The following is a 72,089-nucleotide window of genomic DNA, read 5'->3' as shown; positions in this document are numbered from 1 at the left end:
CCTCATTTTACCTTACATTCTTTTCTTCAGCTATTTGCAGTGCACTGCATTTCAAAATGGAAGGTCCGCTTTGTCAGGTGGAAAAGGTAACTGAGCTTATGCAAGATGCCTATTTGGCTGCAATGTGTTTCATTTCTGAGCTAACTGATGGAGAAGATGGTATGATTGTGTAGGGATGGGCTGTTCTCCAGGGAATGAAGAAAGAGAGACAGGGAGAGACGGAGGGAGAGGAAGAGGGACACTTGATAATCTAATTAGAAAAACCAAGGAGCAGAGTGAGAAGGAAAATCAAAACCTGGGTGGTAATAAATAAGGACTTACCTATGTAGAATGGTCTAATGGGATATGTAGTTCAAATACATTAGGGCAAAGACAGCATTAGAGGAGACAGTAAATTTGGCTTATTTGAATGATACAGGAACTCAGCAGCACACAGGGACAGTGACAAGTCAGGAGCTGAAGAATGATGTCTTAACACTTGGGGAAATTTACCCTTTTTTTCTTAAATCACACATAAATGCCTTCTTACCTCTGCATAAGTTTCTTTGAGAGATCAGAAATAACTTCTTAACTGAATTGATCTGAATTTGGTCAATATTACTTTCTCCTTCCAGTAAAAAAAGAAAAAGCAGTTCTGGGTGTTCTTCAAGGAATTTAAAGAAAATATTTGGTTTCTTTAAAACCTTTGGGGGTAGTTTGCAAACAAACTGAAATACTGTTAATATATTTGCAGACATCTTTTCTTTGATACTCTCACTATCCCATGAAGTAAACAGAGTAAATTCCATTGTCCACATTCATTGTAAAGAGAATTATGGAAAAACTAAAATAAATGGCTAATATAATGATTTATGTTCATGATTATTTACCAAATCAGTGACAAAAATGTCACTTTAAAACTTTTATAAAGGGGAAAAATGAATAGAAAGTTGTTTTTTTTTTTTTACCATTCCCTTCAAACTTTCAAAGCTACCTCCTAACATGCTTTAAGAAATGGGTGTATACTTTTTGCCAAAGAAGTCAGATATAATTTGATACAAATATCTATCCCTATTTAAGAAATACAGAAGCAGAGAGACTAGTTGATTTCTTCCCCTGCAAGTTTTTTCTGCTTTCTTTAAATCTTTGGTTGGTTGTTTGGTTTTGTTTGTTCATTTTTTTCTCCTTAGGGTAGTTTGATGTGTGTGTGTTTTCTGTCTTTCTTTGGTTAATAAAATGAAATCCAATGTTAGATTTGTATTATTCATAGTACTGCTATGTAAAAATTTACATTTTCATCAGGATATAGGAAGCTTAATAGACCATGACCCTTAATAAAATAATAAAATAAAAATGATGGGGCTTTAATAATTACGTGTTCACTTATAGAGTGGCAGCCAAGACTGTTTTCATGGTGAGGCATTACTAATGTCACTATTCATCCTTCTGTCCTAATTTTCTGTAAATTTGTATTTGAAAAGCCTCAATTATCTAATGAAATCATTTGGAAGTTATTTATTAAAATGTGTAGTTTTCTACAAAACACTCTGGTTTTCCCTTTCATACTGTCAATAGAAATCTGTTCTCCACCAAGGTTTAATGTACATCAATGAATAGCCCTGAAGATAATTCTTTGCCCTTTGGACAATTTTTCATAGCAGAGGGCAGTGCTGTTTGAATTTAAATGACGCTGCACTTGAGGCCAACAGTAATAAGCAAGTTCTCCTAGACTTTCATTACTTTTTTTTATCATCTGAATATAATCATAAGCATTTGATGCTAGCTCCCACAGCCTTCATGTGAATTATAAATATCACATTTAAGTTTCCCTTTAGAAGAGAAACAAGATTTCTGTTGCGGATGAAGCAGTGAATACAGTGAAATAACATGATCTGTTTACCAAAAGTGCTTGCCATTGGAAGAAAGCAAATGCCTCGAAAATGGGAATTGGCTTGACAACTCATTATTTAAAAAAAAAAAAAAAGAAAGAAAGAAAAAGAAAAAAAAATCTTGTCTACACCATGGGATGCATTTCTGAATACAGAATTAACCTATTAGCCCACTGTCAAAATAAAGCTTCCAGCTGAATGCCCAATTACCTATTCAAAAGACCCCCACAAATCATTTGGGCAAAGGCCTTTATGAACAGACCTACCTGAAGGTCAACAGTGGAAGTCTATGATGCAATACGGGGAGGCAAACACACAGAGAATTCAAAACACCCTCCTTTTTATTTCCTCAGTTCCAAACGAAAGGACCTTTTTTATCTACAATTAATGCCACATCTATCCCAGCACAGGCACACCTCAGAGATGTTGAGGGTTTGGTTCCAGACAACCACAGTAAAGCAATACCACAATTAAAAGAGTCAAATGAATTTTTTGGTTTCCCAACACATATAAAAGTTACATTTTATACTGTACTGTGATCTAGTAAGTGTGCAAGAGCATTATTTCTAAAAAACAAACATTAAAAAATGCAGATACCTTAATTAATAAATACTTTGACGCTAAAAAATGCTAACCATCGTCTAAGCTTTCAGTGAGTCGTTATCGCCACTCACAGATTACCATAACAAATATAATAATAATGAAAAAGTTTGAAATACTGCAAGAATTTCCAAAAGATGACAGAGACACGAAGTGAGCAAATTCTGTTGGAAAAAAAATGATACTGACAGACTGGGTCAACACAGAGTTGCCACAAACCTTCAATTTGTACAAAATGCAGTATCTGCAAAGCACAGTGAAATGAAGCACAATAAAACAAGGTATGCCTGTGGACTTTTTTAGTGCATTATTTTATTTTATTTTTAAAGTTTATTTTATTTTACTTTATTTTATTTTATTTTATTTTATTTTATTTTATTTTGAGAAAGAGAGAGAGCAGGGAAGGAGCAGAGAGAGAATCTCAAGCAGGCTCCTCACTGTCAGCACAGTCTGACACAGGGCTCAAAACCCACAACCTGTGAGATCATGATATGAGCCAAAATCAGGAGTCAGATGCTTAACTGACTGAGCCACCCAGGTGCCCCAGTATGCCTATTAGATTTTAATTACAACAGTGGAATTGCATAAAGACTATGTCTACTACCAGCAGAATTTATTCTCTCTAAGCCCTAAGAAATCCTGCCAGACAAGTAAAATAAGTCAAGGATAAATAAATAATCCACTCTAAAGTACACTGCCCTTGATTTAGGTGATTGTCCAAGCCTTGATATCACTACTTGCTGTACGCACATGGCCTATCGTTCTCTGTTCTAGCTAGATTTTTGGTGATGCATTTAATTTCAGTAACGAAAGCCCTGATTATGCCCCCTGCTCATCTGATTTTATGTATGCCTATGCATAAACATGGCATTGTAAAAAAAAAATGTATCTAAGCAAAGGTTATCAGCCTTTAAAAATTGTAATGAGGCTACGAGGTGAAAAAATAAATAAAAAGGGTCATAACTTGAATTTTATGCAAAAATAATGCAAAATTTCTCTATCTGGAAGTACCACCTTAAATCACTTCTGCTCTGTGAAGACTTTAATTCAGTGTAGCAAAAATACTCTTCAGTTTCCCCCAAAGCTTCCGTTTTACCTGGATTAAACTTCAACCTGCCTGCTTTCATTTTATTTCACAGTCACTCAAACACTGAGGGAAATGTGAGAATCAATTTTAAAAGTGTACACCTCAGTGACATTAATAATGATCTACAGGAGTTCCATTTCATCTTAAATTGACCAAGACAATATTCAGGCCAGAAGATCATGAGATCATGAGATCATGAGCAAACGGGTAATTCCCCACATATATCTGACTGAATGATCAATACTTGTGTAAGAAAATTGGTACTATCTTTGTAAAATGTTGATATAGCTAAAATATTGAGCCCAAGAATCAAATTGTCTCTGCTCAGATCTTGAGTTTGCCATTTGTTTGTTCAGTGACACTAGGAATCTAAATCTCAACTCCTCATCCGCAAAATGAGGATCACAACAGTGCCTATTTCAAATGGTAATTGAAGTTTGTGAAATAATTTCAGTTGACTAATTGTGATAGAAACCATAAGGGTCTCAGGTTCTTAGCATACTGCCTGGCAAAACAGTGAGCATGTGTTAAGTGTTAGTTAACTTCTTGTTGTTTTTTTCTGTTTTTTGTTTTTATGAAACTGTTATATTGGTAACTAGACAAGACCCAAATATTTTAACCAATTTCTTTGTTCCATTCTTCCAGATACCACCTCCATTGTGCTCAACCTTCTAAGCTGCTTTATTTTAACTAATTAATTGATATTAGGAATAATCAAGTTTCAGTGAAGGACACAGGTACAAGTCTTAGGGCATTTTATGTTCTGATCTAACTCAGAAGTTACCAAATGGTTTTCTATAAATGGACAGACAAAATATTTCAGGCTTTGAGAGCCACAGAGTCTCTGTTTCAATCAAGTCTGCCATTATAGGGCAAGTAGCTTTAGATGATATGTAGGTGATACACACACATATAGGTGTGGCTCTGTTCCATAAAACTTAATCAGTGCAAACTGAATTTGAATTTCATGATTTTCATGTGTCACAAAATATTACTCATCTTTTGAGTTTCTTTTCAACCTTTAGAAAAACAAAGCAAATATAGTCTTAGTCTACACACAGATTGGAGGGGAGCAGTATTTAGCCCTCAGGCTATAGTTTATCTAACTGTTAAAGCCACTATTTCTGCTAAGATTGTTTAAATGCTATATCTTGCATTCAAAAAGCAATTATATATAAATTCTTTCAAAATTCTTGACTATTCAGTAGTCAAATTAATGAAAATACCATATTAATGGTCTAGTATTATATTGTAATATTAACAGTCCTAAGAGTGAACAATGTTAGTTAGATATTATGAACACAATTTGGCACATTCCTTAATTTTATTTCCCCTGAAATGTAGAAATAAAGGGAAATTTAGACATTACTACTGACGTTGTTCACTCTGAGAGAGACAGAGAGAATGTAAACCAGCTTACTTGATCAATTTAATGAAATGTCAATTCTGGAGTTGTCCAATGACATAGCCATTGGAAGAACTGAGGGAGGCAAGATATTTGGAAAGAAAAAAAGGGTCTGTCTAGAGGAAAACTCTGATCTTGATTGAGATAGGGAAAAGGATTGGATGTGGATAATCAAATTGGACATTTCAACTTTGGTATCCAACACTGTCTGGTCAATTGTGTGGCTTTGTTTGAGAATTTGGATTGTTCCAGATGGAAAAATAAATGGGACAGATCATCCAATGAATAAAGGAACTCTATTAACTATACATCTATGCTCTATGAAAAATCTCTTGAAGATTCTAGAGTATATTAAGTACCACCCGATATTTATGTTGTCTTGGGCTTCCCCAACACAGAGAATGAGAAAAGAAGAGGAAGATACTAAGAGGGGAAGAAAATGGAAGACAGATCAATGTAAATGGGACCTATACAAGTTTCTATCTGGAACTTCTAGAGCCTGATTATCATTAAGATCATTCAAGATTTCATCTTTGTTGTGTTAACTTGGAAGAGGTTCAAGTTTAGAATACAGATGAATTGCTTAGGAGAACATTCATAGTTCCCTAAAATACACACAGGCAAACTACAATCCAGGAGTTAAATCAACTCACCTCTTGTTGTAAATGAAATTTACTGGAAGACAGCCATGACTATCCATTTATGTATTAATTATGACTATTTTTGTGCTTTGATAGCAGAGTTGACCAATTTTGACAGAGATTCTATGGTCTAAAATATTTCCTACCTGGTTCTTTACAGAGAATGTTTATATCCCACCCTAAAATCTTACTATTCCAAGTGCACTCTGTTGACCAACAGCATCTGCATCACAAGAAAAATGGCTAGAAATGCAAACTCTTAGGCCCCCCCCTTCAAATCTACTGAATCAGAATCTACATTTTAACATGATCCCCAAATGACATAATATCAATGACTGAAAAGAACTGCCCTAAAATAATTTCTTTTTGTTGACATATACATGAAACGAGATGTAGGGGGACATGATGTTTACCATTTGTGAAGAGTCCCATTTCTGGCATGCATTTGTGAAGATTAGACTTTCATTGCTCTCTCAACTGGATGAAACTTTGGTATTCATAAAAGTTACATTTCATAATCCTCAATCCAAACTTCTGATATGAAGATTACTATATCAAAAGGTCAAAACAAAGGCTGAAATATATGTAGCAATAGAATATTCTAATAACTCATAAATTACCATCTATGAGTCTTGAAAAGAAGGTCTCCTTTAAATTACCAACAGGCAATGAATGTACTACAACTAGCATGTGAGTTCACGTTCAGAAACTGTCTCATTTAAATGCTGTTCAGCTACAATAATAATATTTTTAAAACTGTTTACAGTTTTGTAGTTTAATCAATCTGAAGAGTTTTATTTTTATACTTCAGTCTCTTAATCAGATGTAAAGACAGAACTTGCATCTCATTAGCACAAGTACATGTTAAAAAGGAAAACACAGAAATGCGCTTTCTTGGCTGATGGACATGTAGCTCTATTTAATAGATACTTTATATTTAAGTATTTTATTATTAAGCTTAGTTCAGTATAAAAGCACATTTTCAATGTCATGAATACATAGCATGAATGATGTGACAAGCAATTTGCATTTATATAGCACCTTTCAAAGGTTTAGGAATGCAAAGCAAAGCATAAATGCTTGTGTAACTTTGCAATTAAGAATTCACTTCTAATTACTCCTACTTAAATGTGCAGTCTCTTTTTAATCACAACATTTTTACACCTGTGGGTAAGTGCTCTGACAGAGCCTTAGCCTTATCTCCAAAGCATGCAAACTGCATGACTGGGTTTTGTAATGAAAATTATGTTTGCCAGGGGGGAAATGATCACAGTCATGTAGTGCCAGTAACAATATAAAAGCATAGCTATATTTAAAGGCATTATTCTTTTAGGTTATGTACTCATTCATATCAACACCCCCCACCCCCCAAAACACACAAACGCATGTCCAGCTCTGGAGCAGGCACGAGTTTTAGGCCCGGGTACACTTCTGCTACCACCAGGAAGTCAAGAGATGAGATCTGAAAACCAGCTTGTAAACGTATGCTTGCCTGTAGTAAATCTTCAGCTACTGGAGCTACAATTGCTAGCATGTGTGAGATTCCTAGTTTTCTTGTATAACCAAGGGACCAGTAAATAATACGATGTTTTTAAAAAATGATATCCTGCTACTAGGGGAAAGCACAATTCAGCTGCAACATATGGTTCTGGAGGGCTACAGACTCGTAAATGGGGTTGAGGAAAGAAAAGCAATTCTGGGAAGGTGGTTGTAACTAAAGAGAAGGCCCTGGTGACAACCATCTACATAACCGACTGCAGTAAAGCATGAAGCTCCATTTTCAAAAGCTGATTAGAAAGAAGATTTATTAAGAACCTATGATGATCTGGGGACCAGTGTAACACAAATAGACAAGGCATGGATCCTGCACCTTGAAAGGCTGCCAATAAGCAGCAGAACCGGGTGAGCCAAGAAGCAAATACATTTCAAAATTCATAGTCAGTCACGAAAAATTAGAAGAAATCAGAAGTTCCTGGATTTTCAATAAAGTATTAATTGTGTGAAAAGGAACTCTAAAATTGACTGTCCACTTTAAAAATAAATATCTAGTCCTTCCAAGATACCAGATATTGTGTTCATCTCAGATGATTAAAATGAAAACAATCACAGCAATAATAACAACAACAATAATAATAAAGATGATGATCATAAAGGGGTCTTGGGGAAATCACATAACACTTCCTGCATTCAGGAGAGTCACAGGATAGAGGGCATGGGAAATAACTAAACACTATAATGTATTCTTTTATAAGCTTGTGTGGAGTACTCCGAGAGCAGAGAACAGGGAATATTTAATTCTGCTGGTCTTTGGGAAAGGCTTCAGAGAGACAAGGACATTTCAGGAGAAATGTGAAATACTAGTAGGATTCTGCCGGCCACAATGTTGGTGAGAGAGAGAGTAATATCAGGGAGTAGGAACATTCCAATATGAATATTCACACAAATTCTTTGTATGACCCTTGACTTCATACCTAAGCATTGTCGTAACAGCACGTTAATTGGGAGTACAGGTTCAAAAGTCAAATTGTCTCTATTCAAGTCTAAATGTGTGACTTTGGACAAGTTAGTTAACCTGCCTGAGTCTCAGTTTCCTCATCTGTGTAATGGGGAACAGATAGAATATACCTCTGAGGATCACTGTAAGAACTGAACAGCACTTTTTTTGACATATGACTAACATTTAGTAAATACTAGCTGTTGGTTTTGTTTTGTTTTGTTTTACTTCTGTATCTTTTTAGGTAAAGCTAGAGCCATTACCAGTATATGGTGAATGAAGCATGAAAATAAGCCCCCCTCCCCCCACCTAGTACTTTAGGAAGCCCATCTGTTGCTAGTTTCTGATGGGAAAGATGATGGTGCTGCCATTTGAAAAGTAAAACACAATACCCTTTAAGTCTGCTTCTTTTCCCACTCCCATTTCCAGTACACATATTTAGTCTTTACAATTATCATTATGAGGAAGATAGTATTATTATTATATCCACTTTACGAATGGGGACTGAGCCTAAGAAATAAAATGATTCTGCAACTTCAAGAGCCAGGAACTCGTGAAGCCATGATTAACATTTAAGTGTTCTAACTAGGGAAACCAAGTATTAACCACTTTACTGAAATGTCCTAAGATAGTTTGGTCCAAAATAATCACCCCTCAGGAACTGAAGCATCAAAGGAGCCAGATTCCATTTCCAGCAGGGGTGGGGGTGAGGGGTGGTCTAGAAATTCTGAAAGACTCCTCTAACTAAAATCCTTAAAAATACTGGATTGAAAAACTTTTGGTGAGTTTGTCACAAATGGAAGGAATCTGCAGAGAGCAAGAATTATGTGAAAACAGGGATACTAGGAGATAAATGATCCATGAAAAGTTTTCAATAAGAAAATTTCTATTGACTCTGGGAGATTTTAAGCTACAATTTTGACAGCCACATAGTGTAGGAGACAGAGGTAAAGACTAAAGTTCACCAAACATGAGTAGCCTAATAGATAATTTCCTCATATAACTAAGGTCCTCAAAGGAAATCAGGAAAGAAGTAAGAAGAGCCCATTTGCCAGGGCTATATGACTCCATAATACACAGCACAAAGAACTGGAATAGATGAGACAATGATTAAGATAGTTAGGAGCCATTTTGCTAGTTTCTTCCATGCTGACAAACCAACAGAATTGTTCATGCAGTAGTGTTCTTTTATTTGTCTTCATCCAAAATCTTACTACATAAATACCAGACTGCTATTGTATGGAAAGCTACTTGAACTTTCACTGTAGACTTATTGGCTAACCAATACAAATTTCTGACAATAACAACTACAACAACAAACATACCAGAAAGAAGAATCGTACTCCAGCCTTATAGATTTTTTTATCTATTCTCTAGAAATGCTCGCCAGACTTATTAATTTTGTTTCAGAACTAACATTCTTAATTTAAATGAATTTTAGAAGTTAAAATTAATTCTCAATGAACTTTTGGCTTTATATTTTCTCAAATAGACAGCACCTCAAATCTCACTCCAATGATATCTCTCCATGTCATTTTTTGTTAATTACAGGTATACCTCAGACATATTGTGGATCAAATTCCAGACCACTGCAATAAAGTAAGTATCACAATAAAGCCAATCAAATATTTTGGTTTCCAGTGCATATACGAGTTATGTTCACCTCACACTGTTGTCTGTTCAGTGTACAACAGCATTAATTCTAGAAAAACAATGTAGATACCTTAATTAAAAATTACTTTGTTGCTAAAAAAATGACTTTTTTTTTTTACCATTATGTGAGCTTTCAGTGAGTCATAATCTTGTGATGGTGGAGGGTCTTACCTCAATGGTGACGGTCACTGACTGATCAGGGTGGCAGTTGCCGAGGGCTGGAGTGTCTGTGGCAATTTCTGAGAAGACAATAATAAAGTTTGCTGCATTAACTGACTTTTCCTTTCAGAAACAATCTCTCCATAGCATGTGATACAGTTTGACAGCATTTTGCCCTCAGTAGAACTTCTTTCAAAATTGGAATCAATCCTCTCAAATGCTGCCACTGCTTTATCAATTAAGTTTATGAAATATTCTAAATCCTTTGTTGTCATTGCAACAATCTTCATAGCAGCTTCTAGTTTCTATCTCAAGAAACCACTTTCTTTGCTCATCTATAGGAAGCAACTCTTCAATCACTGAAGATTTATCAAGATGTTGAGGCAGTTCAGTACATCTTCAGTCTCCACTTCTAATTCTAGATCTTTTGCTCTTTCCTCCACATCTGTGTTACTTCATCCACTGAAATCTTGAACTCCTCAAAGTCATCCATGAGGGTTGGGATCAACTTCTTCCAAACTCCTGTTGATGTTGATATTTTGACCTTATTCCATAAATCATGAATGTTCTTAATTGTATATGAAATGTTGAATCCTTTCCAGAGATTTTCATTGACTTTGTCCAGATCCACCATGTGAATCACTACCTATGGCAGCTATAGCCTTATGAAATGTGTTTCTTAAATAATAAGATTTGAAAGGTGAGAGAACTCCTTGATCCATGGGCTGCAGCTTGGGTACTGGGTTAGCAGGCATGAAAACAACACTAATCTCATTGTACATCTCTATCAGAGTTCTTGTGTGACCAGGTGCATTAACAATAAGCAGTAATATTTTGAAAAGGATTTTTCTTTCTTAGCAGTAGATCTCAACAGTGGGCTGAAAGTATTCAGTAAACCGTGTTGTAAACAGACCTGCTGTTATCCCGGGTTTGTTGTTCCACTTATAGAGCATAGGCAGAGTAGAATTAGCATAATTCTGAAGAGCCCTAGGATTTCCATAATGGTAAGTGAGCACGGGCTTCAATTTAAAGTCACCAACTCCATTGGCCCCTCATAAAAAAGTCAGCCTGTCCTATAAAGCTTTAAGCCAGGCATTGACTTCTCCTCTCCAGCTACAAAAGTCCTAGCTGGCATCTTCTTCCAATAGAAGGCTGTTTCATCTCCATTGAAAATCTGTTGTTTAGTGTAGCCAACTCATGATTGGTCTTAGCTAGATATTCTGCATAACTTGCCTCAGTTTCTACATCAGCACTTGCTCCTTCGCCTTACACTTTTATGTTATGGAGATGGCCTCTTTCCTTAAGCTTCATGAACCAACTTCTGTTAGCTTCAAACTTTTCTTCTGCAGCTTCGTCAGAAAAGAGTTAGGGCCTTGCTCTGGAATAGGCTTTGGCTTAAGGGAATTCTGTAGCTGGTTTAATCTTTTTTTTTAAATTATTTATTTATTTTTTAAATTTACACCCAAGTTAGTTAGCATATAGTGCAACAGTGATTTCAAGAATAGATTCCTTAATGCCCCTTAGTAATTCAGCCCATTCCCAAAACCCCTCTAGAAACCCTTTGTTTGTTCTCTATATTTAAAAGTCTCTTATGTTTTGTCCCCCTCCCTGTTTTTATATTATTTTTGCTTCCCTTCCCTTATGTTCATCTGTTTTGTCTCTTAAATTTCTCATATGAGTAAAGCCATATGATATTTGTCTTTCTCTGACTGATTTCATTTAGCATAATACCCTCTAGTTCCATCCACATAGTTGCAAATGGCAATATTTCATTATTTTTGATTGCCGAGTAATACTCCATTATGTATATGTGTGTGTGTGTGTGTGTGTGTGTGTGTGTGTGTGTGTGTATCACATCTTATTCATCCATTCATCTATAGACGGACATTTGGGCTCTTTTCATACTTTGGCTATTGTTGATAGTGCTGCTATAAACATGGGGGTGCATATGTCCCTTCGAAACAGCATACCTGTATCCCTTGGATAAATACCTAGTAGTGTAATTGCTGGGTGGTAGGGTAGTTCTAATTTTAACTTTTTGAGGAACCTCCATACTGTTTTCGAGAGTGGCTGCACCAGCTTGCATTCCCACCAGCAGTGCAAAAGAGATCCTCTTTCTCTGCATCCTTGCCAACATCTGTTGCCTGAGTTGTTAATGTTAGCCATTCTGGCAGGTGTGAGGTGTTATCTCATTGTGGTTTTGATTTGTATTTCCCTGATGATGAGTGATGTTGAGCATTTTTCATGGGTCGGTTGGCCATCTGGATGTCTTCTTTGGAAAAGTGTCTATTCATATCTTTTGCCCATTTCTTCACTGGATTTTTTTATTATTTTGGTGTTGAGTTTGATAAATTCGTTATAGATTTTGGATACTAAACTTTTATCTTATATGTCATTTGCAGACATCTTCTCCCATTCTGTCGGTTGCCTTTTAGTTTTGCTGATTGCTTCCTTTGCTGTGCAGAAGTCTTTTATTTTGATGGGTCCCATTTTTGCTTTTGTTTCCCTTGCCTCTGGAGACGTGTTGAATAAGAAGTTGCTGCAGCTGAGGTCAAAGAGGTTTTTGTCTGCTTTCTCCTCAAGGAATTTGATGGCTTCCTGTCTTACATTTAGATCTTTCATCCATTTTGAGTTGATTTTTGTGTATGGTGTGAAAAGTGGTCCAGGTTCATTTTTCTGCATGTTGCTGTCCAGTTTTCCCAGCGCCACTGGGATCTTTGTCAAAGATTAGTTGGCCATATGTTTGTAGGTCCGTTTCTGGGTTCTCTATTCTGTTCCATTGATCTGGCTTTCTGTTTTTTTGCCAGTGCCATACTGTCTTGATGATTACAGCTTTGGAATACTGCTTGAAGTCCAGGATTGTGATGTCTCCTGCTTTGGTTTTCTTTTTCAAGATTGCTTTGGCTATTTCGGTTTTTTTCTGGTTCCATACATATTTTAGGATTGTTTGTTCTAGCTGTGTGAAGAATGCCGGTGTTATTTGATAGGGATTGCTGTAGTTGGTTTGATATTGTGTGTGGACCACTAAAACTTTTTCCATATCAGCAATAAGGCAGCTGCACTTTCTTATCATTAGTGTGTTCACTGGAGGAGCACTTTTAATTTCCTTCAAGAATTTTTCCTTTACTTTAACACTTGGCTCACTGATGCAAGAGGCCTAGCTTTTGGTCTATCTCAGCTTTTGACACGCCTTCCTCACTGAGCTTTATCATTTAGCTTTTGATTTAAAGTGAGAGGAATGCTATTCTTCCTTTCTGTTCAACACTTAGAAGGCAGTATAAGCTTATTAATTGGCCTAATTTCAATATTGTTGTGTGTCAGGGAATAGGGAGGCCGGAGAACAGGGACAGAATCGGGAATAGTCAGAACACACACATTTATTGACTAATTTTGTCATCTTATATGGGTACTGTTCATGGCCCCCTAAAACAATTATAATAGTAACATCAAATCACAGATCATAGATCATAACAAATATAATGATAATGAAAAAGTTTGAAAATTATCAACATTACCAAAATGTGACCCAGACATGCACTGGGCAAACGCTGTCGGAAAAATGCACTGGTAGACTTTCTTACCACAGGGTTATCACAAATCTTCAATTTGTACAAAATGTAGTATCTTCAAAGTGCAATAAAGCAAAGGGCAATAAAATGCAGTATGCCTGATATGCCAGTTATATCTGAATAAATCTGAAAAAAATTCTTGCAAAACATAAATTAAAAACTTATACAATATGCTAGATGGCAATGATCAGATGTGCCCCAGACATCATTTGAGGACCTGCCAAGACTGTGTCAATGGTGAAGATATGCTCTTCCTCCTTGTCTTGTACAGTGGAGATCTAGTGGAAATGTAGTGGAGATCTAATGGCAGTCAGAATCACATGACAAAATATATCTATTCAATTGATTATAAAGGAAGAGTAAGGTCTATCTGAGCCCCATGCCCAGAGATGCACAAACAAACCTATAAATAGCATATGATTCCTAGAGGCATTTAAATATCACATCTACCTCAGGCGGTCACCAGAAAGATATAATACATATACTAATGAATAAACAACTGGTAGCTTTTATTCAGAGCAAACTTCTATTGCTCTATGACTATAAAGAAAGTAATTCTGAAACAAACACTGTCTTACAGCACTTTCATAGGACAAAAGAAAACAAATTGTATGTCTGAAACTAAATCCATAGAAAATCTTCCTTTCAACTATGATTTCTTTCTTTCATACATTCATGAGACATGTCGTAACTGCCCAGAAATGAATGAGTTATAAAGGTCTTTTCTCCAAAGATATAATTGACCTTCATATAAGACTTCACTTATTCATTTAAAAAATTTTGTTTAAATTTAAAACTACTAAAATTATTGATGCTGGCTCTCTCAAAAGGAAGATTTCAGGGGAAAAAAAAACAGAAAAAAAATTAAAACCCAGAGTCTCTGAGGCTCCTAACTGATGCGTAATTGAGTTGGAAACCCTTTAGGTATGCTGTTATCATTCCAGTGAATTCAGTCTACATTTGTGAGTAGAGAAGAGCCTTTGCCAGATATGGTTTCAAAAACCTCAGACCAAATATATGTAATTATTTTTTATGCACTGAACATTTTTTTTCTTGGAAGTAATAACCAAATGCCTGACTAAAAAAAAAAAAAAAAGAAGGATAAAAGACCCAAGCAAAAAAATCCATTTCACGTTCCAATTATCTAAGTTGTAGAAGAAAGTATAACTTTTAAATTATAAGCGATACAGAAATACTTCTATTATAAAAGAGAAACATCAAGTATAAGAAGGGCTTTCATTAACCAAAATTGCAAAGATGGTTTTATTCCTTGTTACTTTGAAACCATATATATAAATTAATATATATGAATACATATTGAACATATGTTAACACATAAATGCATATATGTAAACATGCATATAAGAAAGAGTTTTGGTAGCATAAGGGGTTGGAAACAAGTGCTCCTAAAAACTCCTACATATATATGTCTATGTGGATTCAACCTTCTAGAATATATTGTAATATAATAGTAGCTACCCATTGTCAGGTCTGCATTTTGCATAGCATTCCAAGGCTTGAATTCTTTCTCCACTTACTGGGTGTAAGTTGTGAGTCACCATCTCTGTTCACAAAGTGGTGTTAAGCAAGTGTCTCATTTACAAGCACACTCTACTCATAAGCAAGCATCAGCTTTCCTCTCCGCAGTTGTAAAAAAAGTACTTATCTGAAGATGAATTTCCATTCAGCTTGAAATGCTTTGCTGTTTCTCACTTCCCTCGTTAGTGCCAAGTGATTGGCAAGTTACCCTCCAGACAGGGCACCATCTTCTATGTGTCGATTTAGGAGTAAGTGCCCAATAAAGCATAGCCAAAAGGAAATATATAAATCTGTTTTGAAATTCAATAAATTTATAAGCCATGCTACTCACCAAGGCCTGTGGGAGCATATACATCATAAAACACCGCTGTAAAGCTATAAATATTTCAAGCAGTTAGTAACGGCTGAGAGCACATCGCTGAAAGCCTGGTTAAAGATGGGCAGTGCATGATGCCCTAGTCCGAGTTGGTACAAGGTCTTTGGAGTAGTTTGTTTTTCTAGTCAAATGAAAAGGCACAGTCCCAGCTGTTATCTAGCATTCCTTTATTTTAGGTTGCAGAGGTGCTGGAATTGCCTCAAACTCAACTCTGGTTCTGTTTATTCTTTCTCATAATCTTTCCTTCTGTCACCCATTCTGTGGGGCCTGTTTCCCACCAGTTCAGATACAAAGAAGAAATGAGCTGTGCAGGAAATGTTGTAGGAAAACTAAGGTTGGCACATGGCAGGATTGGTCTCAGCACTTTCTTGGGTTGTTGTGTCTCTGCCTCAGCTTTCAATCTGGAGCGACCCCATTCTACCCACTATTTTCTTCTTGGATGCAACTGTGTTTTATTTCACTACTACTTCCTCTTTGTTTGTCTTCCTGCTGCTATATTTGGATATAGACTATATCCTAATATGGGCATTTTAGGATTTAGCTGCTTTCTATGAGCATAGGATATTTAACAGATCAATATATTATGATCAAAAAGACCAAAGCTTATGTTATGGTCAATTCTGTAAATTTTGTCCATTTACCATCACTAATTTGGAAGTTTTATACTTTCCTGTAGTGTATTATTCTAGTATCATTTAGTTTATCAATACCTTTTTGGTGGTTATTCTAAAAATTTTGGTATACATTTAACAAAATCTAAAGTAAATTACTATCTTTACATTCTTCCTGAATAAAAATAAATCTGAGAGTATTTTAACTTCATTTAATTCCGCCCTATGTGTATGCTATTTTGGTCAAATACTTCTTTGTCCCACAAATTATACATTATTGTTTTATATTATTGTTTGTTAAGATTGAACCAAATAAATATTGTGATATTTGCTCATTATTATTCATTCTTGAGTCTTACACCTTCCTTCAGAGATCTTTTTGCTAAAGTGCCGCCTTTAGAAATGTCTTTCTAGTGAAGGTGTTCTGGTGATCAACTCTAACTTTGTCAAAAATGCTATAAAAATAATATAGCCTCTCTTCTTTCAGCCCTTTAAAGATACTATTTCTCATTTTTGCTGCTAATGTTGATATTAAAAAGTTAAGTGACTGTCAAACTGAAATTTCCTCTGACTCTAAATCTTGGCTTTGCTTTTGGTCATCTGCCTTTACCACATTGTCTGGTGATGGTCTTCTCTTTATTTTTTCTCCAGAGGACACAATATCTTGAATCTGACCATTGGTTTTTTTCACCAGTTTTGAACTATTCTCAGTCATTATTTTTTCTGAGATGGCTTTTCTCTCATTAGATATGTGTTAGATCTTAATCTTTTCCTCTGTTTCTTCATCTCAACTTCTACATTTCATTTTTTCTTTTTGCCTTTCTGTGTTATTTTCATCTTTAGATATTTCTTCCAATGTTCTGGTGTCACATTCCCCTATGTTTTCATATGTCTTGAGACATATTTTTGTTAATACATTATTATTTCTGTTTGGTAAATACAAGGGGTGGAATTGTGGGGTCAGAGGGAAGGTAACCATTTAGCTGTGTGAGAAAGTGCCTAATTATTAGTGCAAGTATTTGTACTATTTTATATTCCCACAAGAGATTACTTCCACCTCTTAAGACTTAGTAGTATCAGTACTTTTTACTTTAGCCATTCTAGTGATCTAACATTGTATTTCACCATGATTTGAATTTATGGCTCTCCAATATCGCATAACATTAACATGTCTTGTGCACACTGCCATTGTCTTCATCTTATTTCGGTAAGTGCCTGTTGAAATCATTTGCTTAATGTTATTGCTTTATTTGTCTTTTCATCACCATATTACTTTGTTTTTATATATATATATATATATTTTTCACCCAATAATGGCACGTCTTTTCATTTCTTTAACATTGTCTTTTGAATAGCAGAGTATTTTTTATATTTACTTAGGCCAATTTATCATTTTTAAAAATAGTGCATTTTGTACACTTAGAAATATTTCAGTTTTATTCTTCTTTTACAATTCTATTATGGCTAGTTGAGGTCTCTGTATTTCTTAACAACGTTGTCATTTAAATTAAATTAAATTAAAGCCTGCTTTAATTTTGACTTGGATGAGCATTAAATCTATAAATCAATTTACTGATGGTTAACATATTAATATTAAATCTTCTAACCCATGAACATTGCATATTTCTTCATTTATTTAAGTATTCTCAGTAGTGTGCTGGTAAATATTTAATCATCAGCTCTCCAGAATACATAGCTCTCATGTGTAGCGTTTGTTGATTTCTATGGTATAAATACTCCTAGCATAACTCATCTCTGGTTACCACTGTGATGTAACTTGAACAGGAAGTTGGGAAAGTGGGCTCAAGTATACCACCAGGGTTTCATTAGTGTGGTGTAGTGATTTTGTGAATTGTTAAATTCATTTTTCTAAAACTTTTATGTCTTTTGAGGCTAACCCAAATGGGATATAATTTCATTTTCCAAATGTTTGTTTCTAGAATAATTGGAATACTATTCATGTTTACATTGTCCTATATTCTGTTACTTTGCCTTATTCATTTGTTAATTCTAATAGGTTTTCCTGTAAATTCCTAAGGATTATTTAGGTATAAAATGATGACATCATCTATGAGTAGAGATATTTTTAAGTTATGTCATGTTCAGCTTTATGCTTTTGATTTTTCTTGCCACAATTAATACACACAATTTGTAATTTTCATCTGTCCAAGAGTAAACCCAATAAAAGCTACCCCATTATTTAAATTAAAATTTTATCCTTTTTTTGAGTGGAAAAGAGGTAGTATAAATTCTGCCCCAAATATCTGAATTAAATTTTACTATTAGGAATTCCCAAAGAAGATATGTATTTTTTTAATGTTTTAGTGATTTTTAGTATATTCATTATGCTGTTCACTCATTATTACTATCTAATTTAAGAACATTTTCATCATTCCAAAAAGAAACTCTATCCATATTAGCAGTTAGTTTCAATTCCCCTCCTCCCACCATCCCCTGCAACCACTAATCAACTTTCTTTCTTGGTTGATTTGCCTATTCTGGATATTTCATATAAATGGAATCACACAATATATGGCTTTTTGTGTCTGGCTTCTTTAATTTAGCATACTGTTTTCAAGGTTCATCTATGTTTTATCATACAATAGTACTTCATTCTTTTTTATGAGTGAACAATAACCTATTGTATAGATATACCACATATTGCTTATCCATTCATCAGCTGAACTTTTAGGTTATTTCCACTTTTCGGGTATTATGAATAATGTTCCTACAAACATACATATGCAAGTTTTTGTGGACATATGTTTTCAATTCTCTTAGGTATACAACTAGGAGTGAAATTTCTGGGTCATATGCTAACTTCCTCAACTTTTTGAGGAACTGCCAAATTGTCTTCCACAATGGCTACACCATTTTGCATTCCCACCAGCAATATAAGAGTTCAAATTTCTCCACATTATTGCTAACATTTGTTATTTTCTGCTTTGTTTTTTTCTTAGTAGCCATCCTAGTGGGTGTAAAGTAGTATCTCATTGTGATTTTGATGGAAATATTCTAAAATTAGATAGTAATAATGAGTGAACAGCATAATGAATATACTAAAAATCACTAAAACATTAAAAAAATACATATCTTCTTTGGGAATTCCTAATAGTAAAATTTAATTCAGATATTTGGGGCAGAATTTATACTACCTCTTTTCCACTCAAAAAAAGGATAAAATTTTAATTTAAATAATGGGGTAGCTTTTATTGGGTTTACTCTTGGACAGATGAAATTTACAAATTGTGTGTATTAATTGTGGCAAGAAAAATCAAAAGCATAAAGCTGAACATGACATAACTTAAAAATATCTCTACTCATAGATGATGTCATCATTTTATACCTAAATAATCCTTAGGAATTTACAGGAAAACCTATTAGAATTAACAAATGAATAAGGCAAAGTAACAATATAGGACAATGTAAACATGAATAGTATTCCAATTATTCTAGAAACAAACATTTGGAAAATGAAATTATATCCCATTTGGGTTAGCCTCAAAAGACATAAAAGTTTTAGAAAAATAAATTTAACAATTTCTTCCAATCCATGAGCATGGGATTTCTTTGTTTCACCTTCACTTCTTTGATTAGGTTTATTCCTGGATGTCCTATTATTTTTGTAAATGACACTATTTTCTTAATTTCTCTTCCTGCTACTTCATTATTTATCTATAGAAATGCAACAGATATCTGTAGATTGATTTTGTATCCTAAGAATTTACTGAATTTGTTAATCAGTTCTACCATTTTTTTTGTAGTCTTTCAGGTTTTTTATATAGAAGATCATGTCATCTGCAAATGATTAAAGGTTTACCTCTTCCTTACTGATTTGGTATTTGGTATTTGGCTATTTCCTTTTGTTGTCTGATTGCTGTGGCTAGCACTTCCAGTACAATGTTGAATAAAAATTGTGAGAGTGAACATCCTTGTCTTGTTCTTGACCATAGGGGAAAGGCTGTCAGTTGTTTCCCCACTGAGTCTGATGTTAGTTGTGGATTTTTCATATATGACCTTTATTTTGTTGAGGTACGTTCCCTCTATCCATACTTTGTTGACAGGTTTTATCATGAATGGATGCTGTATTTTATCAAATGCTTTTTCTGAATCTATTGCAATGATTATGTTTCTTATTCTTTCTCTTATTGATTTGGTGTGTCACATTGATTTGCAGATATTAAACCACCTTAACAACACAGGAATAAACCCCACTTAATTGTGGTGAATGATTTTTTTAGTGTATTGTTGGATTTGGTCTTCTGGTGTATGTTGAGGATTTTTGCATCTTTGTTTATCAGAGATACTGGCCTAGAGTTCTCTTTTTTTGTGATGTCTTTTATCTTATTTTGGTATTAGGGTAATTATGGCCTCATTGAATGAATTTGGAAGTTTTCCTTCCTTTTCTAATTTTTGGAATAGTTTGAGAAGAACAGATATTAACTCTACTTCAAATATTTGGTACAATTTGCCTGTGAAGCCATCTGGTCCTGGGCTTTTGTTTGTTGAGAGTGTTTTGATTACTGATCCAATTTCTTTGTTGGTTATAAGTCTATTCAAATTTTCTATCTCTCCCTGTTTCAGTTTTGGTAATTTATGTTTCTAGGAATTTATCCATTTTATGTAGATAGTCCAATTTTGGCATATAGTTTTTCATAATATTCTTTTATCATTCTTTGTATTTTCTGTGGTGTTGAGTGTTATTTTGCCTCTCTCATTTGCGTCTTTGTTTACTTGAGTCTTTTCTCTTTTTTTCTTGATGAGTCTGACTAGAGGCTTATCAATTTTATTGAGTTTTTTAAAAGAACCAACTCTGGTTTCATTGATCCATTCTACTGGTTTTGTTGTTGTTGTGTTGTTTTGTTTTAATTTCTACATCATTTACTTCTGCTCCAGTCTTTATTATTTCCTTCCTTCTTCCATTCTTACCTTTTGTTTGTTGTTCTTTTTCTAGCTCCTGCAGGTGAAAGGTTAGGTTGTTTATTTGAGATATTTCTTGCTTCTTGAGTAAGCCTGTATTGCTATAAATTTCCCTCTCAGAACCATTTTTGCTGCATTACAAAGGTTTTGGATCATTGTGTTTTCATTTTTATTTGTTTCTGTGTACTTTTTTATTTCTTGTTTTATTTCCTGATTGACCCATTCATGCTTTAGTAGCATATTATTTAACCTCCATGTATTTAGAGTCTTTCCAGATTTGTTCTTTGGTTGACATCTAGTTTCATCGTGTTGTGGTCAGAAAAGATGCATGGTATGACTTTAATCTTCTTGAATTTATTGAGCCTTGTTTTGTGGCCCAATATGTAATATATTCTAGAGAATGCTCTGTGTGAACTTGAAAAGAATGTGTATTCTGCTGTTTTAGGGTGGACTATTCTGAATATATCTGTTACATCCATCTATTTCAGTGTATCATTCAAAGCCAATATTTCTTTGTTGATTTTCTGTTTAGATGATCTGTCCATGATGTAGGAAGGGTATTAAAATCCCCTATTCATAGTGTATTATTATCAATTAGTTCCTTTATGTTTGTTACTAACTATATTATATATTTGGGTGCTTCTATGTTGGGTGCATATTTAGAATTGTTATGCCTTCCTATTGGATCATCCCCTTTATTATTATATAGTGTCCTTCTTTGTCTCTTGTTAGAGTCTTTGTTTCAAAGTCTATTTTGTCCAATGTAAGTATTGATGCTCCAGCTTTATTTTGACATCCATTTGCATGATAGATGTTTCTTCATCCCCTCACTTTCAATCTTCAGGTGTCTTTCAGTCTGAAATGAAAAATCCCCTGCTAGCTTTATGAGGTTTCCCTATGCTACTGTCTTCTTTTGTCTTGCTGCTTTAAAATTTTGTTCTTTATCACTATATTTTGCCAACTTAATTACAATATGTCTTGGATCTGTGTTTTTTTTTATTTTGTTGGGGGTTCTGTGTGTCTCCTGGATATCTGTTTCTTTCCCCAGATTAGGCAAGTTTTCAACTATTATTTCTTCAAATAAATTTACTGCCCCCTTTTATCTCTCTTCTTCTGGGACTCCTATGGTACAAATGTTATTATGTTGATGCAGTCCCTGAGTTCCCTAAATCTATTCTCATTTTGCATAATTCTTTTTTTCTCTTTTGTTCAGCTTGATTACTTTCCATTACTCTGTCTTCTGGGTCATTAATTCATTCCTCTGCTTCTTCCAGCCTGCTGTTCATTCCATCAAGTGCATTTCTCATTTTGTTTATTGAGCCCTTTATCTCTGCTATATTATTCCTTATCTCTATATTAAAAGTCTTACTCATGTCTTTTACTCTTTTCTCAAGTCTAATGAGTATCTTTATGATCACTGTTTTAAATACACCATCGGGAATGTTACTTATACCTGTTTCACTTACATTTGATTCCTGTAGGTGGTTCTGTGTTATACTGAGGGGCTGAGGAGAGAAGTGGTTGCCAGCCAGTTCCTTTATTCCCAGAAAGGTCTCTCCATGTATGCTGCCTCTCTGGGATGCACTCTGACATGAGCAAATAACTTCCCCACTGTGTACCCCAAGTGCTCCCCAGAACAGTTTCCAGGCTGTACATCTGCCTTCTCCACAAAAGCACAATGCCCTCCCAGCTCTATCCCAGCCAAGCCCAGTGATCTTTAAAACTCCAGGCTTTAAGCCCTGCTGGTTGCCAGAAGTCACGAAATTTGGCCTTCTCACTTTCCAAGCCAATTGCTATGGGGATTCGTTTTCCTCGTGTGCTTCCCCGTGTGTTAGTCTGTCTCCTCCCCTTCTCTATGACCATGACTCCCTCCCCACCACAGTGGCAATCATCTGTTTCTCTCCCAAACCACATCTCCACACTTCCTACCTTCTTCGATGCAGCCTCTTCTCTACCTGTAGTTGTGGAGTTTGCTCTGTCCATCTTCTTGTCGATTTCTGGGGTATTTAGGATGATGTGATAGTTATCTAGCTGTATTTGTGGGACCAGGCAAGCATAGGGCCCTCCTAACTCCACCCTCATCTTCTAACTCTTGTACTCTCTGTTCTAATTGCTTGCTCTATATGCCAGTCCTTGTGCCAGCCCACCCTGTCTTGATTACTAAAGCTTTGTAGTAAGTTTGGAAATCAAGAATGTGAGTCTTCCAACTGTGTTCCTTTTCAAGCTTGTTTCAGCTATTTTATGTTGGAAGATACATATGCTTTTAAAAATTCTTTGTTCTTCTGGATCTAAGACTAATACTGGAAAATATCACCACTAACTTTCTGCAAGTCATGATTTGTCCTAGCTAACTCAGTTGAGAGTGCCTTCTGTGGATTATCTCTGACCCCAATTGGGCCCAAGACATCTTGCCTCTTCCCTGGAATATTGCCTTTTAAAACCCAGGCCATATATTTATGAAAAATCAATAGCATACATCATACTTAATGATGAAAGAAAAAATGGTTCCACCCTCCAGTTTCTCAAGGCTGCTGTAATATATTGCTATGAACTTGGTGGCTTAAAACAACAGAGATGTATTTTCTCATAGTTCTGAAAGTCAGAAGTCTGTAATCAACATGTCACAAGGCCATGCTCTCTCTGAAGGTTCTAGGAAGACACCTTTTTTGCCTCTTTCAGTTTCTCATAACTCTGTACATTGCTTGAGTTGTAGCAGTTTAATTCTAGTCTCTTCCTCCATCGTTACATGCCTGCTCTCTTGTGTGTATCTCCATGAGTGTTTTTCTGTTTTCTATTAGAATACAATCATTGGATTTAGGGCCCACCTTAACCCAGTATATCTCATTGAAATCCTGACTTCATTACATATGCAAAGACTTTGCTTCCAAAAAAGTTATAATCTGAGATCCCAGGTAGATACAAATTATAGAGGGACACTATTTAACTCAATAAACACCCTAAAATTAAGAACAAGGCAAGACAGATGTTCAAAAGGTAATGCAATTAGGCAAGAATAGAGGCAAATTAATTGAAAAGAAACAAAAAAATTGCATTTAGTCACATGACCTGATTGTAAATGTGAAAAATCACAAGAAATTTATAAAAAGCTTACAGTATTAATATATGAATTTAGGAAGGTCACACAATACAAGTCACTATTTTAAAAAATATACTTCTATAGTAATGCAATGAAAAATTTGGAAATTGAACTTAAAGTTAACATTCATAATACTGTAAAAAACGTGAAATAATTAGCACTAATTTTATAAAAATATGTATAAGGCCTATATACTGAAAACTATGTGTCTCATATTTAGAACAAACATTGAGTTAATGCTAATTATTCAGCATTTAGGGATTAATAAATCATGTTGATACCATTCTCAACACATTTACTAATATTTTGATTTGTTTGCTTTAATTGTTTTAGTTTTTTTCCCTCAATCTCTTAATTTTCAGCAGCTACTAATGCATTAGAGAAGTGGGTGGTATTTATTATTTTTCACCAAAATAATATCTTGCCTTATTTTAAACTGTTTTAATGTGAATGAGGTACAAGTAAATACATTAAACAAAATACTGTATTAAAAAAGAAACATTATAATTTTAACTAAAAACATGTCACATTTAAAATTTCTTCCAGCTTTATCAAATCTTCCAGCTTACAAATAAAATTGTAAGATATCTGAAGTGTAAAACATGATTTGATATACATATACATCGTAGAAGAACTCTTCCCATTGAGTTAATTAACACATCCATCATCACACATATTCACATTTGTTTTGGAGTGAGAGCATTTAAATTATACTCTCCTAGCAAATTTCAATTATATAATACAGTGCTATCCACTACAGTCACCATGTTATACATTAGATCCTCAGGCCTTATTCATCTTATAACTGAAAGTTTGTACCCTGTACCAGTCTCTCTCTATTTTCTTCACTCCCCAACCCATTGCAATGTGTCACATTTTTATACCAAGAAATTGTATTTTTTATAGTATTCTACCAAAGAAAGAATGTAACTCTCAGAAAATCATGAATATAATACGGAGTTATTGTCTCCTGTATCTGAAGCGCTGAGTTAGATACTGAGCAATCAAAGGTAAACTAAAGGAGATTATGCCTGAAATATACAGAATATGAAAATAATGAACTCAAGTTCTCTTTTTGTATACTTAAGGGGCACCTGGGTGGCTCAGTCAGTTGAGTGTCCAACTCTTGATTTAGGTTCAGGTCATGATCCCAGAGTAGTGAGATTGAGCCGTGTCAATTGAGAGATTCATTCTCTCTCTCTCTCTCTCTCTCTCTCTCTCTCTCTCTCTCTCTCTCCCCGTCACACTCACTTGTTTTCTCTCTCTCTCTCTCTAAAATAAAAAAAGTAAAAGTAAAATAAATTTTAAAAAGAATACACTTAAAACAGGAGAGTGATGGGGAAGCCACGACAGAGGTAAAATATGTAATTCTTCCTAAGCAAGCTTACAAACAAAAGTGCTCACTTTAGTCATCTGTTTTCCCACCAGTTTGTCTGGTAAGAAGTAAGTTAAAATGCAATTCTTTTTACAAATAAATAGCTAGCATCTTACCTTGAAGTGAAATGGTTCCAGGAGAAAAGAAAACAAACAGATCCAAAAAACCTATTAAAATACGAAGAGAAATGGAAAAACAAATTTCAGAATGATGCTTCCCTGTTAACTGAGAATTTTCATGTTACTGGACTTCTTCGAAGGGTGTGTATAAATTGTCCATTTCATTGTTATCCCATCTCAGCAACGTCAATCTGACCTCCAAAGCTTAGTGTGAGAACAGAAAAGACATTTCCTGAGGCTGCGCTCTAACTTCCTACAATTCCTCCAGAATTCACCTGGCTCATAAAATATTCTTAAGATGACAAGTTTTTGTTATGTCACTTTTATGAGCTTTAGAGCATCAAGTTACAGGTACATCGGTCATTTGGATGCCCCGGCCTGTCAGTCATAGATTTTAATTGCTCCTTGTGCTTAAACCATGAACTTCTCTTTGAACCAGTTAAGAAAAATCTCTTTCTTCTGCTTTTTCAGAGTCTAGTGATGAATGGCTCACTAGTGAGTCTTTGACTAAACTGGTTTTGAGTTTCATTGTAGTGTCTTGAAATATGATGCCAAGGAACACTTGTATTACCTAAAATACTGCAGAAATATTTTTCTAAATATGTTTTTAATTTAGTTGGAATCTAGATATTAGACATAATTTGATCAAATAATCAAGATGTGCAGTTATGATACCATTTTTTGTTAGTCACTTAATGCTATCCCCAAATGTTTCTAGTCTTCACTTATACCTTTTTTCATTAGCTACTTGTGTGTGAGCAGAAGCTTGTAAAATAACATAATTTGGATGGTTCTTGATCCTTGACTTCTTGTGTCAATTTTCAGTTTTGATAAATCTTTCCCACTTCCCCTTTTCAACCAGATTGTTAACAGCGTTTTAGGATTCCTATATTTCATTTTGTACATCTGTAAATTGCTCTGTACTTTGCATTAAGTCAGATGTATAAACGTGTGAAGCATATAAATCATTCTTAAAATTATTTTCAGGAGAGAATTCAAGCTGACTTATATTTCCACTGAGGTTGATGGGTTAAGGCTGAAATATACATTTTAAATTTGCATCCTTGTTAACTGAGGCATATATTTACTGCAAGTTGAAGTTAGAGCAGCCTTCCATACCAAAAGGTCAAAGAGAAGGGAAGCCTTATCAGCTGCTTGTCCTGACAAACCTGAATCTAAGGAAATGCAGCTATTCACTAGCACAACTGCAAGCAGGGAGCTGAATATATCTAAAAATGGGAAATCTGTCATAATCACCAGACTCCTTGATTTCAGCAAATGCACAATTTCTGCCCTGAAACAATTCTACGGCAAGCTCACATGGGTTAACAAGTTATGTCAGTGACTGTCATGGACCCTTATTTCTAATACTCATTTCTGCGTGCTTCATGAAACAGAATATTAGGAAGCACACAGTAGAAGTAATGGATGCATAAGAAGACATTCTTTTTAGTCAGCACTTGCTTAGCCTTTTTCTCATCTCCAAATGGTATTGGGCAGGATTAATATTTAAGTTTTGCAGAAAGGACTGCTTAGATTAACTGTCCGGGACATCACTGTTTTTTTTCTGAGGCGTATCTACACTAAGCAGTTTCTAAATAAGCTTCTCTGGAAAATCTTTACCAGCAGGAATTCTCCCCCACCCCAGTGAATTAGACAGAAATGTGAATATTGGATTGTTGGCCCAGGAAACATTAATTACAGACAGTCATTTAACTCTAGAAACGATATGTAACATTATTGAAGGGAATTGCAGACACCTTTCTGTCTCCCAACAATAATATGAAAAAACAAAAACAAAAACAAGAAGAGAAAAATAAAGCTACAGAAAAATCATTTCATCAGAATAACTTGAAGACAGAAAACACCAAAACTTAAAAAAATAACTGTGAATAGAGGAAGAAAGATCACCACATCCTGGTGCATGGTCTTTCACACTTCAGACCCCACCTTTGTTCTGTTTCCAGGCTTTTTGGAGAGCACAGAGAAACCACGAAAAACTGCAGGGAAGACAGAAAAAGAAAATGAGAGAAGGGAACTAATGTTGATCTAAAATTATTGCATGGAAGGGGTGCCTGGGTGGCTCTGTCGGTTAAGCGGCCGACTTCGGCTCAGGTCATGATCTCGCAGTCTGTGAGTTCCAGCCCCACGTCGGGCTCTGTGCTGACAGCTCAGAGCCTGGAGCCTGTTTCAGATTCTGTGTCTCCCTCTCTCTGACCCTCCCCCGTTCATGCTCTGTCTCTCTCTGTCTCAAAAAAGTAAATAAACGTTTAAAAATTTTTTTTAAATAAAAATAAAAAATAAAATTATTGTGTGGAAAACTAGCCACACTAAGTCTGAAAATATTGAAAAATCTTCTGATAGTTAAAAGCATGAACCACAGGGAAGGGATCACCAAATCTGCATGAACTAAAAATTCTTTGAAAGGTATTCCAGAGGAGAAACAGGAAGCCAAAAAGGAAGAGAGAAGCACTCTTTAGCGTAGTGAAGGGTAGTGAAGGGAAAAAATACAAAAACGGGAAAGTAGGGCCTTATGAGAGGAAGAGGACTCACCAGCCCCTTTCCCCACTACCAAGCAAAGAAGCATAAAGTGTCCTAAGGTATCTGAATGTAGCTGAAATAGGAACCTTTTAAAGACAACCCAATACCATAAAAATCAGGAAAAGTAAAACTAACCAATTCCCACAGAGCCCCCTGGTTCCCTTAGGAGGATATGATTGGCTTGTTGGAGTAATTCTGTGGCCTGGAGAGCAACTGAAACCAGCTCCTTAGGGAGGGACAAGCAGGAACTGCACCCGCTCTTTTGACAAGGTTGTCCTGCCAGGGCACCTTATCCACGAGAACAAAGTGAGGAGGGGAACTTACAGGTAGGTTATTCGAGTCTTCCAATTTTACCAGATGTCAAAGCAGCACAAAATATTGGGCTTTAATTTTAGCCAGAGCAAAGAGAGTTTGGGAAGAAATGAATTACCCTAAAAAACTTTGGAAAATGTTTTGACTCTATACTGTAAGGCAAAAGAAAAAAAACCCTGTATTTCAGTACTGTAAACTAGCTATTATTTTTTTTTTCCTTTCAAGGGTATAGGTTATCAATTCTGAAAATACTTTTTGTATAGTAGGTTCGAACAAATGAGCACGTTTACTGTAGATAATGAGACCCAGGTATCTCGTTGGTAAAGAAACATGATATAAACAAAGAAGAGAGAAGTCTTGAAAGAACTCTGATGGACTGGGATATGAGGTAGGAGTGTTAACTCAGGATAGACAGATTGATAGATACATAGCTGCATAGGTAAAGTATTAAATGTTGTTGGTCATGGACACATGGGTTAGTATATATACAGAGATTTACTAGCTTTCTGTGGGGAGTGTCCACTAGGAAACCTCTGTAGTGAGGAGTGCACGTAGTGCTGATTTGATGGCTTCTAATGTCCATTCTCCAATAATGGAGCCCAGTGCTCCTTGGAGAAATTCTAGGACTACGGCCAAAAAATTGGAGAAGCTTGGAATGTGTTGTGCAATATTCTGTGGTGCCAGAAAAAAAGGGAGTGTTGAAAAAGATAAAAGATGGGGCATGCTGAAAGAAACCCTTAATTGACAAAGCTGGAATGATTTGAACAACAACAAAAAACTAGTAATGATATTATTTATAACATAATGATAATATACAATGTAACTTTACAGTGGGGCCATGCGGGAGAAATTACCTTAACCAAGTGATGAAGGTGAACATGACCAGTAATACGACCTCCTGATAAGATGCACTGAGAAGGGCTCATCATTTGTCTGATATTTTTGCCAATATGCATTACCTCAAACTAATCATGAAAAAGCAAATAAACACAAATTAAAAAGATAAATAGCTGGCCAGTGCTCTTTAAAAGCATCAAGGTCATGAAAGTCAGGAATGACTGAGGAGTTGTCACAATGGAAAAGACTAAGGAGACAGAAGTAAATAAAATGTGGAATCCTGGATGGGATAATGGACCAGAAAAAAGAAAAAAGACATTAATGAAAATTTTGTGAAATTTGAATAAGGTCTTTATTTAATTACTAGCACTTCAACAATGTTAACTTCCTGATTTTTATCGTTGTACTATAGTCATATAAAATGTTAGCATTAGGGAAAGCTAAATTAAAGTATACAGTGACTCTCTGTACCATGCTTGAAACTTTTCTCTAAGCTAAAAGTATTTCAAAATAAAAAGTAAAAAAAAAAGTTTTATTTTCAACTCTGTAATAATTTTTGCATAATATCTCATCATGTAGTCAATATTTTCATACATAAAAATTGGGCTTGGGGCGCCTGGGTGGCTTGGTCGGTTAGGTGTCCGACTTCGGCTCAGGTCATGATCTCACGGTCCGTGAGTTCAAGCCCCGCGTCGGGCTCTGTGCTGACAGCTCGGAGCCTGGAGCCTGTTTCGGATTCTGTGTCTCCCTCTTTCTCTGCCCCTCCCCTGTTCATGCTCTGTCTCTCTCTGTCTCAAAAATAAATAAACGTTAAAAAAAAATTAAAAAAAAAATTGGGCTTAGCTACAGCTAAATAACTATTGTCATTAAGCTTGTCACAAATATGGGAAAGATTTTGCATAGGGTTCTACAGGTGTTATTTTTGTAAGTTACAACTGTGCAAGTAACAATCTTTCATCAAAACTATAATTCTCCTTCAAGCTAAGACAAAAGTCAATATGGAATGGAAAAAAAAGAACCAGCTTCAGGTCTAAAAATGGGCCCTTGAGCTGTGATAAATCCAAATACATGTTAGAATTATAGAAAGAGACTTATCACTTGCACAGAATGGTATAATAATTCTATGTCTATGGCATTGCCTCTTAGGTTATATTCTTTCCAAAATAGCATGATAGAGTTCTGTCATCTGTCTTCATGATACTCAAAAGTTGCAATTTATCAGCCTCATAAAGATACTGAATTGAGGCTAAATTTAGGAAATATACAATGTTGTCACTTTCTATATAGGGCCAGGTTACAAGGTAGTATCGGTTTTAAATTACCCATACATTCTATCTCTCTATAGAGAGAGACAGATAGATGATAGATAGATGATACATAGATAATAAAAGAGAGAAATAAAAGAGACAAGGAGACTTTGAGGGTAAGGGAGAAGGAGAGAGACATATATAGAATGTATGGGATGACAGATATATCTATATATGGAAGTAGACAGGATGCATGGAAGAGAGAGGATACATATATAGATATACACATAGATATGGATGTATACAGATATGTATCTATATAAATAGTGTTGTATGTACAGTAGAATCCTTTAACTGTTCATTAGTAAATATCTATATGAATTTCCATTAATTGTTCAATTTTTCTTCCAGGTTTTCAAGAAAGCCATTATCACCTTGCCTGCCCTCCCTAACAATGCAGTTAGCTCTTTATCATTGGTCAGGGAATCCTTAAAACTGTTGTCTCAATCTCTTAATGGGTTTCACCAGCCAGTATTGAATATTTCAGACGTATCTGTAACCACTTCTTGGGACACACTTGTGCTGATAATGAGTGAAACAGCAGGTGCAATTTCAAGAAAATTCAAATGAGTCTCCTTCTTCCTTATCCTTCTCCTTTATGTTTTTTTTTTTCATTTTTGATTTCATGATGCCCAAGCTATACAACCTTGATGGCACTAAGGAAGAATGCTAAGAATTACTCTTATCTTTATTAAAATGCAAAAACAGAAAACAAAAAACAATCATCACCTCTGCAAAGTACCAGTCATCACAAGTTTCTGGAGCACAATTCATCAGAGATTACAGCATCAGTCATCATACCAATTCAAAGTGTACATGCCATCCTCCTATGAACCTGAGGTGGTGTTAGAATGTGAAAATCTGTGAATTCTGCTAGTCCCCTCCTTCCTAGAAAATGAACTGAGCCAGAATTCAGTGACCTTGGTAGAAAAAAAAAAGTTGGAAAGTCTCATATATTCATTATATGCTAGGCATATAGTAAATGCTCAATGTCAACAATAATGATAAGCATCATTGCATTAAAGAGGATCACAACCCTTGTCTAAATGTCTGCAAAATTTTACAAGTAATCTCAAATTCTTTTAGGTATGTCAGGTGGCAAATATGGCAATGCAAAATTGCCCAGTTTACTTTCTCAATATAGATTTCATTTGATCATTTTGTCATCTTTGCTGTGATAGTCAATAATATAGGGGATCAACTTTTTCTAGATTCATGCCCATAGTTTAATTGAGATATCATTCTATTTCTTTTTGTCTACCACATTGTCTTGTTCTATGATAATGACATCTTTAGGGCCATTCTGCTATCATGATAAATACTTAAGAATCTTATGGAACTGTCTCTGTGAAAAATCTCTCCTTTTTTTGAATAATAATAAATATTGTTCCTCCATCAAGGTCATCAAAATGAAGAAGTATCCAATATTTCATAATTTAACTTCTGGTAAGTTAAAAATAATGAGAGTCTAAAAGAAAATAAATTTTGTGGAATAAAATTTTGAAAAATTCATGTTTTTAAAGCAGGTCCTTGAATTCTTTTTAAATGTTTCTTCATTAGATTGATATGATCTAGACTTCTTTGCAAACAGACTTTATCACAGGCACATGTAATTCATCATGGTTGCTGCTCTCATTAATCTTACTTCTTTTCTCTGAAATAATACCTCCTGCTTCAACTCATACATTTTGAAAACAATGAAATGAAGCCTCATCGAGTTGATCTATGTGTCTCAAATGTGTTTAAGACACTTTATAGTCTTTGTCACTTATCTATCTTTTAAACACCTTTTTTTTCTACATGGATAGGATAATATATATTCTTAGCTACTCTTTTCAAAGAATGTTGATTATATGAATCACAAAATTAAATCAGAAAAAAATGAAGGACAGAAAAAAACTGAAATTTAGCCTATTTAAATAGAAAAACAATGTTAAAGAAAGAAAGAAGAAAGTGAGGGAAGGAAAGATGGAAGAAAGGAAGAATGGAACAGGGAAGGATGAAACTTGAATTAAAATAAAGCATGGGGGACATGGGTGGCTCAGTTAGTTAAGCATCCAACTTTGGCTCAGGTCATTATCTTGCAGTTTGCAGGTTCAAGTCCGTTTTGGGCTCTGTGCTGACAGCTCAGAGCCCGGAGCCTGCTTCAGATTCTGTGTCTCCCTTGCTCTCTGCCCCTCATCTGCTCATGCTCTGTCTCTGTCTCTCTCTGTCTCTCTCTCTGTCTCAAAAATAAACATTTAAAAAATTTTTTAAATAGAACATTAAAATAGAACAATAATGGAAATGGAAAGTGACCTTTGTTGAATATCTTTCTGATTAAATAGTTATGATACCACTCACTAATTTTTTTCTTGGATATAATGTTAGTGTTTTCAAACTATTTTCAATATGTTACATGTGATGTTAAGAAGAAAAAAATCAAATGTTTGTTCAAACCTGTGTTATAAACTTGCACAAGCATGTAATGGATAACAGGGTCCTCATATTTATAGGTAGTCAGATTGTGAATGGTCAAACTTATGTCAATGCTCACTGCATATGAAGATGATCTTCAATATAATTGAGGAAAAATATCAGGACTATGAATTACAAGCAGACATATGGAAAGCTTTATTATTTGAAGCTTAAAAAATTCAGTTCTCACATATTTATAGATAATTTAGACAAATGAGAAATATGGTCAACATAACAAAAATTTCTCACAATTAAAATGGACAGAATGAGCTACTTATAAGAATGGGTGCAAATAGGTGGTTCAGAGAAAATTAATTGCAAGTGACTAAAGATTACAAGCCAGGAATTGCAGTTGCTACTTCACCCTTAAGGTAAGCAAAAACTTACCTTATAAAGAGGTAAGAAGAAGAGAAAAGAAAAATATAGAGAAAAGAGAAGAGAAAAGAAAAATATATAAGGACACAGGATATGTAAAAGGATACTTATTTGAGTGACTTTTTAATGTCAAAAAATGTGGAAAAGTCTGAATCTTAATAAATAGGGAATGGGGGCGCCTGGGTGGCTCGGTCGGTTAAGTGTCCGACTTCGGCTCAGGTCATGATCTCGCGGTCCGTGAGTTCAAGCCCCGCGTCGGGCTCTGTGCTGACAGCTCAGAGCCTGGAGCCTGTTTCAGATTCTGTGTCTCCCTCTCTCTGTGACCCTCCCCCATTCATGCTCTGTCTCTCTCTGTCTCAAAAATAAATAAACGTTAAAAAAAAATTAAAAAAAATAAATAAAAATAAATAGGGAATGGTTTGCCAAATAGTATGTTCCATAATCTCTGTTTTTCTCATTTCTCTTGGGCTTTCTAGCTCTGGCTCCATCTCTATCTCAGTCTCTAACTATGTATTAACCTGAAAAGAAAGCCATGACATTTTTTAGCATTTTTTAATATTTTATTTTAATTCCAGTATAGTTAACATACAGTGTTATATTAGTTTCAGGTGTACAATAGAGTGATTCAACAATTTCCTCTATCACCCAGTGCTCATCATGCATGCACTCTTTACTCCCCATCACTTATTTACCCATCCCCCAACCACCTCCCTTTGTTTGTATCAGTTTGTTCTCTATAATTAAGTCTATTTCTTGGTTTGTGTCTCATTTTTTTCCTTTGCTCATTTGTTTTGTTTTTTAAATTTCACATGTGAGTGAAATCGTATGGTATTTGTCTTTCTTTGACTGACTTATTTCACTTAGCGTTATACTTTCTAGCTCCAACCATGTCATTGAAAATGGCAAGATTTCATTCTTTTTTATGGCTGAATAATATTCCTCTGTGTATACATACCACATCTTTATCCATTCATCTATTGATGGACACATGAGCTGTTTTCATAATTTGATGGTTGTAAACAATGCTGCTATAAACCTATAAACCTTTGAATTAGTGTTTTTGTGTTTTTTGGGTAAATATCCAGTATTGCAATTACTAGATCATAAGGTAGTTTTATTTTTAACTTTTTGAGGAAACTCCATACTGTTCTCCACAGTGGCTGCACCAATTTGCATCTGTACCAACAGTGCATGAGAGTTCCTTTTTCTCTACATCTTCACCAACGCTTGCTGTTTCTTGGATTTTTTATTTTACCCATTGTTACTCATGTGAGGTGATATCTCATTGCAGTTTTGATTTCCATTTCCCTGATGATGAGTGATGCTGAGTATCTTTTCATGTGTCTGTTGGCCATCTTGATGTCTCCTTTGGAGAAATGTCCATCCATGTATTCCACCTATTCTTTAAACTTTGATTAAATTTCTTTTTTGGGGGTATTGAGTTTTATAAGTTCTTTATGTGTTTTGAAAATAACCCTTTATTGGGTATGTCATTTGCAAATATTTTCTGCCATTTTTAGGTTGCCTTTTATTTTGTTATTTCCTTCACTGTACAGAAACATTTTATTTTGATATAGTCCCAATAGTTTATTTTTCTTTTGTTTCTCTTGCCTCAGGAGATATATGTAAAAAAAAAAAAAAAAAGTTGTTACCGTTGATGTCAGAGACATTACTTCTGTGCTCTCTACTAGGATTTTTATGGTTTAGGTCTCATATTTAGGTCTTTAATCCATTTTGAGTTTATCTTTGGGCATAGTGTAAGAAAGTGGTCCAGTTTCATTCTTTTGCATGTAGCTGACCAGTTTGTTGAATAGCAATTTGTTGAAGAGACTATCTTTTTCCCATTGGAAACTGTTTCCTGCTTTGTTGAAGATTAATTGACCACACAGCTGTGGGTTTATTTCTGGGCCTTCCATTCCATTTTATTGATTCATGTGTCTATTTTTGTGCCAGTATCATACTGTTTTGATAACTACAGCTTTATAATAGATCTTGAAATCTGGAATTGTGATACCTCCAGCTTTGCTTTGCTTTTTCAAGCTACTTTGGTGATTCTTTTGTGGTTCCAAACAAATTTTAGGATTGTTTGTTCTACCTCTGTGAAAAATGCTGTTGATATTTTCATAGGGATTGCATTAAATGTGTAGACTGTTTCGGGTAGTATAGATATTTTCACAATATTTGCTCTTCCAATCCATTAGCATAGGCCATCTTTTAATTTATTTATATCATCTTCAATTTCTTTCATCAGTGTTTTGTAGTTTTCAGACTACACGTCTTTCACTTTTTTGGTTAGGTTTATTCCTAGGTATCTTATTATTTTTGGTTCAATTGTAAATGGGATTATTTTCTTAATTTCTCTTTCTGCTACTTCATTATTAGTGTATAGAAATGCAACAGATTTCTGCATGTTGATTTTGTATCCTGCAACATTACTGAATTCATTTATCAGTTCTAGTAGTTTTTTGGTGGCATCTTTCTGTGTGTGTGTGTGTGTGAAATCAACTTCAAAGATAAAGAATAATTTAATTCTTACTGATACTTTAAGGCTGAGTATCATCACATACTTTTGGATCGAAACAGAATACTTCATTTTATAAAAGAGCAAACTTAAAGTCAAGAGGGTTACATTTGATCAATATCTTACAAGTTAATGGTTAACTGGGATGCAATTCAATTCTGGAAGTCCTGGGCCTTCTCTGAAGGAGTTGTGAGAAAGATTCTATTTGTCTGAACAGGAGGCTCAATCCAAGCCTGAAAAGGAAGAAGTGCCCTCAGGCACCTAGAGTTGTCTTCCTTAGCTCTATCTTTAACCCCTCCTTCATTTGTAACAGAAACTTCAGTGAACTTTTGGCAGGGAAAATTTTACTGACCTGAGAAGCCTCTGCTACCTTCCCTCCTGGTACTGTTGGAATTTAAGAGCCACAGGCAGTTTGACACAGACAGTGTCAAGGTGACTCAGGCATCCCGTCACCAGGATGCCTGTACCATTTCTAGTATGTGAGCTACTACTCAAGAACCAGTGATCCACCTGGAAGCTGTTCCCTCCACTTCCACCTATGCCTTTATGCATATGTCCTATGGTCAGGATTTGAGTCCCATGAGAAATATATTCCCAGTGTTATGCTCTGTGCAGTTCAGAGTCATAGGACCCGGAATGATTCCAACTGTTGTAGGCAAGAGAGATAAACCTTCTGGCCAACTGGTTAGAAAGAGTACAGTATTATTTCAGGCATACATTCAGTTCAAACACCTCTTCAGTGTGGATACCAAAACACTGCAATTGATTCTTGGCAACCAGCATGCCCCTATTTAACCCCATGGGCAGAGAGAGAGCAATTTTCAGTTTATTTTCCATAGCCCTTCCCTGGCCAAGGAGGTTGGGTTGAATTAGTAATTGTTAGTAGGTGGCCAGAGTCCTGTCCCAAAGCTGGAACCAACAGAGTGAACTTGTGCATGGAACAAAAAGTCAGACTTTGAACACAGTCTCTTAAGAGGGCTGGGTCTATCTGGTTCCGGAAGATGGCGGCGTAGGAGGACGCTGGGCTCACCGCGCGTCCTGCTGATCACTTAGATACCACCTACACCTGCCTAAAGAACCCAGAAAACCGCCAGAGGATTAGCAGAACGGAGTCTCCGGAGCCAAGCGCAGACGAGAGGCCCACGGAAGAGGGTAGGAAGGGCGGCGAGGCGGTGTGCGCTCCACGGACTGGCGGGAGGGAGCCGGGGCGGAGGGGCGGCTCGCCGGCCAAGCAGAGCCCCCGAGTCGGGCTGGCAAAAGCGGAGGGGCCGGACGGACTGTGTTCCGACAGCAAGCGCGACTTAGCGTCTGGGAGGTCAGAAGTTAACAGCTCTGCTCAGAAAGCGGGAAGGCTGGAGGACAAAGGGAGGGAGAGCTGCTGAGCCCCCTGACGGCAGAGCTCAGCTTGGCGGGGAACAAAGGCGCTCGTCAGCGCCATCGCCCCCGCCCATCCCCCAGCCAAAATCCCAAAGAGAACCAGTTCCTGCCAGGGAACTTGCTCGCTCCGCGCAAACACCCAACTCTGTGCTTCTGCGGAGCCAAACCTCCGGCAGCGGATCTGACTCCCTCCCGCTGCCACAGGGCCCCTCCTGAAGTGGATCACCTAAGGAGAAGCGAGCTAAGCCTGCCCCTCCCGCCCCCGTGCACCTTGCCTACCCACCCCAGCTAATACGCCAGCTCCCCAGCACCACAAGCCTGGCAGTGTGCAAGTAGACCAGACGGGCCACACCACCCCACAGTGAATCCCGCCCCTAGGAGAGGGGAAGAGAAGGCACACACCAGTCTGACTGTGGCCCCAGCGGTGGGCTGGGGTCAGACATCAGGTCGGACTGCGGCCCCGCCCACCAACTCCAGTTATACACCACAGCACGGGGGAAGTGCCCTGCGGGTCCTCACCACTCCAGGGACTGTCCAAAATGACCAAACGGAAGAATTCCCCTCAGAAGAATCTCCAGGAAATAACAACAGCTAATGAACTGATCAAAAAGGATTTAAATAATATAACAGAAAGTGAATTTAGAATAATAGTCATAAAATTAATCGCTGGGCTTGAAAACAGTATACAGGACAGCAGAGAATCTCTTGCTACAGAGATCAAGGGACTAAGGAACAGTCATGAGGAGCTGAAAAATGCTTTAAACGAAATGCAAAACAAAATGGAAACCACCACGGCTCGGATTGAAGAGGCAGAGGAGAGAATAGGTGAACTAGAAGATAAAGTTATGGAGAAAGAGGAAGCTGAAAGAAAGAGAGATAAAAAAATCCAGGAGTATGAGGGGAAAATTAGAGAACTAAGTGATACACTAAAAAGAAATAATATACGCATAATTGGTATCCCAGAGGAGGAAGAGAGAGGGAAAGGTGCTGAAGGGGTACTTGAAGAAATTATAGCTGAGAACTTCCCTGAACTGGGGAAGGAAAAAGGCATTGAAATCCAAGAGGCACAGAGAACTCCCTTCAGACGTAACTTGAATCGATCTTCTGCACGACATATCATAGTGAAACTGGCAAAATACAAGGATAAAGAGAAAATTCTGAAAGCAGCAAGGGATAAACGTGCCCTCACATATAAAGGGAGACCTATAAGACTCGTGACTGATCTCTCCTTTGAAACTTGGCAGGCCAGAAAGGCTTGGCACGATATCTTCAGTGTGCTAAACAGAAAAAATATGCAGCCGAGAATCCTTTATCCAGCAAGTCTGTCATTTAGAATAGAAGGAGAGATAAAGGTCTTCCCAAACAAACAAAAACTGAAGGAATTTGTCACCATGAAACCAGCCCTACAAGAGATCCTAAGGGGGATCCTGTGAGACAAAGTACCAGAGACATCACTACAAGCATAAAACATACAGACATCACAATGACTCTAAACCCGTATCTTTCTATAATAACACTGAATGTAAATGGATTAAATGCGCCAACCAAAAGACATAGGGTATCAGAATGGATAAAAAAACAAGACCCATCTATTTGCTGTCTACAAGAGACTCATTTTAGGTCTGAGGACACCTTTAGATTGAGAGTGAGGGGATGGAGAACTATTTATCATGCTACTGGAAGCCAAAAGAAAGCTGGAGTAGCCATACTTATATCAGACAAACTAGACTTTAAATTAAAGGCTGTAACAAGAGATGAAGAAGGGCATTATATAATAATTACAGGGTCTATCCATCAGGAAGAGCTAACAATTATAAATGTCTATGCGCCAAATACCGGAGCCCCCAGATATATAAAACAGTTACTCATAAACATAAGCAACCTTATTGATAAGAATGTGGTCATTGCAGGGGACTTTAACACACCACTTACAGAAATGGATAGATCATCTAGACACACAGTCAATAAAGAAACAAGGGCCCTGAATGATACATTGGATCAGATGGACTTGACAGATATATTTAGAACTCTGCATCCCAAAGCAACAGAATATACTTTCTTCTCGAGTGCACATGGAACATTCTCCAAGATAGATCATATACTGGGTCACAAAACAGCCCTTCATAAGTTTACAAGAATTGAAATTATACCATGCATACTTTCAGACCACAATGCTATGAAGCTTGAAATCAACCACAGGAAAAAGTCTGGAAAACCTCCAAAAGCATGGAGGTTAAAGAACACCCTACTAACGAATGAGTGGGTCAACCAGGCAATTAGAGAAGAAATTAAAAAATATATGGAAACAAACGAAAATGAAAATACAACAATCCAAACGCTTTGGGATGCAGCGAAGGCAGTCCTGAGAGGAAAATACATTGCAATCCAGGCCTATCTCAAGAAACAAGAAAAATCCCAAATACAAAATCTAACAGCACACCTAAAGGAAATAGAAGCAGAACAGCAAAGGCAGCCTAAACCCAGCAGAAGAAGAGAAATCATAAAGATCAGAGCAGAAATAAACAATATAGAATCTAAAAAAACTGTAGAGCAGATCAACGAAACCAAGAGTTGGTTTTTTGAAAAAATAAACAAAATTGACAAACCTCTAGCCAGGCTTCTCAAAAAGAAAAGGGAGATGACCCAAATAGATAAAATCATGAATGAAAATGGAATGATTACAACCAATCCCTCAGAGATACAAACAATTATCAGGGAATACTATGAAAAATTATATGCCAACAAATTGGACAACCTGGAAGAAATGGACAAATTCCTAAACACCCACACTCTTCCAAAACTCAATCAGGAGGAAATAGAAAGCTTGAACAGACCCATAACCAGCGAAGAAATTGAATCGGTTATCAAAAATCTCCCAACAAATAAGAGTCCAGGACCAGATGGCTTCCCAGGGGAGTTCTACCAGACGTTTAAAGCAGAGATAATACCTATCCTTCTCAAGCTATTCCAAGAAATAGAAAGGGAAGGAAAACTTCCAGACTCATTCTATGAAGCCAGTATTACTTTGATTCCTAAACCAGACAGAGACCCAGTAAAAAAAGAGAACTACAGGCCAATATCCCTGATGAATATGGATGCAAAAATTCTCAATAAGATACTAGCAAATCGAATTCAACAGCATATAAAAAGAATTATTCACCATGATCAAGTGGGATTCATTCCTGGGATGCAGGGCTGGTTCAACATTCGCAAATCGATCAACGTGATACATCACATTAACAAAAAAAAAGAGAAGAACCATATGATCCTGTCAATCGATGCAGAAAAGGCCTTTGACAAAATCCAGCACCCTTTCTTAATAAAAACCCTTGAGAAAGTCGGGATAGAAGGAACATACTTAAAGATCATAAAAGCCATTTATGAAAAGCCCACAGCTAACATCATCCTCAATGGGGAAAAACTGAGAGCTTTTTCCCTGAGATCAGGAACACGACAGGGATGCCCACTCTCACCGCTGCTGTTTAATATAGTGCTGGAAGTTCTAGCATCAGCAATCAGACAACAAAAGGAAATCAAAGGCATCAAAATTGGCAAAGATGAAGTCAAGCTTTCGCTTTTTGCAGATGACATGATATTATACATGGAAAATCCGATAGACTCCACCAAAAGTCTGCTAGAACTGATACATGAATTCAGCAAAGTTGCCGGATACAAAATCAATGTACAGAAATCAGTTGCATTCTTATACACTAACAATGAAGCAACAGAAAGACAAATAAAGAAACTGATCCCATTCACAATTGCACCAAGAAGCATAAAATACCTAGGAATAAATCTAACCAAAGATGTAAAAGATCTGTATGCTGAAAACTATAGAAAGCTTATGCAGGTAATTGAAGAAGATATAAAGAAATGGAAAGACATTCCCTGCTCATGGATTGGAAGAATAAATATTGTCAAAATGTCAATACTACCCAAAGCTATCTACACATTCAATGCAATCCCAATCAAAATTGCACCAGCATTCTTCTCGAAACTAGAACAAGCAATCCTAAAATTCATATGGAACCACAAAAGGCCCCGAATAGCCAAAGTAATTTTGAAGAAGAAGACCAAAGCAGGAGGCATCACAATCCCAGACTTTAGCCTCTACTACAAAGCTGTCATCATCAAGACAGCATGGTATTGGCATAAAAACAGACACATAGACCAATGGAATCGAATAGAAACCCCAGAACTAGACCCACAAACGTATGGCCAACTCATTTTTGACAAAGCAGGAAAGAACATCCAATGGAAAAAAGACAGTCTCTTTAACAAATGGTGCTGGGAGAACTGGACAGCAACATGCAGAAGGTTGAAACTAGACCACTTTCTCACACCATTCACAAAAATAAACTCAAAATGGATAAAGGACCTGAATGTGAGACAGGAAACCATCAAAACCTTAGAGGAGAAAGCAGGAAAAGACCTCTCTGACCTCAGCCGTAGCAATCTCTTACTCGGCACATCCCCAAAGGCAAGGGAATTAAAAGCAAAAGTGAACTACTGGGACCTTATGAAGATAAACAGCTTCTGCACAGCAAAGGAAACAACCAACAAAACTAAAAGGCAACCAACGGAATGGGAAAAGATATTTGCAAATGACACATCGGACAAAGGGCTAGTATCCAAAATCTATAAAGAGCTCATCAAACTCCACACCCGAAAAACAAATAACCCAGTGAAGAAATGGGCAGAAAACATGAATAGACACTTCTCTAAAGAAGACATCCGGATGGCCAACAGGCACATGAAAAGATGTTCAACGTCGCTCCTCATCAGGGAAATACAAATCAAAACCACACTCAGATACCACCTCACGCCAGCCAGAGTGGCCAAAATGAAGAAATCAGGAGACTATAGATGCTGGAGAGGATGTGGAGAGACGGGAACCCTCTTGCACTGTTGGTGGGAATGCAAATTGGTGCAGCCGCTCTGGAAAGCAGTGTGGAGGTTCCTCAAAAAATTAAAAATAGACCTACCCTATGACCCAGCAATAGCACTGCTAGGAATTTATCCAAGGGATACAGGAGTACTGATGCATAGGGGCACTTGTACCCCAATGTTTATAGCAGCACTCTCAACAATCGCCAAATTATGGAAAGAGCCTAAATGTCCATCAACTGATGAATGGATAAAGAAATTGTGGTTTATATACACAATGGAATACTACGTGGCAATGAGAAAGAATGAAATATGGCCTTTTGTAGCAACGTGGATGGAACTGGAGAGTGTGATGCTAAGTGAAATAAGCCATACAGAGAAAGACAGATACCATATGGTTTCACTCTTATGTGGATCCTGAGAAACGTAACAGAAACCCATGGGGGAGGGGAAGGGAAAAAAAAAAAAAGAGGTTAGAGTGGGAGAGAGCCAAAGCATAAGAGACTGTTAAAAACTGAGAACAAACTGAGGGTTGATGGGGGGTGGGAGGGAGGGCAGGGTGGGTGATGGGTATTGAGGAGGGCACCTTTTGGGATGAGCACTGGGTGTTGTATGGAAACCAATTTGACAGTAAATTTCATATATTAAAAAATAAATAAATAAAAAAAAAAAAAAAAAAGAGGGCTGGGTCTGAGGCTGGCGGTGGACCATGTGAGGTCTACTATTGAAGGAGACAGAGGTACAGCAAAAGACAGAAGTTAGAGCATAGAGTCAAGAAAGAGTAGACATAAAGGTAGATACTGAGAAAAGGTTAAAAATGGAAGGATGGAGGGGCCCCTGGGTGGCTCAGTTGTTGAGTGTCTGACTCCTGATTTTGGTCAGGTCATGATCTCACGGTTCATGGGTTCGAGCTCCATGTCAGGCTCTCTCCTGACAGTGTGGAGCCTGCTTGGGATTCTCTTTCACTCCCTTTCTCTCTGCTCCTTCTGTGCTTGTGCCCCCCCCCCAAAATAAATATAAATAAACTTCAATAAACTTAAAAAAATAGAAGGATAGAAAGCAAGCCTAGAATAAGGCAAAAGCCAATTTATAAATGTATGTAGGAACTGGGTAATGGGTAAATGTGTTCATTTCATGTAGAGAAACGTTGATGTTGGGGTCCTCTCACCCTTTGCTTCTCACAGTGACCCTTCAAGACAGTAAAGGAACTCACTCAGAGAGGCTGGGTGATTTATCCAAGATCATCCACTTAACAAACAGAAAAGAGAAAATTTAAAGGGCTAGATTTGCTGATTTCAGACAAACCTCTCAAGCTGTAATTTCCATTTTATTAAACTGCCTCTTTCTGTATTTTCTTTAATGTTTTTTAGAAATGTTTACTGTTATTGATTTTTGAGAGAGACACAGAGCATGAGTTCAGGGAGGGGGAGAGTGAGACAAACAGACAGACAGAATCCTAAGCAGGTTCCAGGCTCCAAGCTGTCAGCACAGAGCCCAACGTGGGGCTCAAACCTACGTACTGCAAGATCATGACCTGAGCTGAAGTCCAACACTTAACCAACTGAGCCACCCAGGTGCCCCCCTGTATTTTCTAAATGCTATTTTTAATTTTTGATTAAGAACTTTTTTTTGCCTTTTCTTCTGGATTTTTAGGTGAAAAGAGTAAGGAACAGACACTGAATATGCTCCAGGCCTATCATTTCCTGAGAATGGCTGGCTGTGCAGTAAACTGGACAGTGTTATTATGAGTATCTGTGAGTGTGTTGAAGAAGAAATCACTACTGGACTACTTCCAGTCTCCTTAGAATAACACATTTTTGAGAATATATGAAGCAAATCTATGAAGCATTTTCTTCCACTGAAGACTATGTTTGCACATCCCTTTCCTTTAAACTGTCTTGACCAGGATTTTTCCATATCTGTATCCTCATGTCTCCAGTGTTTTGATTTTAGGTCCAAACATCCATATTCAGCCTCCTGCAATGGGACCCTGACTAGATTTGAGCCTGGAGAGTCTTACAATTCTATCAGCACAACTCTTTAAAGAACTGCAGGGAGCTCAATCCTGTGGGAACTTCCATAGGCATTGCTACATGTGTTTCCCCTACCTGACAATAATAGCTATGAATGGTCACTAATAGTTATTGAACATTTTATTGATGCCAGACACCGTGCAAAGAAATGTTCATATTTTTCCTCATTTAATCCTCACAACTGTGCTATGATGTGTTATTTTCTATTTACATATAAGGAAACTGAGGCTCAGAGAGGGGAGGTAACCTTCCCAAGATAAGACAGCAATTGGCCAGACAGGATTTGAATCAGGCCTGCTTAACTCTGTAGCCCACCCTCTATCATGCATAGAGAAAAGAAAGGAAAACGAAGGAGAAAGGACATTTACTATTGAAAAACCTACATAATAATACAGAAAGATACTTAAAAATTTTGAAAACATTTTTTGAAAAGCAAGACTCATTCTGTTTTTAAGAACAGAATAAAACAAAAGAACATATGCATTGCTTCCTTGGAATGTAGTGAGGTCTAATGATTTCCTCCTACATTATGTAGAGAATTAGTCTGGTCTTAGATGCAATTTTATGTTTTTTTATTTGAAGTAATTTTTTTCCTCCAGGTGAACTGATCTGTAAAATAATAAAGGTCTGTGCAACATTCCAAACAGCAAGAGAATTCCCCACAGGTGTGGGAAGTTAGTGGCTATGATTGAAAATAAAATAGTGTCTGTATCAGCTGTTGATGTGTGAAATTGTAAGGAAGATCATTGGATCTGGAAATTCCAATTCATGCTTTCAGTTTTTCTTTGAATATTGAAGAAAGAAGTAAATTAATATTGACTAAAAGTTTCCTGGGCCTGGCACTTTGCTAGATAATTTTCACAAAAGTTTCTAACTTTTTGTTAGAAAATCAGAAAACCTTTTGTGAAATGCCTTACTGTTCCTGTTTTACCAAAGAGAAATGCAAGATCTTGAAGCTAGAATATGACAGATCCAGGAATCAAATACATGTCTTTCTGACTTCATCTGAATATGAATTAATTAGCCACATGTAAATTCTGTAGATGCATAATATGATGCTCCCTCAAGTTACTGTATCTTCAAACATGAAGTTACCATTCTGAGAATCTGAGTAACCCCAGCACAAAGAAGTTACGACACATTTCTCCACTTTCTCTAGTTACTTGGCTAAAATACTGCACATAGAAAATTACACATATGGCTATTGATTATTTTGTTTTTACATTGATAAAACACAAAGCATACACTGATAAAATCCAATTTTAATGGTGGCTTTCCATATATTTTTGACTGCCAGTAGGATACCCAAGCACACAGTAAATATGATAGAAGTGTTGGTTAAACTGAACTATACACAAAATATCTGTGTCTCCTAAGAGCCAATAGTCTCTCTGTTTGATAAGAGAGATTTAAGAATCCATAGGTGATCTAGATTACAACTTTGACTTCCATTCTAAATTCCAGACCATCTAACAGTTTTCTGCCCCTCTGCAGTTCCTTCAGTTCCACATTCTTCATGCTACCTCTTTATTTGGTAACCTAAAAGACTATCTTTTGGGGCACCTGGGTGGCTCAGTCAGTTAAGCATTGGACTCTTGATTTCAGCTCAGGTCATGATCTCATGGTTGATGGGATGAAGCACTGCATGGGGCTCCATGCTGAACGTGAAGTCTGCTTGGGATTCTCTCTCTCTGCCTCTCTCTGCCCCCTGCCTGCTTGTATGCTCTCTCTCTCTCTCTCTCTCTCTCTCTCTCTCTCTCTCTCCAAATAAATAAAATAAACATTCAAAAGACTGTCTTTTGCCTAACATCTTATATTTAAATACTTTTTCTTAAATTTCAAAGCATTCAGTAATTGTTCCTACCATAACCAGAAAACTTGAGGAAGAAGGAGAGAAATAAACATTTGAGTGTAAATAGAAAAAAAGAGAGAGAGAAGCAGAACATTATTATTATGAGTTTTGTGGCTTTAAAACTCATGGTGTGGATCATGTGTGATGGTTTTTAACTGAATGATATGTCTGTGCCTTGTTAGTCAATAAGAAAAATGTATTGCTTTTCTCACTTACTCTTCCCCCAATTTCTTGATATCCATTCACTTACTTGGTCACTTTTGGTGGACATCCTGCCTGATCTCCTGTTCACTAATGGAAATATCCTTGTCTACCACCAAATTTATCCTTAGATTCTTCCCCTGACCACTTTTCCAGTGTCCTTCAATGAACACACTTGGTCCTTCTGGATCTTAAATACAGTATATAAAGAATGGAATTTTTATAAACTCAAGTACAATATACAGACATATCTTGTTTTAATGTGCTTTGCTTTATTTGGCTTAGCAAATATTATGTTTTTACAAATTGAAGGTTTGTGGCCTCCATGCATTGAGCAAGTCTATGAGCACCATTTTTCCAACAGCATTTGCTCACTTTGTGTCTCTGTGCCATATTTTGATAATTCTCACAATATTTCAAACTCTTTCATTGTTATTATATTTGCTACAGTGATCTGTGACCAGTAATCACTGATGTTACTATTGTAATTATTTGGGGGCACCATGAACCAGACCCATGTAAGATGGCAAACTTTGTCCATAAATGTTGTGTGTTCTGACTGCTCCACCAAATCGTTGCTCTCCTCTCTCTCCCTCTCCTCGGGCCTCCCTATTCGCTGAGACACAATAATATTGAAGTTAGGCCAATTAATAATTCTACAATGAGATTTAAGTGTTCAAGCAAAAGGAAGAGTCACACATCTTTTACTTTAAGTCAGAAGCTAGAGATGACTAAGCTTAGTGAGGAAGGCATGCCAAAATCCAAGATAAGCCAAAAGCTAAGCCTCTACACCAAACAGTTAGCCAAGTTGTGAATGCAAAGGAAAGTTCTTGAAAGAAATTAAAAGTGCTACTTCAGTGAACACACAAATGCTGAAAGAGTGAAACAGTCTTATTGCTGATACAGATAAAGTTTTAGTGGTCTGGAGAGATCAAACCATCTACAACACTTCCTTAAGCCTAAGACTAATCCATAGTAATACACTAACTCTCCTCAATTCTAGGAAGGCTGAGAGAGGTTGGTTCATGAAGTTTAAGGAAAGAAGCCATCTCCATAACATAGAAATACAAGGTACAGCAGCAGGTGCTGATGTAGAAGTTACAGCAAGTTATCCAGAAGACCTAGCTAAGATCAGTAATCAAGGTGGCTACACTAAATAAATTTCAAAAGACAAAATAGCCTTCTACTGGAAGAGAATGCCATCTAGGAATTTCATAGCTAGAAAGGAAAAATCAGTACCTGACTTCAAAGCTTCAAAGGACAAGCCGACTCTTTTATTAAGGACTAATGCAGCTGGTAACTTTAAGTTGAAGCCAATGCTCATTTACCATTCTAAAAATCCTAGGACCTTTAAGTATTATGCTAAATCAGGGCACCTGGGTGGCTCAGTCAGTTAAGCTTCTGATTCTTAGTTTCGGCTCACGTCATGGTAGTGAGTTCAAGCCCCTCATCGGGCTCCACGCTGGCCTGCTTGGGATTTTCCCTCTCCCCTCTCTCTGCGCCTCACTCACTCACAGGCAGGTGCTCCCTCCCTCTCTCCATCCCTCCCTCTTTCTCTCTCACAAATAAATAAATAAACTGTAAAAAAAAGAACTGTGCTACATCTACTCTGCCCGTGTTCTATAAATGGAACAACAAAATTTGGATGACAGCATATCTATTTAAAACATGGTTTACTGAATAATTTCAGCCCACTGTTGAGACCTAATACTAAGAAAAAGAATAGGTCTTTTCAAAAACAAACAACTGCTCATTTACAATGAGCACCTGGTCATGCAAAAGCTTTGATGGACAGGTACAATGAAATTAATGTTGTTCTCATACCTGCTAACACAACATCTATCCCATGGATCCCACGGGGATAGCCCATGGATTAAGGACTAATTTTGACTTTCAAGTTTTATTACTTAAGAAACACATTTTGTAAGGCTATAGTTGTAATTCCTCTGATTGATCTGGGCAAAGTCAATTGAAAACCTTTTGGAAAGTATTCATCATTCTGGATGTCATTAAGAACATTCATGATTCATGGGAAAAGGTAAAAACACCAACATGAACAGAAGTTTGGAAGAAATTGATTCCATCCCTCATGTATGACTTCAAGGGGTTCAAGACTTCAGTGGAGGAAATGACTGCAGATGGGGCAAAAATAGCAAGAGAACCAGAGCTAGAAGTGGAGCCTGAAGATGTGACTGAATTACTGCAATCTCATGATAAAACTTTGACAGATGAAGAGTTGCTTCTTATGAATGAGCAAAGAAAGTAATGTCTTGAGAAGGAATCTATTGCTGGTGAAGATGCTGTGAAGATTGCTGAAATGACAACAAAGGATTTAGAGTATTACATAAACTTGGCTGATAAAGCAGCAGCAGGGTTTGAGAAGACTGACTCTACTTTTGAAGGAAGTTCTACTCTGGGTAAAATGCCATCAAACAGCATCACATACTGCAGAGAAATGTTCATGAAAGGAAGAGTCAATTGATGTGTCAAAATGCATTGTTGTCTTAAGAAAATGCCACAGCCACCCCAACCTTCAGTAACCACTACTCTGATCAGTCAGCAGCCATAAATATTAAGGCAAGACTCTTCACCAGCAATATATATCTATAGATATATAGATATAAATATAGATGATATAGATATAGATGATATAGATATAGATGTAGATGTAGATGTAGATGTAGATGTAGATATAGATATAGATATAGATATAGATATAGATATAGATATAGATAGATATAGATATAGATATAGATATAGATATAGATATAGATATAGATATAGATATATACGGCTCACTGAAAGTTCAGGTGATGGTTAGCATTTTTTTAGCAATAAAGTATTTTTAATTAAGGTTTATACATTATTTTTTAGACATATTGTCATTGTACACTTCATAGACTGGTGTATAATATAAACATAAGTCATATGCACTGCGAAAACAAAAATTTTATTTGACTTACTTTACTGTGATATTTGCTGTATTGGGATGGTGTGGAACCAAATCCACAATGTCTGCCTATATAACATTGTGTAAGATTAAGATGTATAATATGATGATTGATATATGTACATATTGCAAAAATAATTACCACAATAAGTTTAGTTAATGCATCTGTCACCCCACATAGTTACAATTGTGTGTGTGTGTGTGTGTGTGTGTGTGTGTGTGTGTGTGTGTGTTGAGAACTTTTTAGATCTTCTCTCTTAGTAACTTTCAAATATAAAATACCATTTTGTCAACTATAGCTACCATGGTATAGTTTACCTCTCTAGAACTTTCCCATCTTATAATTGTAAGTTTGTACCCTTTGACCACATTTACACATTTCCCCCACCCACTATCCCTACCCTTGGCAACCACCAATCTATTCTTTGTCTACAAGTTTGGTGTTTTTAGATTACACATATAAATGAGGTCACACAGTACTTATCTTTCTCTATCTGACTTTTTTTGCTTAGCAAAATGACCTCAAGTTTCACCCATGTTGTTGCAAATTGCAGGATTTCTGTCTTTTTAAAGGCTGAATAATATTCCATTGTCTGCATATGTTTGTGTGTGCCATATTTTCCTTATCCATTAATCTAGTGATGGACACATAGGTTTCCATGTATTCATTATGATAAATGCTGCAGTGAACATTGGGGTGCAGATATCTCTTTGGGACAGTGATTTCTTTTCTTTGGGATTTATACCCAGAAGTGGGATTGCTGGATCACATCATAGTTTTAATTTTTTGAGGAACCTCCCTGTTTTTCATAATGGCTTCACCAATTTACATTTCCACAAATGGGGCACGAGGAACCCTTTTCTCCATATCTACCCTCCAGAGTTCTGCAAGTCAGATATCCAGCATGACACAATTGAGTTCTGAGCTCAAGGAAAATGAGATTGAAATCATGGTATCAGCCAGTCTGAATCCTCATTTGGAAACTCTGGGGGAAAGTCTGCTTCCAAGTGCATTCTTCTTGGTGGTAGAATTCAGTCCCTTGCAGTTGGGAGGACTGGGCTCCCCATTTCCTTGCTGTGTGTCAGCAGGGGCTGCTTTTAGCTCCTAGAGTCAGCTACATTCCTTGCCATATGCTTCTCTCATGTTCAGCAATTGTGTTAAATCCTCCTACTGCTTTGAATCTCTCCCTCCTGGAGAAGCCCAGTCCCTTGTAAGAACTTATCTGATTATGTCAGGCTCACCAAAGATAGATTTCTTTTTACAGAGTCAACCAGTTGGGTCCTTAATGGCATCTGCAAAATACATTCATAATAGCTCCTAAATCAGTGTTTGATTAACTACTTGGCATAAAAGAGGCCATCTTAGAATTAATAATCAGAGACAGTGAAGGCCATTTTAGAATTCTGCCTGCCACACATATATATTTGAACATTTTCTTAACAGCCACTTTATTACTTCCAGAAATCAGCTCATGATGTATTTTGAGAAACCCAAGACTACTTCTTCTCTTGACTATGAAAGCCTTGAAGGTGTTGCTTAGTCTGGCATATGAGGAACTCATACCAATACCAGCACAATAAATGATAGTTTGACAGGTACATGAAAACTCATATTTTCTACAAACATGTTACTTATTTACCTACAATGTCCATTTTTGCAGCTCAAACCCATCCGCCATTTGGATTCACAAAGAACAAGGCTAATCTCTGTCTGAAATATTTGAAATCCCTTGGGGCACCTGGGTGGCTCAATCCATTAAGCATCCAACTTTGGCTCAGTTCATGATCTTTAGGAGTCTGAGCCCTGCATCAGGCTCTGAGCTGACAGTCCAGAGCCTGGAGCCTGCTTCAGATTCTGTCTCCCTGTCTCTTTGCCCCTCCCCCGCTCATGCTCGCTCCTCTCTCTCTGTCTCTCTCTCTCTCTCTCTCTCTCTCTCTCTCTCTCAAATAAATAAATAAATAAATAAACACAAATATTTGAAATCCCTAGGTGAATTTTCATTGTGACAAAAAATTGGCAATTAAGTTTTTTCCCTTCTCATGTATGTGTCTCTTTTTATAATCCCTAAAAAATCAAATAATTGTAATGAATTTTGAATTCTTATTTCAAAATATATTAATTATTGAAGCACCATGTTTTCTTTAATTCCTATAAATTTCCAGCCAAAATATTTCATCTTCCCCTTTTCTCTAATGTTTAAATATTTAATTTATATTCCAAATGGGATAATATTTTAATTGGAGAAAATATAAATGTACTCACTTACTCTGAAAATAAGAGAAAAAAGTTATAGCACTGCAACACAGAAATCACATAAAAATGCAAATACCTCTATTCAAGAATATTCACTAACTCTCAGGTTAGTAAAACATAGAAAAGACTCTTTAAGAATCATTTACATCTTTCTAATGTAGATTCACAATTACTCTGTGACCCTGCGTCATAATGAACCAAAATATTTTATAGGTAAACACAATCAGTATCTTGGTCTTTTATAGGACAAATAGGTTATTGGTAAGTTGGTACATTTCCCAGTTAATGACATAGGATTAAATTAAAATACATTACATAAATGGTATTAACATACTCAGTGATTGAATCACTTAAGAAAAATGATAATGCTAATTAAAGTTATGCACTACTAGGTTCATCAGCAAGTACCCAGACTGACATAGAGAGCTTAGAAGATAATTTTTCCCTCTTTAGAAATTAGATTGGAAGTTAGTGGTAATACTCAAAAGAAAAAAAAAAAAGTCTACAAGATGAGTATCTCAATAGTTTGCAAAACTACTACATCAGATAACAAGGAACATGTTTATGATAAAGGGCAAATCTGAATACCCATAGGGCCCTAGTTTTTGCCTTCTTTTCAATGCTTAACATCTCAAAGGAGTGCTCTAAATTTCAGTCTAAGTTCTGTTTCTTCATTTAATTCATTTCTTATTCCACTCTTGTCCAGATTTTCTCTTCTGTGTATGAAAGACGTCTTGCTAAAGTCATAGATGATTTCCTACTATGAAATCAAAGAACTTTCTAACAGCACACTGTTGAGCACACTTCTCTCCTGAGCTTCTGAAACACTCTATTCCCCAAGTTGCCTCTTTTAACTTCAGGTACTTCATTTGAGTCGCTTCTGCAGGTTTATTCTCTACTGCCTAGACACTAACGTTAGAATTTTTTAACACTTGGTCACAGGATGGTTTCTGTTCTCTCTCTGCTCTTTGCCTAAGCAATCTCAACTATGATTACAGCTCTATTAACACCCGGTCCTCTTTCAGTGTCTCTTATCTCATGAATGGCAACACCAATCATCCTCTCAATTTTAGCTACTCAGTATCTCCAAGAACTACCCATTCCTTTCCATTTCAGCTGTCATCACCAAAGTATAAATCACTGAAAGATCTTACCTTTACCAATATGATTCCCATCCTAATTGGTCTCTCTGCCACCTTTTTTCCTCCAGATGAGTTCTCCACTGCTGTCAGAGTGATCTTTTTGATGAATGAATACCACTACAACCACCACCCCTCAAAATTTAGAAATGCCTTCCCATTGCTCTTATGATTAGAATACAATTTTAACTTGCCCTTCAAGGCTGTATCTTGCTCTTACTCACTTCTCTAATCTCATCACACACCAGGACCTCACCCCAGTCTGTGTGCTTCAGCCACACTGTTTTATATCAGGTCCTTAAACACATGCTTCAACTTGCCCAAGATCTTTGCAGGGCTTCTATCCCCCCACATCACTCTTTAGGCCCAGTTAACTCCTCCTCATCCTTTAGATCTCAGCTCACAGGTAACTTAACAGGAAACTACCTTCCATAACTCCTCAGATGCCCCTAGATACTATTCTTTGTGGCAAGTTGCAAACTTATTCAAAGGAATTGTAGGAAATGAAACATTTATTTTTAAGTTTATTTCTTTATTTTGAGAGAGAGAGAGAGAACGAGCAGGGAACGGGCAGAGAAAGTGTGTGTGTGTGTGTGTGTGTGTGTGTGTGTGTGTGTGTGAGAGAGAGAGAGAGAGAGTCCCAAGCAGATTCCATACTATTAGCACAGAGCCTCACATGGAGCTAGATGCAACTGACTGAGCCACCTAAGCACCCTGAAATGAACCATCTAAAATAAATTCATATGCCAACTTGCCAAGTCAGCTTTATTCTACCACATCACTCATGAACTTTTTTTTTTTATTTTCATCTTCAATATTTAGCTTCTTGGAAATGCTAGGCTTGGAGAGTCACTTAACTTCCTGAAGTATCAATTTAATTATCTCTTCAACATCAACTAAAATAGATAATGTTGAAAAGCCATCTATCTTGTGTCAAACAATGAATTCAGAAAGAAATTCTCATGGTAACCATATTTATACAAGCAGCATTTGCTGCCAGCCAAGTTTACTCTAGCCTTCTTCCTCCTATTTGTTAAGTCCATTGAGGTAGACCAAGCTGGTAACTGACCAAGCCCTAGGCAAGAATATACTTTCAGTGGGTTTTCTCATTTTTATCATAATCATGCATTGCAAACTTTAATCCCCACGATCTTGCATTATGCTTCCCAGGGCTAATATGTATTTGAGAAAAAAAATGTTAAAAAAATAAAATCTTACAGGGGTGCCTAGTTGGCTCAGTTGGATACAGCATGTGACTCTTGATCTCAGAGTCATGAGTTCAAGCCCCATGTTGGGTGTACAGATTACTAAGAAATAAACAAACAAGCAAACAAATAAATAATCTTTTAGTCCTATTGTCTGAACAATACCCAGAAATTATAATCTAAGAATTTTTTATTTTATCCAAACAGAAAAGCCCTCTCTTTTTTTAACCTTATATCTCCAATGCTTAGCTCAATGCTAAGATTAGTATTAAATTTTTAAAATATTTTTTCCTTGTAATAGGTGTAGAATATTTCATGAGAATGGTGTTCTGTGGAATATACTCTAGGAAGATTGATTCAGAACATGTTAGAAAAATACAAAACATCTTGGGGCACCTGGGTGGCTCAGCTGGTTGAGCATCCAGCTTCAGCTCAGGTCATGATCTTACAGTTCGTGGGTTCGAGCCCCGCGTTGGGCTCTGTGCTGACGGCTCAGAGCCTGTAGCCTGCTTCGGATTCTGTGTCTCCCACTCTTTCTGCCCCTCCCCCACTCGTGCTCTGTCTCTCTCTTTCAAAAATAAATAAATGTAAAAAAAAATACAAAACATCTTTAGCATACTATATTGTTCAGATTTAGTACCTACTTGATTATATTTAACAAGCATCGAAAATATAAATATGTCCATGAAAAATATAAATAGGTCCATGAAAACTAACAAAAAAATTTAATCTAAACAAACAAAAATCTCAGAATAAAATCAGAAGGAACACTATACTATGGAATATAATGAAAGTATGAGCAGAACCTGAATAATGCAGGGTATAGAAAGGTCCATAATAGTTTAAAGGTATTCATCAATTTCTTAGCTAGGAAGAAATTGGAAATTATCATAAAAGCTGTATGTATATTTGCATTAGCTTTTCTGTAATAACTTTAAAGAACTGTATCGAGAATCACAGTGTTCAATGTTCATATTCCAGAGTGTGATTTCACTTACCATCAACTAATCATTTCATTGTCTTCCTTATGAAGTTCTAAGTTATAAAAGCTCATCCAGACATTGTTACCTAAGAAATTTAGCTTAAATGGACCCTCTTTGACCGTTGCAGGAAAAATTCCAGTGCCAACTGCAGACAAAATCGGGCACCATCATTCCATATGCTTATACATTTCTTATACTTATCCTTTATATTCCCTTAACCTGCTCTATTTTTGTCGGGGTAGATGATTTCAGGACATTTTGGATAATTCTGTGAAGTGTTTTTAATTAAAATAGCTACATTATAGAACCTGTTATGAACCAATTCTCTATTACCAAAAATTAATAATAATTTTTTATCATTTTCTTCCTAGCCATATATTAATAATTCATATATGATAACTTCCCTATTTTCAAGAGATATTTTAGAAGTGATTCAAGCTATTAGAAGCTTACTGTATAACCCTATAAAGTCATATTCAGCAACAGACTCGCTGTATGCACATGCGTGCGCACACACACATACACATGCACACACATACATACACCCTGATTCACCCAGAGACATATATTTAAAAATTCACACATGACTGTTTTGATTTGTTGCAAGAGGACTACAAGAGCTCTGCTTCTACAAAATAGAAGAAAAAAGACTTCTCAATTGATTTTATGAAGTTGTTATTACCCTCATACCAAAAGCAGACAAAGACAATATAAACAAAGGAAATGAGAGCAAAATATCCCTCATGAATATAAATGTAAGTATCTTAATATGAGCATATAGAATTCATCAATAATAAAGGAATTATACATCAGTAACAAGTAAAAATATAAACAATCCAATTAGAAAATGAGCTAAAGAAAAAAAAATCACCAAAGATGATATGTAGATGGAAAATAAGCATGGAAAATGAAGCAATGTTAAATGATTTAGAAATTAGGAAAATATGATTAAAATTACAATGAGCTATTATGAATGCCTGGGTGGCTCAGTCAGTTGAGTGTCTACCTCTTGGTTTCAGCTCAGGTCATGATCTTATGGTTTGTGGGTTTGAGCCCCGCATCAGGCTCTGCACTGACAATGTGGAGCCTGCTTGGGATTCTCTCTCTCCCTTTGTCTCTCTGCCCCCTTCTCTATTTCTGTCTCAAAATAAATAAATAAACATTAAAAAATTACAATGAACTATCAATATACACCTATCAAAATGGCTAAAATAAAATATTGTGGTGAAATTAAATGCTGGCAAAAATGTGGAGAAACTGGATTCCTCACACATTGCTTGTGGGAATGCAAATCCACTCTAGAAAATAGTTTTCCAGTTTCTTAAAAACTAAACATGTAACTACTCATGACTAGTAACTGCCCTCTGTCTTATATCTCAGAGAAATGAAGACTTAATTTCATGCAAAAATCTGTACATGAATTTTATAGTAGTTTTATGCATATTTGCCAAAAACCAGAAACAACTCAGTTGATCTTTCATAGGGAAATGGTTAAAGAAACCATGGTACATTCATACCATGGGATAATACTAAGCAATAAAAATGAACTATAGATACACACAAAACTAAGATGAATTTCCAGGGAATTATGCTGAGTGAAAAACAAACACTCCCTAAAAGTGTACATACTATATGATTCCATCTAAATAATATTCTTGAAATGACAAATTATAGACAAAAACAGATTAGCAGTTACCAGGGGTCAAGGAAGAAGTAGGGACATATATAGAAACAGATTCATTACACACACACACATACATGCACACACACACACACACACACACACACACATATTCTGATTCTTTCAGAACATTCTCAAATGGATGTTTTCAATGTATTGCAAGAGGACCAGGAGAAAAGTGTGTGTGGAATTATACAAAGACAATGTGCCTTTAATGGTTTCAGATTTATTCTCTTCAATTTTTCTTCCCATAATAAATGGCTGGCTTCTCTCATGGGGGTCTACCTTTTAGGGACCAAAAGGATTTTTCCATATAATACTATCACACAGTCTCTTTTAAATTATTATTTGTATAGTTGAAGACGTTGTGCCTCCCAGAGATTCATTTTATTTAGTTAGTTATTTAGTTTATTTTTTATTAAAGTATAATTGGCAGATAATATTACAGAAACAGCATTATTTTAAACAGGGGTTTTAAATCTGGATAACACCAAAAACCCAAAAGAATGTGTACTGGTGGAATTGCTAGCACCAGCTGGATAAGATTATGTGGGGCATTTAGTCCAATAAGACATCTTTACAAGAATCACACTGTGGAGAGCATGCCACTCTGAAAAATGTGTGGGTGCATCATCTACTGGCAAAAATGTGCGGAGGGATCAGAAAAATCCATTCCCATTGCAGATGGTCCCTGACTTAAAAATGATTGTTTATCTTACAGTTTTTTCAACTTTACAATAGTGTGAAAGCGATATACATTAAGTAGACACTGTCCTTTTAATTTGAATTTTGATCTTTCCCAGGCTAGTGATATATTGTATAATACCCTCTGCTGATGCTGGCAATGGCAGCCAGTAATAGCTCCCAGTCAGCCACACGATCATGAGGGTTAAGCAACTATACATTTACAACCATTCTGTACCCATACAAGCATTCTGTTTTTCACTTTCAGTATACTATTCAGGAAATAACATGGGATTTTCGAAATTTTCTTAATAAAATAGGCTTTGTGTGTGATCTTTGGCCAACTGTAGGCTAATGTGGATGTTCTGAGCACATTTAAGGTAGGGTAGGCTAAGCTATGATGTTTAGTAGATTCGATGTATTGAGTGCTTTTTTGACTTATGATATTTTCTTTTTTTTTTAATTTTTTTTTAATGTTTTTTATTTATTTTTGGGACAGAGAGAGACAGAGCATGAACGGGGGAGGGGCAGAGAGAGAGGGAGACACAGAATCGGAAACAGGCTCCAGGCTCCGAGCCATCAGCCCAGAGCCTGACGCGGGGCTCGAACTCACGGACCGCGAGATCGTGACCTGGCTGAAGTCGGACGCTTAACCGACTGCGCCACCCAGGCGCCCCATATGATATTTTCAATTTAAGATGGGTTCATCAAGATATAACCCTATTATAAGTCAAGGAAGATCTGTACTGGGAAAAGGATTCAAAGTGTTTTTTTTAATATTTATTTATTTTGAGAGAGAGAGAGAGACAGAGACAGAGCGCGAGCAGGGGAGGGGCAGAGAGAGAGGAGACACAGAATCAGAAGCAGGCTCCAGGCTCTGAGCTGTCAGCACAGAGCCCCACGTGGGGCTCAAACTCATGAGCCGTGAGATCATGACCTGAGCTGAAGTCGGCACTCAACCAACTGAGCCACCCAGGTGCCCCTTGGGAAAATAATTCAAATTTGTCTCAATTTGATGATGAATCAGGAGTATTATTAATGTATACAAAAGGACATACAAAAAGTAGCATTCATAAGGCAAATATAATGTTTTGTAAGGTGACCTGCTAATAAGGGGATTATAAAGCAATCAATTCACCTGGAAAAGACTTTTTATAGAAAATGTATTTAAGAGAAAAGTAAGGCTGAGTTCATCAGTTAAGCCAATCTTACTGCCAACCAAAGACTAAAATAAGGTCCCTAGGGAATCCTAGATAAACTCAGAACATTTTGAAAAAATCATTTATTTAAGCAGAGTCCATTTTAATTCCTACACCTGTACTGGTCCATGGTAGAGCTTTCATTTATCAAACAAAATTAAAACTTTGTTTGATCAGCATTATGAAACCGGGCAAACTCCATATTTGAGACCATTCTAATCCACCTGGGTGAAGAAGGGATTTTACCAGGGAACACTGAGAGCTCTCTTCATTTCCTTAACTCCAATTCCAAATGGTAGCTCTGTTCTTTGTTAACTTGAGAAAATTATGAAATCAGAGTGAAAACAGCATCAGAAGAATCCTGGACATTTCCCCAGCTCCCCAGTTCCTGCACTATTCATGACACTTTTCATTGTCTGTTATAGAGACTCAGGAAGGAATTTTGTGAGTGCTTGTCCTCAGAGACTGGACATTATCTAGTATACAGGTTATTGAACTTGACCCCTGCTGAGCAGGAGGAGACAGGCCCTGAAACTGGGTAGTGGGTGATATTTATATCGTTTAAAATTCTTCAAGCCTTGGGTCTCTGGAAAAACAGAGGGAGGAAGATCATTCAACATTTTCTTAACTCAGTGACTTAGAGATGGGCAAGCACAAATAATGCTTTCTCAGCCTTCTTAAAATGCTAACCAAAGAAAACAATGTTATGCAGTGGTGCTTAAAATTTAATGCCATTTTTAAAACAAAAATCATGAATTACTAAGTAAAAATAATTATATTGCATGATAATACTATAAATGCTATACTGATAAAAGGAAGACATTGAAATGCAAGTAATCCATCCCCTAATGGACCCCCTTCATTGGTCCATTTTGTTCTATACAAAGATGTGTTTAAGATGCTTATATTGCTTTCTTTCTGGAATATTCTTTAGGTAGAGTGCTTGAGCCAGAATATGCATAAGGATAAGCTATAAATTGGAATGAAGGTTAGAAAGAGGATAACACAAGGTAAATAGCATGCAGAAGAGATATTAACTTTAAGGAAAAGAAAATGAAAACATTTTCTAAATTACTTTAACACATTCTGAAACCTATAAACTACCATTCATCCATAAAATAGTAAGGCAATATACCTAGAAATTTCTGGTAAATATATATTGTATGCCCCGTTTGTGATATTGGTTTAAATGTTATTTTGAATATTAAATTTAAAAATAAAACTGAAAAATCCAAAACCCTACAAAAATAACCTTCCCTCTGGATACACATTATCTTTGGAAAGGCACACACAACCTTCCGTTACTATGTTACCTCAATTTTGAATTGAAAAGGCCAAATTTGTGATATGCAGCTCTTTTGCCCCTCCACTTGACCTGCCTACTTTACCTTCCAAAGGAGAAACTAAAGGTAGGCACTTATTAGCACAATTTGAAAACCCTGGATAGCCATGCTTGAAGAATTGGTCTGAACCATTAAATCCACCTCTCTCCACTAGTTCCACCATACACACACACACACACACACACACACACACACACACACACTTAGAAGAAAAGATAATGTGATGGTAAACAATTCCCTACCAACTTTATTGGGGAAAAAAATTACAAAATGTTTTTTATTCACCAATACAAGGTACTGACTCTTTCTCATGAAAAAGTATTCATAATGCTGTTATTAGGATTAACATTTTTCACTGCTAAAGGAGCCTACTGTCTCTAGCTTTCTTTCAGTTCTAAGAAGAGGAGTCTCAAGCCAATAAATGACCACATTTTGATGATTTCATAAACAACATTATTATAATTTTATTTGTTTCTTGTTCTTATAAATGACAACCATTTCCATTGATATTAATTGCAAAAGAACTTGGAAACTGACAAAGACAGGGATTAGGGCTCCTTTAAATCAAGTAACAGTGTGTAAAAAAATACTGTAAAAATTTGGTGTATTTTTTATAGATTTTTAAAAATAATTTACAACGTGGAGACTCTATTTTCATCTCAAGTAAGTCTCGTTTGTTGAAATTCTGAATCACAAATATCAGTTCCAAAAAAGGAAAGAATTAAGATACAAATAATTATTTTTTTCAGAGTATAATTTATTGAGTTGGCATCTGAGCTCAAATAATAATTTTAAACAATTTGGAAGCAGTTTTCATATAATTTCATGCTCTATGAAAAATCCATTTGGAAACTGTGTGTGACATTTGTTATAAATAGTACATTTATACATACATCCCTGTTTTTCCATTTTCCATCAACTGCCACCTACCATATTTCTAAGAGGGGCAAAGCCTGCTATCAGCCTGAAATCACTAGGATATGCGAGCTGAAATCATCATTCAGGCTTCCATACTCTTATGTTCTGCATGGGAATTTAAATAATTATTTTTAAAGAACCTATTGGAGGTTAGAAGTTGTGCTCCCCAACTGCTGAGACCTTATATAGAGCTGGGCTTCTCTGTACTCCTTTCAAAGGATATCTGTGCATGAATTAAGTGGGAAATATGCTAAATGCTAGGACTGTTACCTTCAGCTTTGATAAGGCTAATATGCATTTTAATTGCTCTTTCATTGAGATATGATAAAGTCTGAGGGGATAAACATATATAGAGACCAACATGGAGGTTAGTTTTCCTTTAAGTAAGACCAAAGGAAAATGAGAATGTTTTTTTTTCCATTTCTTATTAATTGTTTAATTCTAAATATTTATTACTGCCACAACACAACTCTATAAGATTGCCCTATACCACCTGTAGTGTCAGAAATTAGCATAAATATAGGAATTTATTAGCACAAATACAGGCAAAAATTCCATAAATATAGTAATTAGTAAGCCAATTCATCAGTTTTTCTGGGAGGATAGCTATGACCACAGTATGAATTATTTAGTTAGTTTCCCTGATTAGTGAGTTCTGCTAACTAAGCTCCATCCAGATTATAACCTTTACAGCCCATGAGTTACACATACAGCTTTGTTCTAGGGTTTCATAACGTACATGGGAAGCAACTATGTATGTTGTATGCGTTAATGCACTGATGATCAAAATAGCTGAGAGTGTAGAGCTAGATGAATAAAAATCCATCACTGAGAACAGAAAAGCCAATTATAACTACTGACTGTGGGTCAGCAGCTTCATTTTTGCATACAGACAAAAATTACTGAAATTGACAGAAAAGAGAAAAAATATGATATGCCTTTCTCTAAGAATTTAAAATCTGACATAGGATAGGAAGTGTGGGGAGGCTGATTAATCACAAAACTATATAAAAACAAAAATATCAGAAATAGAAAATGCACAGACAACACTGATTCTCTTGTACAGAGACTCTGTGAGTGGGGCAATAAAAGCCTTTATTCTCCAGACCGCTCTGACTCTCCTCTACATCACTAGTGACTACATTTTAAAACTTTATCCATCACAAATATATGTATTACTATTACATTCATAATTTATCATGTATGAGAAGGAAATAACTCCATATATTACCACAGGACAGAAATCGCTTTTAACACATACAGATTATCCCAAGATGTTTTATTTGTATGTTTTTCACAACATGATTGTATTTTTGCCTTTAGCTTTACAGGCTGAAGTGTGGTTTTTAGAGATTAGTATATAACAATAGGGTTAGGGAGGCGTGAGATTAATAATTACACTGATTATTACCCATTAATCCATTCACTTATCAAAGGAGGGGTTTAGAATTATTGACACTTTTTTCTCTGATATGGTATGCAAAGCACCTGGCTTCTTGCCTAGCCCACAGCAGTGTGGTATCAGTGATTTTTGCTTCCTTTTATTCTTATCATCATATGTATTTACAGGGTTGAAAAGTTTCAGCAGGCTTTGTAAAAAAATGAAGAAGTTCAGCAACATTATGAAGCCCTCATTTTTAACTCTCATTCATTCTACAAATATTTCTGGTGTTATTAAGTGCTAGCTCTTATTACATTGGTGGAGTCCCTATATCTCAGCCTAGAGGTAAAACAGAAAACTAAGGAAGGCATTACAATGTGGCGCTGTGGACATTAAGAGAGATGAGAAAGGTATACTACGGCCACTTTGGAACAACTTCAGAAAAGAAGACAGTCAGGCTGGGGAGAGCAGACAATACAAATCCCCACAGGAAGGAACAGAAAGCATGGATCATTCAGGGAACTGAAAGTACTCAAAGAATTTCAGAACTAAATGAATTATGTGAAAGTAACATTTCAGAGGTACAAACTGCTAAATCATGGAAAATCTGGATTAGCCATATAAATATAATTTTCTACATGAAAAAGAGGCTATGTGGTATAAACTATGTGGTTTAAACTATGTCCTCATTAAACATTCAGCTGTGATATAGCCAAATAAGTGGCTTTTCACTGAAATAAATCTAAAACTTCACAATAGCTTTTTAAAAATTCTTCTTATGTTGTTATAGAGGTGACAGAAACATTATTTATTATATTTATCCTGTATTTTTTTCTTAATGAAAATAAACAAATTTAATAAAATATTTCAAAGTGATATTTTGTGTTCATAATTATTATTTCATAGTATTTCTTTACTAGTACAGTTTATTCTTCACTGAAGTAGTAATGCCCTTCATATTAAATTATTGTTGGTATAATTTAGTTTGAGTCAGTCTACTGCTAAATGATGCTTGTTAGTAGCTGAAGCTGCAGACTGGATACTGAATAAGCACGGAGGGATGCTTTCATTTTCTATAATGTCTATAAACAGTGAATATAGGCTAAAAACACTTATGTTTCTACACAGAAACAAAATAATCACTGTGAAAGTATATCCGTTTACATATAAATTTAACTTGCTGATTGTTTGACCTTTATTGAAAACACTGCCATGCAGAATATCAAAAAGATATTTTTAGCATAATTTCTTTGAAATCAAAAATTTCTTTGAGCTTCTAATAATTTTTTGAAGAAGATAAAGGGAACACTAATTATCTTTCTAAAAAGGAAGAAAATACCAAGTAAAGGAATCTGTTTTCAGATTCCTTTGAAGCTTATACTTCATCCACCAAACAACACTTGGGTCATGAGAGTTTCTGAGCATGGCCAAAACAATACTCTTTCTTATCCTTTAACTTTTAGATCTTGATGGAAAATTATTAAACTTAAAATTATTCTTCTTACTGGAATTTCTCCTTAATATTATTATTTGACTTCCAGGAAATTCTAACTTCTTGCTACTGTCTGTTGTAACAAAATTGGACAAGAAGAACAAAACAAAATCACTGTGATTTGAGAATGACTTTTCATTCAGTAAATGGATTTCACCTCCAAAAAATCACAATAAAGAATGATGATTTTCTGGAACATTTAAAAGACTAAGTACCCACAGAACAAAGTTAAAACCAGCAAAGTGGAGGGGCGCCTGGGTGGCGCAGTCGGTTAAGCGTCCGACTTCAGCCAGGTCACGATCTCGCGGTCCGTGAGTTCGAGCCCCGCGTCAGGCTCTGGGCTGATGGCTCGGAGCCTGGAGCCTGTTTCCGATTCTGTGTCTCCCTCTCTCTCTGCCCCTCCCCCGTTCATGCTCTGTCTCTCTCTGTCCCAAAAATAAAATTAAAAAACGTTGAAAAAAAAAAAAAATTAAAAAAAAAAAAAAAAAAAACCAGCAAAGTGGAGAAAGGCTAATATAATTTATGACACATATCCTAAAACACCGAAGACTTGTGATATTAAAAGAGAGTTAACAAATCTAAGGGAAAAAATTCTCTAACCAATAGCTGACTTGACTTGCAAAGATACAAAATATGCCACATAACAATAGAAAGCAGCTTTTTAAGATTTTTCAAGTTACTGAACTTTTAAAATCAATTTGCTCTTTAAGAATGAGATATTAATTATGTTAACCAGTAAAATTAAATGTAGCAATATAGGAGTTGCTTCAGGTTAAAAAAAAAAAAAAAAAGCAGGCCACTAGTGGCTGATGGAATTAGATGATGGAAAAATAATAAAATCTGTACTAAGCTCAAAAAACATTTTTTCTTTCTTTTTAGTTTAAGCCATGAATACACGCTGCCAAAATACCAGATTCTGCACTCCAATCTGCCAAACGTTCATCTAAAAGGAGGGTGTGCAGTGATATCCAAAGCCACCATTGGATCAGACCAACTTTATAGTTATCCAATGTATTTGTGAGTTGGAAAGAAGGGGCAGAACACAGCTAGCTCTCCCTCCATTTAAAATGTACACACACCCAGGATTTTTACTGCCTAATGTGCTAGGCTCAAAAACCAGTCTGTGTTCTGGAGAAGTCTACAAGTAATGTGCATATAAAGAGAGAAAGTAACTATAAACGGTTTACAACCTATGTGTTTCCCTTTTTCTATAGATGTGCAAAAGAAAAAACATGATCATTTGTGAGTATGACTTCCATACAAATTTCCACCAAAACAATTATTAATGTCAGAGAAAAAATAACTGTGACTCTGTTATGTGGACAAATATGAAAATTTTAAACTCAGACCCTGATTTGGAAGTTGAGATAACTGAAAGAATTTGAGTTAGTTTAGTTTTGAAATAGTGTAAAGAGAAGTTCTGATGAACAGTGCAGTATACTAAAAATAATAGTAGAACGAATAGAAGCCCTAACTTTTAATCCTAACTCTTTACACTTTATAGACGTGTGAATTTAAAGGAGTTACTCAAACTTTGTGCAAGAAATCAATTATCTTCACCAACTCTAGAAAACAGCATATATTAAGCCATCAGTAAATATTGGAATGAAAACTCTTTCTAAACAATACTGTTTGGCAAATGCAAACAAATTCATATTTTAAAGGTAACTATCAGCAAACTTAAAGAGATTGTTGAACACTGGTCCAGAATCAGTTTGCATTCAAATAATGGATAGCCCAATGGATAATTATGTAAATATATAAATAGAATTTCATATGACATTTCATATAAATTGCTCCCATAAGCATCTGCATGTGAGGAATAAAATTGAAATTATTTTTAAATGTTTTCTTATATACTAAGTCACTATGATTATTGAAAGCAGGTCTAGGTTGGGGAGTAACTGCAGTGACACATTTTCTTAAAACCAACATCAATATTGATGTAAATCAAAATAACTTAGAAATACTATTATGTATTTCTGATGGTAACCACTGGCAAGTTCATAACAATCTGTTTAACCTGGAAGGATATATATGTAGATACTATAAAGAAAGTATGTGCTAAATGAATTACAAATATTTCATTTAGTTGAATAATATTAAAATCTTGTTTATCTGAAATTGGCCTTCACTCTCTTCTAGAAGAGCTCTAGATCCAGAAACACACACATAAAAAAAATTTAAGGGGTAGAGGTAGGGGAAGACTCTTTAATAGCAGAAAACTACCTCCTAATTATGTAGCAATAGGATAGCTTGCTTTAAGCATGCTAGCCAGTGTAGTTCAACAATTTGAGAGACCAGAGTATTTATTTTATATAAAACTGTGTAAGAACACCTGACTAAGCCATAAATAAAATACAGTGTTCCTATGGTGGTATCAAAGGGTTAGGTGAATCCTAAAGGATCTGTATACAATATGGATTCCAAACTACACGTAGAGAAAAACAAAAGGCAGAATTTTTGAAATGCAGACTGTTAAAAACTAACATATGTCTTCATTACTTGAAAAGGTTGAGTACAAACAGTCATGCCTTACTACAATACTAGTTTACCAACATTGTCTGAGATCAGAATACTAAATAAGCAGAGGTTCAACAATTTTTGCAGTCTAAAAGTTAAACAGAACTCTAAATTGGTGCACCCAGAGCTATAATGATAGCTAAAATGCATGGAGAAATTTCTACATGCCAGGTACAGTATTAAGTAGAAAACTTTTAGAGGAAGTTCTAGATAGGATTCTGTTTTCATTGATTAGAAAACTGAAGTAACTTGGCAAAACGTAGAACAGTTAGTAACTGGAACAGTTAGTAACTTGGACTCAACTCCTGGCCTTAAGTGTCATGATAGGTAACACTTGAATAATGATATGCTTTTTAACGCATATTTACAATAATAAGACAACAATGCCCCTATTTCTAATCCAATGTTAAGAAAGAAGACGTTAGTTAGCACAGGCAGTTGATAGCACTTGAGCAAATTTTTTGAGAACTCTGGAAATTCAAAATGAGATGACATTCATACTATGTATAATTTATTTTAATCAGCTGGTTACATTAATTATTTATCATTGCCAATTTTTGCCAAATTTCACTTGATAGGTTTTAACAAATTGACTGAATTTTTAAAAATAGGTATACATCGAGTTATTACATTTAAAATGTGATAAAAACATTTTAAGCTGCTTGACAATTTCATTGATGTAACATTTCAAAAATGTTAAGAATTTACCTGGGACTTACAAAAAGCAAGTCAATCAATAGCTGGATGGAGAAAATTTGTTTTTGTTTATAGTTCCTCCCTCTCATACATATAATGAAATACTATTTATTAATAGCTACAGGTCAAGGAGAAAGAAATACACCTATTGCTGGAGGATTTTAGGTCCTTTCCTGAGGAAGAAGATTTAGTGCTTCTGAATTTTTTTTTAATTCACATAATCATTCATTAATTACAGATCCATATGCAGTTTTAAGAAATTAAAGATAGAGTGTTCCTATGTACATTTTGCTCACTTTCCTCATTTGGTAGCATTGTGAAAAAGCTTAGTGTAATATTAGAACCAGGATGTTGACATTCATACAAGACACCAATCTTCCTCAGGTTTCCCCAGGTGAATTGTACTCCTCTGTAGTGTGTATGTATCAAGTTCTGTACAATTTTATCATCAGCATAGGTTGATATATCTATCATTACAGTTAAGATACTGAAGAGTACCCCAACCACCAGAAGAATCCCTTGTGTTGCCATTTTATAACCATTCCTATCTCCTTCCTGCCACCCCCATCACCAATCCCTAACATTCACTAAACTATACGCCATTTTTAAAACTTTGTCATTTCAAGCATGTTATATAAATGGAATTACAACTGTAATTTTGAGACTGGCTTTATTTTTCACTCAGCAAAATTCCTTGGAGAATCATTCAGTCTGTTGCATGTATATATTAATTTTTTAATTGCTCATTAGTATACCACAGTTTGACCATTCACCCAGTGAAAGACATCTGGGCCATTTCCAGGTTTTGGTTATAACTAATAAAGCTGTTATGAACAATTATGCACAGGCTTTTATGTAAACATAAATATTAATTTCTGTGGAATAAATGCCCAGGAATGCACATGCTAAGTCACGTGGTTGTTGCATGTTTAGTTTTTAAGAAACTATCAAACTCTTTTCTGGAGTGGATGTACCATTTTACATTCCTCCTAATAATATATGAGTGACCCAATTTCTCCATATCCTCACTAGCATTTAGTGTTGTATTATTTCATTCTAGCCCTTTTGATAGGTGTGCAGTGATACCGCTCACTCTGTGGTTTGCATTTCCCTCATGGCTAATGTCAAACGTCTCTTCATGTGGTTGTCATCTCTTTATTTGTTTCAGCGTGGTGTTTGTTCATATCTTTTGTCCATATTCTAATTTGGTTATTCATACTTTTTATAATGAAACTGAGATTTCTTTATAAAGTAACACACTAGTCTTTCATCAGACATATGGTTTGCAAATATTTTCTATCATTCTGAGACGTGTCTTTAATCCTTTTCACATATAAGCTTTCCAGAGCAGTTTTTAATTTTGACAAGATATAACTTATTAATTTTCCCTTTAATGGATTGTGCTTTTATAGCATGTCTAAGCACATTTCTCTAGTCCAAGATTTTGGAGACATAATTTATAAAACCCAGGAGGAAAAATACAGTCTTATGTATGCGCCTGTATTTCTGAACTTTCCATTGTTCCTTCTTCCATCCTTATGCACTAAGCTTCCTCTTTCTTATCATTTCCGATCCGTAAAATAACTTCCTTTAGCCACTCTTTAAGGAAAGAGCTTCTATTGATAAACTTTTCGTTTTCTTTTATCTAAAATGTTTTTGTTTCCCCTTTATTCATGAAGTACAGATTTGAGAGATATAAAATTTGGGCTTGACAGTTCTTTCCTTAAAAAATATTGTGCCACTTCCATCTGGCGTACATGGTTTCAGATGAGAGATCTGCTGCCCTTTCATTTAATGTCCTGTAGGTATCATGTCTTTTCTCCCAGCTTCCTTATAAGGCTTTTAATTTATCTTCAGTTTTTATAATTTAATTCTGATATTCTTGGCAGGCACTTCCCTGGGTCTACCTCTTTGGGGTTCCCTCAGCTTCTCATACCTATAGGTCTAGGTCTTTCACCAAGTTTGAAGCGTTTTAGCCATTATTTATTAAAAAACTCTTCTTTTTTTAATGTTTATTTATTTTTGATAGAGAGAGAGACAGAGCATGAGCAGGGAGGGGCACAGAGAGAGGGGGACACAGAATCTGAAGCAGGCTCCAGGCTCTGAGTTGTCAGCACAGAGCCTGACGCGGGGCTCAAACTCACAGACCATGAGACCATGACCTGAGCCGAAGTTGTACGCTCAACCGACTGAGCCATCCAGGTGCCCCCAAAAACTCTTCTAGCTCCACTTTTTCTCCTTTCCTTCTGGGACTCTTACATATGAATGTTGGGTCGTTTGCCATCATGCCATAGGACCTTGCCTCTGTTTGTTTTCTCAAGTCTATTTTCTTTCTGTTTTTAGATGTGATAAATTCTATTATTCTGTCTTCAAATTCACTAACTTACCCTCTGTTATCTACACTGTACTACTGAAATCCCAGTGAATTTTCAATTTCCTATCCTATATTTTCGTACAGGTTCCATTTCAGTCTTTTTTATAATTTCAACTTCTTTGATAATATTTTCTATTTTTTTGTCGCAAGATAATTTGTAATTGCCTGGTGAAACATTTTCATAATGTTACTTTACAATTCTTGTCAAATAATGCCAACATCTCATTCATTTGGTATTGGCCACAGTTGATTGTTCATTCAAGTTGTGATATTCTTTGCTCTTGGTATGAGTAAGTATTTGTTGTACCTCGGTCATTTGTCTATCATCTAGAAGACTCTGCATCTTATTTAGATATTTTATTTTAGCAGGCAGTCACTGTTTAGTTTAGATGTGTATCTTGGCTTAATTTTATAGTCTGTGACTCTAAGGGCAGTTTAATTTTCAAGACTTTTGTGATATTATTTTGGTTTGTTCTTTTTATTTGGTTTTGGGGCTCACACTGGTCCCTGCTGGTGGTGTCTGAGGGCTTCTGAGTGTTTCCCTATGGAAGAGACATATGGGGGATCCCCCTAACCTGAAGCTGACTGCTCTAACATATTTGCTTGTGAAGACAAAGAGGTTTCTCATACCATGTCACTTGCTGTGATTGAATCTCTTTTTATGGTGCCATCTACCCACCATGATGTTTCTGGGTCAGGGAGGAAAGTATCATCCCATGGAGAGAGGCATTCCAGATCAGACCATTTGCTATAGCTGGTCTCTCTTGCTAGTTCTGCCCACCAGCTTCAATATTTTTTTGGTGGAAAAGGTAAGTCTTGGGCCTGGCAGGGAAGGGAAATGTCTCCCCTGTTTTATCTGGCAGCAGCCCTTATTGATTCTCCTTGCTGGTGGCACTGGGCTCCCTTGGTGTCATCAGAAATACTCCCCTTGGATCTGGGGACAAATGAGCCTACCCAGATTGTCTTCACTTGCTATATTGAGGGAAGGGGTCTAGAAATAGTAGGCTTGAGTAGGCTTCCTCTGTTGGGTGGGAGGATGCAAGATGCTCTGCTGCTCTGTCATTCCTCTGGTCCTGGGGTCTCAAACCAACTCAGCTTCTTACCATCTTTCAGAGCTATCCTTTGGTCATCTCTTGTGCCTTATAGTTGTGCTTAAGAGGAAAGAACAGGGAAGAATGGGACTGCACAATTTGTCCCGACTGGAGTCTCAACACAACTATATTTTGAAAAATTCATCCACAGTGTGATATAAACAAAGGCTGGACATAGCTCTGAATGCTAGTAACTGTTTTCTTAGAGAGGAACGAGGACTAGCCAGTTAGCAGAATACTTCCAATTAATTTGCTCTCTCCCCAATAGAAGGCTGTCTCAGAACCCAACTTCCCCAGAGGAGTAGAGCATCAAGAACATCACTCATAGCATTTTCTCTCTACTTCCACCCCCTTTTAGAACACATGGACCATTCTTAAACCTCTGAAAGATGGAAATCTAGGCGGGTAGAAATTATTTTTAAACCATTTTTTGCTTTCCTTAATATGACATCATTGACTCAATATATGGATCAAAATACAAGTCATTATAATGAATGTTCATACAGATTGATTTATTATTTAGCCCCTTATCATAGTTTTTAAACTTATCCCCCCCCAAAACACACATTTCCTATTGTTTGTGACTGAACTGCTCAAACAGGGGATAACGCAATGGATCTAATATTACATCTGATGAACGGTCAACCTTTATTTTGACTGAGGCCAATGTGTAGAATTTGCAGTAAGCTACTTCCAAGTTGTACATGTATATGTTCTTGAAATAATGAGGGATACTTCCTTACCCTCCATCAACTATGCAAGCAAGGTAAGTAAATGTGATCAGGTGAATACGCATGTCTGTGGACTTTTGGGTCACTGATTCATAAATCAGAGTCAGTGTCTAGTTGGAGGATGATGACAATACCAGAGAAAATGGTTTTCTGGGGTCCAGGAAGAAAAGTTCTATATGCATAAGATCTCTAATTAATTGCACAGAAAGGCAGCTATGTTATTGTGTCCTAGTATGTGGTTGTATACACTTCCTTTTAGAGTCCAAGGGAAAAAAAAAGATTTCTAAGGCTTTTTCAGAAAAAAAAAGTGTCAGGGACAGACCCAACAGGGCTGAGTATCTATTTATCTCTATGCCTCATATCATCAACATTAAGTCTGTACCTGTGTCTTAGTCAACTCTGCCCACCATAACAAAATATCATGGACTGGGTGGCTTAAACAACAGGCATTTATTTTCTCAGTTTTGGAGGTTAGAAATCTGAAATCAGGGTGCCAGCATGATTGGTTTCTGGTGAGAACCCCCTTCCTGTCTTACAGACAGCACCTCCTCACTGCATCTTCAGAGAGAGAGACAGAGACAGAGAGCGAGCAAGCTATGTCTCTGTTTTCTATTCTTATGAGTATTAATCCCATCATGAATAACTCACCCTCACAACTTTACCCAAACCTGATTATCTCCCAAAGGCGTCATTTCCAAATATCATCATATTGGAGGTTAATGTTTCAATATATGAGTTTTAGATGCATACATTTCAATCCTGAGTAATCCGTAAATCTGTAGGTGTCTCTATGGGACATTATAGCAACCATCGTGCCTACCAACTATCCTGAGTCATCAAAACTAGGTGAATCAGTATTACCAGTCCCATATTTAAGGAGTTAGTGAATTATATATATATGTCTAATAATACATTATAGGAAAACTATATACACTAACAAAAGTGTACATATAATATTTTCAACATAAAAAGTAACTTATATTGTTAAATAAATTTAAAGCATATGTTTTATTAATGTTAGTATATAATAAAGAACCTTTTCTCTCCCTTTCCACTAGTTCATTTCTCTCTGCCTGTAAGCATGTTCCAACATCTCCCTTCCAAATCAAATCCTCTCTCAACTATGCTGTCACTTTTAACTGCCAATTTCTCCATTAGTAACACTTCTATCTGCAGGGATGGTCCTCTTTCCATCTTCCTCCCACATACTCCCGTAACAGGACCACCTGATT

The sequence above is a fragment of the Neofelis nebulosa genome, chromosome 5, assembly GCF_028018385.1.
Source record: "Neofelis nebulosa isolate mNeoNeb1 chromosome 5, mNeoNeb1.pri, whole genome shotgun sequence".
Taxonomy (NCBI): domain Eukaryota; kingdom Metazoa; phylum Chordata; class Mammalia; order Carnivora; family Felidae; genus Neofelis; species Neofelis nebulosa.
This window is presented reverse-complemented; position numbering follows the sequence as displayed.